The 69,050-nt window shown below is 59.2% G+C and overlaps 1 protein-coding gene across 7 annotated transcripts; it reads left to right on the top strand.

Annotated features, from left to right (window-relative positions):
- Window positions 1–11,534: 11,534 nt before the first annotated feature.
- Window positions 11,535–64,520, top strand: LOC101933267 (1-phosphatidylinositol 4,5-bisphosphate phosphodiesterase delta-3). Of its 7 annotated transcripts, none has more exons than XM_024104581.3 (16): window positions 11,536–11,811; window positions 37,366–37,527; window positions 41,442–41,670; window positions 42,738–42,867; window positions 50,400–50,625; window positions 54,039–54,240; window positions 55,806–55,950; window positions 56,281–56,433; window positions 56,693–56,839; window positions 58,457–58,492; window positions 59,084–59,246; window positions 60,001–60,117; window positions 61,044–61,219; window positions 61,518–61,650; window positions 62,905–63,054; window positions 63,719–64,520. In XM_024104581.3, the coding sequence occupies exons 1-16, from the start codon at window positions 11,709–11,711 to the stop codon at window positions 63,805–63,807; spliced, it is 2,361 nt and encodes a 786-aa protein (XP_023960349.2). In that variant the 5' UTR covers window positions 11,536–11,708; the 3' UTR covers window positions 63,808–64,520. The 7 variants fall into 7 exon arrangements, 6 of the variants coding, with proteins under 6 accessions (XP_065433713.1, XP_023960349.2, XP_005282916.2 ...); XM_005282859.5 differs by having other exon boundaries at window positions 11,537–11,811; window positions 59,087–59,246; XM_042844811.2 differs by lacking the exon at window positions 11,536–11,811 and adding an exon at window positions 13,046–14,940.
- The last annotated feature ends 4,530 nt before the right edge of the window (window positions 64,521–69,050 follow it).

Below are 69,050 nucleotides of genomic sequence, written 5' to 3'. Positions count from 1 at the left end.
TCACGGGTCAGACCCTAGAAAATCAGGAGATTTTTTTTAAAAGATGCTGTTGTGGTTTTGGTTTGTCTTGATTGTTGGACACGTCCCTCCCCCACACCCACCCGCCCTGCTGGGCGCTCCCAGAGCTATACAGCAGGTGCTCTGGGCCCACAGCAGGAGCTCCCTGGCTGCCTGATGGTGCCTTTCTGCTCCCAGGTGCTGCTTCCTGTGACAGCTCTGATTGGCTGCTCTTCCTCAGGAGGGGGGTGCTGAGGAGAAGGCAGCCAATCAGAGGGGGCTCCCCCCACCCTGACAGGGGTGGAATTCCAGAGGGCTGGAGGTTCCCCAGTCCAGCTCCAGCCCTGAGCTCACCGGCTGGGGAGGGGATGGTCACGGTTGGCAGCAGCACTGTTTCATGAGTGACCTTTGACCTCTAGGCTGTCTAAGGGGGGATCAAGTCTGCGGTAATCAGGACCCTCTCCAAATGCCCCTCCAGGTGCTGGCTCTGAGCCCCTGCTCCGATGCAGCGTCAGGAACTCCAGCATTCCTCATTTTGGCCCCGGTGTCTGCTAGGGCTGGAAGCAGACGATAATAAGGATTCAGGCAGGCTCAGAGCAGCCAAAGTCCTGCGATCGCGTGGGAGTCTCAAAGGGGTTCAGAGAGCCCCGCAGGCACAGACCCCAGCAGGCAGATCAGCAGAGCCCCGCAGTGCCTGTGTTTGAATTCTCTGGATTTTTAATCCAGTCTTGTGACGGTGCAGCCTGGCTCCTGCTGTTTGAGCGAGAGGGGTTGGTACCGCAGCAGCCCCACGCAGAGCAGCCGTTGGCTCTGCAGCTGAGCTCCCCTCTGTTTGGGCCGCTAAGCTGCTAGTCACCCCATCTCGAAACAATGAAATTAAAGGGCAGGTGCATTTAAAACGGCGAGGGAGGTGCCAGCAAAGCGGGTGATTGGGGCTGGCCTGTGCCTTGGGAAGGTGGCTCCCTTGTGCTGGTTCCTGTGTGTCGTGGGATTCCCGTGTGCTCCTCAGCCGTTGGCTGTGTTCCTGGACACAAGCCTTCCGCCAGCCGCCCGGGATTGCTCAGCCCGCGCCATTCCCCATGGGGCAGAGTCAGGCCCCCCTGGCATGGATGGGGAAGCTGTGTTAGGTCCAGCCACTGTCCTTGCCAAGGCAGATCTGTTCCACAGTGACCGTCTAGTGATTTGCTCAAATGTCCCAGGAGCTGGGGGTCCTGCCTGCCTCAGCCCCGTGCACCACGGCAGTGTCTGGCAAAGGCCAGGAATTGCAACAGCCAGCCAGGAGCTGGGGAGCAGGAGCCCGTCGGGGCAGAAGGTGCGTGTGTGTGCGGGGGGGGGGGGGCACAGCACATGCCACTGTGGCCATTCTGGCTCATGCTGCAGGTCGTAGGCAACCCAGGGGAGGCTGCAGTAACTCAGAGCCCCAGGGCTGCTCTGGATTACACATGGGGCAGTTCTGGCCCCTGGAGCAGCCCAGATTATGAGGGTCCCTTCCCCTGGGCTCCAGGAGGCACCGCACAAGGGTCCAGCCAGGGGTCTAACAGCTTCCCCTGGAAGGCTGCACAATCTAACCCACCTCTGCAGCCTGCATTTCCCATGCCAGGGTGCAGGGGCAGCTCCAGGCACCAGCGCACCAAGCACGTGCCTGGGGCGGCAAGCCGCGGGGGGCGGCCTACCGGTCGCCGTGAGGGCGGCAGTCAGGCAGCCTTCGGAGGCGTGCCTGCGGGAGATCCGCTGGTCCCACGGCTTCGGCGGCAATTCGGCGGCGGGTACGCCGAAGGCGCGGGACCGGCGGACCTCCCGCAGGCATGCCGCCGAAAGCTGCCTAACTGCTGTGCTTGGGGCAGCAAAATACATAGAGCTGCCCCTGCCAGGGCGCCTTGTTACAGCCCCTCCCCAGTTCCTCTCACTGTAGGGTGTCCTGGGCCTGGTCTAACAGCTGCTGTTAACTCACTCAGGCTAACCCTGTCTAGCTGTACGCTAGCATCAGGCCCATCGGGGGTGCAGACTCGGAGCTGGCAGCAACCCGCTTTTCAGGTTGCAACACTTCCCATTGCAAAGGATTCCTGCAGTCTTTTCTGACGACGCTCTAATGCCTCTGTGGGTTGCAATGGGCACTTGGCATTGGGCTGGGCGGACGCCTGGGGGGCAAAGTGCCTCCTGCTGGTTCCATGGAAATCCACTCAGGCGGGGCTGAGGGCTGAACTGTTGAAAATCACCATTTCTCCTGCATTGCTTAGCATCACTCTAGTGCCCATCCAGGGTCCCACTGCGCTGGACGCTGCCCAGACCCAGGGCGGGACAGGCCGGCTGCCCCACTGGCTCACAGTGTACATGGCCGAGGCAGGCTCAGTGGGGGAAGAGACACAGAGGTGCAGTGACTTGCCCACAGTCACACAGCGGGACAGGAGTAGAACCCACGTCTCTGGAGTCTCCTGCCAGTGCCCTGCTGTGACACTTCTCAGCATTAACTGAGGTGTCTGTGGGGACTTACTCCCACCTGCTCACAGCCAGAGCAGCCTTGCCTGTGCCCACTGGGGGGGGACGGACGTACTCCCAAAGGCACTGACTGCAGGCCCCACTCGGCCCCTCCGCAGGCCAGCAAGGCACACACAGCCCACTTTGTTCCGCTCGAGTGCCCAGGCCCGTCTTCTGGACCCCCGCAGTGCACATCGATCCGTAGAAGCAGGACTCCCCAGGGGCTTGGCTTCCCCTCTCTGTAGCACAAGGTACCTGGACGTCTTGGCGGTAAAACTAAAGTGAAGTTTATTTCACAAAGCTTGAATTGAAGGTTCAGATAAAGGCAAGTCAAAGGATTTGGAAACGGGTTATAGGGAAAAGAGGAACATGCGATCTAGAGCCTGTCCTTGGTATTCTAACCCCTGGGCTGTCCCTATGGCACGTGTCCAGGCCAGGCAGCTGGGATTCACCCGGCAGAGTATCTGCCCCTTAATGGAGCCCATCTTGTGCCCCTTTTAATTCTCAGATACGGTCCCAGGCTTGTGCCTCTTTTCCAAGTTAGGGCATTTCATTAACTTCAGCTCCTGCGCAGCGACCTTTCCTTGGAGGTCTCGGTCGGTGCTCGTACCTGTGGCTGGTCCGGGCTGTACACCCATGGCTGGGTTGGGGCGGAGGACGCGGATGTCACTTGTTCTCAGTGTGGACTGAGTCAGCTCTGAGACCCACCCCACCGCAGGTGACGTGTTTCACCTCCAATAGTTTTGGACCCGATATTGCATAACTCTAAAAATGCTTCTCATGCAAACATCTCCCAGTTCTCCTGCTAACCGGCTAGTGCTCCGAGACCCCACGCCATCAGACACAGGTGTGACATACCTGCCTGGGCATGTCTGGTCACACCTAGCTGCACGGCCAGACGGCCTCCCTTGTGTCCGTGGGCATTCAGCCCTTCCCAGTTACCAGGGCCTCTCCTTGCCTTGCTTTTCACTCCCTGTGCCAACAATTAACAAAGCTATCAGCCCGAGCACTGACTGTATGCTCGCTGGGAACACGGCATCACACCCAGCTGATCTGGGGCAGAAATCCCTGTGTTCCCAGCCCCACGTGGAAATGAGCAGAGTCAGGGATGTTGTTTCTGAGCCTGGAGCAGAGGCTGTAGCCAAGGAGATTGAGATAAAGGCTTCTTGTAGCAGGCAGGCAAAGATCTGAATACACTGCTCTACCGCCAAAATGCTTCTGAAATAAATGTAGTCAAACTTTACTAATTCTGGGTCACTGAGAACGAAAATGATGCTTAAAATTGTTGATTGGCTCTAGTTTTCAAGATATGCTATTGGGTCAGTATATACGACCCTTGACTTGGGAATGGCGGAGGATAAGTGAGTTATAAAGGGAAGGGATCTCAATTTAAACCAGAAATGACTAAAATGCATCTTTGACTGGATCTATGAATAAATCTATGACTGGGTTTGGACAGTACTTGCTTTTTAGGCAAAACAATGAATGATGCAATCTGAAGCTGGTATTGCGTCATACATGATATGAATTGCATCATGTTATTCCTAGAAGTCATGGATGATGCAATCATAACGAAGCTTACATCACTCTGCTGAACAAATTGCCCTATATCAGCTCTAGAAATCATACAGCGTCGTGCTCTCTTATTTGTCAGTGTTTGATTTTGCAAAGGGACACACTTCTGTTTAGCCAAAGTGAGCAGAGATGCCTCGTACTTGTGTGAACAGTGCAGATAACTTCTGCTATGTTTGTGGTGAAGTGACTTTTGCATCACAAAAGCGCAGTATAACCACCATGGTTAAGAAAGCCTATCACCTTTATTTTGGCTGCAAAATTGGAGATCAGGACAAGAGGTGGGCCCCACACATATGCTGCAACACTTGTGCAACAAATCTTCGCCAGTGGTTGAACAGGAAAAGGAAATCTATACCTTTTGCAGTGCCAATGATTTGGAGAGAGCCAACAGATCATACCAGCAATTGTTACTTCTGCATGGTGCCTCCAGTTGGGAAAGGTGTGTCAAAGAAGAAAAAGTGGATTGTGCATTATCCAAACATTCCATCAGCTATACGCCCAGTACCCCACGGAGAAGGACTGCCGGTTCCTGATGCACCAGAATCATTCTTACTTGAGTCAGACGACGAAAAGGAAGAGGATGAAACTTCTGGTCCTGATCCATCAATGTCACAGGACCCACATTTTCTCCCATCCTCCTCCTCTGAACCACACCTCATAACACAAGGTGAACTGAATGACCTTGTCAGGGATTTGGAACTACTCAAGAGTAAGGCAGAGCTATTGGGCTCCAGACTACAGCAGTGGAATCTCCTGGCAGGTGATGTTAGGGTTTCCACGTTCCGTGACCGTCAAAAGCATCTTGTCCCATTCTTCTTCATGGAAGGTGATCTTGTAGCCTGCAACAACATCGATGGTGTGATGGCAGCCCTCAACATCGTTCACGATCCAGATGAGTGGAGACTGTTCATTGCTTCATCGAAGACGAGTCTTAAAGCTGTTTTACTGCATAATGGCAATGTTTTGCCATCAATTCCAGTTGGTCATGCAGTCCATATGAAGGAAACCTATGACAACATGAAACAACTTTTGAGGTGCATAAACTATGACCAACATCAGTGGCAGCTTTGTGGCGATTTGGAGGTTGTTGTTCTCTTGCTTGGTCTGCAGACTGGATACACAAAGTACTGCTGTTTTCTCTGCGAATGGGATAGTCGTGCAAGAGATTCCCACTACATCAAGAAAGACTGGCCACTCCGACAGTCATTGGAGCCTGGGAGGAAAAGTGTTCGGCATCCACCACTTGTTGAATCAAGGAAGATTTTGTTAACATCCTTACACATCAAGCTGGGTCTGATGAAGAACTTTGTCAAGGCCATTGACAAAACACAAGCAGCTTTCAAGTACCTCCGTGGAAAATTTCCAAGGTTAAGTGAAGCTAAGATAAAGGAAGGTGTCTTTGTTGGTCCTCAGATTCTTGAACTTCTTTGAGATGATGCATTTGACCATGCACTGCGTGGCGAGGAAAAGACGGCATGGAAAGCCTTCCAGTTAGTGGCAATAAATTTTCTCGGAAACAACAAGGCAGACAACTACAGGTTGTTGGTGGAAAACCTCCTCAAGGCATACAAAAGCCTTGGTTCAACATGTCACTAAAGATACATTTTTTGCACTCTCATCTAGATTTTTTTCCACCGAACTGCGGCGCAGTGAGCGACGAGCACGGCGAGCGATTTCACCAGGACATTGCAACAATGGAGAAACGCTATCAGGGCAAACGGAGCCCATCAATGCTTGCAGACTATTGCTGGACAGTGACAAGAGATGCTCCATTTAATGAATACAAGAGACAAGCCAAGAAGCGCCGAGTAGACACTGAATAGGACTAAACTATGTACATAAGAGTTTTTTGCCTTTTGTTTCATAATAAATTTTATTTATATAACCCTTTTGCTGATTTTTAAAGTGTTACATAAACAGGACAGGTGAAATATTATCATGTAAAGCAACCATAAACACATGAAAAGACCTAGGTTTACAATTTATGATTAAAACTCTACTATCTACACAATATACATAGACATAAAATGTAAAAACTTAGATATCTTAGAAACAGTAGCCAATCAGTTGTTTTAATTGTCATATTTGAATTCAGCACATTAAAATACATAATAAATAGCACATTTTATCTCTGAAGCAGACTTCTCAAAAATTGTAGACCAGTGATATCTGGGGAATAAATGAGACTAGGTCAGTGAGCAGTAGGGTGACCAGATGTCCCGATTTTATAGGGACAGTCCCGATTTTTGGGTCTTTTTCTTATATAGGCTCCTATTACCCTCCACCCCCCTGTCCTGATTTTTCACACTTGCTGTCTGGTCACTCTAGTGAGCAGCCTCTGGGAGCCAGAGACTTAGAGTCTTAGACTCATGGACTCGTAGACTTTAAGATCAGAAGGGACCATTATGATCATCTAGTCTGACCTCCTGCACAACGCAGGCCACAGAATCTCACCCATCCACTCCTGCAACAAACCCCTAACCTATGTCTGAGCCACTAAAGTCCTCAAATCATGGTTTAAAGACTTCAAGGTGCCGAGAATCCTTCAGCAAGTGACCCGTGTCCAGGGCTGGTGCAAGGAAGTTTTGCACCCTAGGCAAACTTTCACCTTGTGCCCCCGCCCCAGCCCTGCGGCAGCTTCCCGCCCCCCCCCCCACCCTGAGGCGCCCCCCCGCGGCAGCTTCTCCCCCTCCCCCAGGGAGCAGTGCGGCAGCTCTCCACCCCAGCTTACCTTTGCTCCGCCTCCTCCCTGAGCACGCCGCCCCCGCTCTAATTCTCCTCCCCTCCCAGGCTTGCGGTGCCAAACAGCTGATTGGCGCCGCAAGCCTGGGAGGTGGGAGAAGTGGAGCGGTGACCGTGTGCTCGGGGAGGGGGCATAGCAGAGATGAGCTGGGGTGGGGAGGTGCCGCACGGCTCCCTGGGCCGGGGGGGTGGGGAGCTGCCGCGGGGGTGGGGGGAGCTGCCGCAGGGCTCCCCACCCCAGCTCACCTCTGCTACGCCCCTTCCCCGAGCTCGCCGCCCCCACCAGCAATGACAATAATTGCATACAGCGGCTGCTGCGCTGGGAGGGGGAGTCTGAGCCGCACGTGTCAGCGCGCCGCTGGCAGCCCAGCCCAGGAACGCTGTAAAAAAAATTGGGGGCACTGCTTTTTGGTGCCCCCAAATCTTGGCGCCCTACGCAACTGCCTAGTTTGCCTTAATGGTAGCACCGGCCCTGCCCATGCCCCACGCTGCAGAGGAAGGCGAAAAACCCCCAGGGCCTCTGCCAATCTGCCCTGGAGGAAAATTCCTTCCCGACCCCAAATATGACGATCAGCTAAACCCTGAGCATATGGGTAAGACTCACCAGCCAGACGCCCAGGAAAGAAATCTCTGTAGTAACTCAGATCCCACCCCCTCTAACATCCCATCGCAGGCCATTGGGAATATTTACCTGCTAATAGTCAAAGATCAATTAATTGCCAAAATGAGGCTATCCCATCATACCATCCCCTCCATAAACTTCTCAAGCTTAGTCTTGAAGCCAGATATGTCTTTTGCCCCCACTGCTCCCCTTGGAAGGCTGTTCCAGAACTTCACTCCTCTGATGGTTAGAAATCTTCGTCTAATTTCAAGTCTAAACTTCCTGATGGCCAGTTTATATCCATTTGTTCTTGTGTCCACATTGGTACTGAGCTTAAATAATTCCTCTCCCTCCCTGATATATTTATCCCTCTGATATATTTATAGAGAGCAATCAGATCTCTCCTCGGCCTTTGTTTGGTTAGGCTAAACAAGCCAAGCTCTTTGGGTCTCCTTTCATAAGACAGGTTTTCCATTCCTCGGCTCATCCTAGTAACCCTTCGCTGTCCCTGTTCCAGTTTGACTTGTGACTGTGTTTGCACTGAGTTAACGGAATTATACCATGCCGTTAAATCTTTGTTTTGTTCAGTCTTGCAGCACAGTGCTTAGCGCAGGGCCTAGGCATCAGGACTCCAGGGTTCAGTTCTGGACACTCCCCCCCTCTCGGTGTGACTCCTGGGGAGGTTTAAACGGGGCCCTGTGAACTCTGTGGGCACAGCAGTGGGGTGTGCCCTGGCTTGGTCTTTAAGAACATTCACTTTCTAGCTATCACTGTTCTGATGATCACTTTGAAAATCGGAGCCCAGCGTAAGTGGTGCATGTGAGTGTGCAGCAAGCCGCAGCCACTGGTTTGGCGAAGGGAGAACGGCCCCGTCATCTCCCTCCGAGGCCTGTGCGATTTGGCATTTTTCCAAGTTACCATAGAATTCTGTGGTTTTGTTGCATCCAAATGGAGAGAGTTTTATTTCCTGCCTCCCAGCGCCCCCCCCCCCCCCCCTGCCGCCAGGCGCTCCTCCTGCTCTCCGGCTTTCCCCACAAGGTTACGGTGCATGCGCCCTGCGCTGTTCGTCCCGGGCAGCAGGGAGGCAGGGCCGGAGGCTGGGCTCAGTCCAGCTAAGCTGTCTAGAGACTAGAGCAGCCGCCGAAGCCCAGGGAGCTAAGATCAGCCCTTCATCGTTTCAGAGCTTCCAAGGCCAGAAGGGACCATTGCAACCATCTGCTCTGACCCCCTGTAGAGCACGGGCCAGAGACCTGCCCCCAACAACCCCTCGAGCAGAGCGTCTAGAAAAACAGCCAGCCTGGATTCAAAAACTGCCAGTGACGGAGACTCCACCACAACCCTTGGGAAATGGCTCCAGTGGTGAATTATCCTCCCTGTCAAACATTGACTCCCTATTTCCCGTCTGAATTTGGCTAGTTTCCACTTCCGGCCATTGGATCCTGTTATACTTTCTCTGCTAGAGTGAAGAGCCCATTATTCAATATTTGTTCCCCTGTAGATACCTCTAGACTGTGACCGTCTCCCCTTAACCAGAGTCTGTCACCGTAAGGCATTTTTACTAATCCTTTAATCATTCTCATGGTTCTTCTCTGAGCCCTCTCCAATGTAGCAGCATCCTTCTGGAGTTGTGGGCACCAGAACTGGACACAGGATTCCAGCAGCAGTCGCCCCACTGCCAAATCGAGAGGTCAAATAATTTTTCTCCCCCAACTTGAGATTCCCCTGTTTATGCCTCCCAGGATCGCATTAGCTCTTTTGGCCACAGCATTGTCCTGGGAGCTCACGTTCAGCTGATTACCCACCACCAACCCCAAATCTTTTTCAGAGTCCCTGCTTCCCAAGATGGAGACGCCCATCCTGTAAGTATGGCCTACAGCAGTGGTTCTCAACCAGGGATACACGTACCCATGGGCAGGGCCGGCACAACCCATTAGGCGACCCAGGCGGTCACCTAGGGCACTAACATTTGGGGGGCGGCAACTGCGGTGGCCGGATCTTCAGCCGCCCTGGTCATCATCGGTATTTCGGGGGCAGGACCTTCCGCTGCCTCTGTCGGGGGCGGCATTTGGGGGGCGGGACCTAGGGCGCCAAAAAAGCTGGCGGCGCTCCTGCCCATGGGGGTAGCAGAGGTCTGCCAAGGGGTGCATCAACTCATCTGGGTATTTGCCTAATTTTCAAACAGGCTCCATAAAAAGCACTAGCAAAGTCAGTACAGTAAAAGCAAGTGTGAGCCATGCTGCACAGAGGACACTGGCCAACTGAGGCCTGGAGAATACGGGGTGGGGGGGAACCCTAGTCATTGCTGGGAACAATTCCTGCTGCAGCACTTTCAGATCCCAGGCCCCGTGGTGGGTGTGTGTCCAGGGCACATCTCCACTGCAAACCTCCCAGGGCAGTGAGTCTCAGAGCCAGGTCAACTGACTTGGGCTCACCGGGCTAAAAATAGCAGCGTAGATATTCCTGCTTGGACTGGAGCCGGGGCTCTGACACCTGATGAGGGGGGTGGGTCCCCGAGCCTGGCTCCAGCCCCACTGGGAACACTCAGCCTGCCAGCCTGTGCTTGTCCTGGGGCCTGGGGTCCGTGGAAAGTTCCACCACCTGAAGCAGATTGGCAGGGGAGGGCGCTGGCGCTGGCGCTGGTAGGACAGGGCCAGCCGGAGGGGCAGGCGATCAGGGTGGTTGCCCTGAATGACAACTACTGGGTTGTGGTTTTGTTTTGTGGTGTTGTTTTTGCTCAGCTGTTTGGTGGGCACCTAAAATGTCCCCTACCCTGGGCAAGAAAACTCCTCAGGCCCACCCTGGGAGGGGTGGGAGACGCCCCCAGGCCCAGCCTGTTGCTGGGCATTCCCTGGGAGGGGAGAACGTGGGCACCGCTGCCAGAGGTCCCAGAGGCAGGAGGTGATTGGCCAGTGATCCCTGGGCCCTTCACGCTGATGGGCCAGGCCTAGAATGTGTCTGCTAAGGCCAGGCGGTGACCAGACTGGGCAGGGCCACCTCAGTGCCTCTCATGCTGGACCGCGCCCGTCTCCTGCCCTGGGGCAGTGCCCGTCTCCTGCCACTACAGGCTCACAGAGCCCTTCTCCTGCCCTGGGGCAGTGCCCGTCTCCTGCCACTACAGACTCACAGAGCCCATCTCCTGCCCTCAGGCAGTGCCCGTCTCCTGCCGCTCCGGGCTCACAGAGCCCATCTCCTGCCCTGGGGCAGTGCCCGTCTCCTGCCACTACAGACTCACAGAGCCCTTCTCCTGCCCTGGGGCAGTGCCCGTCTCCTGCCCTGGGGCAGTGCCCGTCTCCTGCCACTACAGACTCAGAGTGCCCGTCTCCTGCCCTGGGGCAGTGCCCGTCTCCTGCCACTGCAGGCTCACAGAGCCCATCTCCTGCCCTGGGGCAGTGCCCGTCTCCTGCCACTACAGACTCACAGAGCCCATCTCCTGCCCTGGGGCAGTGCCCGTCTCCTGCCACTACAGGCTCACAGAGCCCATCTCCTGCCCTCGGGCAGTGCCCGTCTCCTGCCGCTCCGGGATCACAAAGCCCTTCTCCTGCCCTCGGGCAGTGCCCGTCTCCTGCCGGTCCAGGCTCACAGAGCCCATCTCCTGCCCTCGGGCAGTGCCCGTCTCCTGCCACTACAGGCTCACAGAGCCCTTCTCCTGCCCTGGGGCAGTGCCCGTCTCCTGCCGCTCCGGGCTCACAGACCCAGTTTGGGAGGTGTTGCCCCAGGGGTGCTGGGCTGCAGGGTTGCCCAGAGGATTCGGGGGCCTGGGGTCTTCGGCGGCGGGTCCCGGGGCGGAAGGACCCCCCGCCGCGGGTCTTCAGGGCACTTCGGCGGCGGGTCCCGGGACGGAGGGACCCCCCCCGCCGCCGAACTGCCGTCGAAGACCCGGAGCGAAAGAAGCTCCGGGGGCCCGGTCCCCGCGAGAGTTTTCCGGGGCCCCCGGAGCGAATGAAGGACTCCGCTCCAGGGGCCCCGAAAAACTCTCGTGGGGGCCCCTGCGGGGCCCGGGGCAAATCGCCCCACTTGCCCCCCCGCCCCGGGCGGCCCTGCTAGGCTGTGCCCCTCTGCCCCCCCCCGCGCAGCAAACAGGCGCTCCCGCTGGTGCGGTGGCCCGGGGCGGCGCAGCCCGTGGGCGGAGCTCTCCAGCCCCACGCGGTTCATAATCGCTCTCCGTGCCCTGAAATGTGACTCCTTCCCTGCGCCTCCCCGCGCCGGCTGGGACGGGCGCTGGCTCCGCGGCTCGGAGACCCGCGCGCAGGCGGCTCGCTCCGCGCAGGGAGCCCGCGGCGGGCGGGGTGGCCCCGGGGCTCGGCCTGGCCCGGACACCATGATCTGCGGCTGGAGGAAGAAATCCCGGCCGGAGCAGCCCCCGCAGGACGGCGGCGGCGGCGGCGGCACCAGGCGCCCGGACAGAGCCTTAAAGAAAATGGGTGAGTGCCCGGGGCCCCCCGCCCCGTCCGCCCGGCCCGGGCCCGGGCCCGATCCTGCCCAGACACCCCGCAGCCCGGCAGCCCCCCGGACCCCGGGCAAGGCGAACACTTGGGGGCGGGGGTGTCTCGGATACAGCTCGGGCCAGGCTCGCGCCAAGGCATCCGGATCGGAACTTCCCCGAAGTGCGGGACGCGAGTGTTCGGCCCGCGGGCCCGAAGCCGCGAGGACGGGCGCTGGGGCTCGCCCGGGGATGCGCCCCACGCTGTGCCCCCGAGCCGGGCCCGACTCCTGCCCCAGCCGGGCGGGTCACAGCCCCTGGGGTCCGGGGCGGGAGTTCGCTGCTGGGCGCGGCTCCTGCTCGTCTCCCCCCGGCCCGGCTGGCTCGGCGAGGGCTGCGCGGGGTCCGGCGGGGGGAGCTGGGACGCTGCTGTTGGGGGTCCGGTTACAGAACCGGCCTCTGGCCCTGTGCTGCTGCCGGGAGCCTTCCCCGGGCCAAGGCACCGACCTGGGGGTGGGGTGAAGCAGCCCCCAGGGCTCCGGGCCAAGGCGCAGACAGGTGGGGGGCAGCCCCCAGGGCTCCAGGCAAAGGCGCAGACGGGGGGGGGGCAGCCCCCAGGGCTCCGGGCCAAGGCGCAGACAGGTGGGGGGCAGCCCCCAGGGCTCCGGGCCAAGGCGCAGACAGGTGGGGGGCAGCCCCCAGGGCTCCGGGCCAAGGCGCAGACAGGTGGGGGGCAGCCCCCAGGGCTCCGGGCCAAGGCGCAGACAGGTCGGGGGCAGCCCCCAGGGCTCCGGGCCAAGGCGCAGACAGGTGGGGGGCAGCCCCCAGGGCTCCAGCAAAGGTGCAGATGAGTGGCTGCCCCCCAGGAACCTGGGCCAAGACACAGAGGGCAGGGCTTCCCTCCGGGGTAGGACTGGGGTGAGGGGTTAATAGCTGTCTGTGGGCTGGACACTTGGCTTTATTGTAATCCCCCCTCCCATGTCTGTGGAACATCCCCCCCCCCCCATGGCCTCAGCCAGAGCTGAGCCCCCTCCAGAACTGGCCAGGAGGGCAGGTTAAGGATGAAACAGACCCTGCTCCCAGCTGGATTCATGGGCTGGGGGGCTGCAAGCTGCAGAGGGGGCAGTGGGTGCTGAGAGCACTTCGGGTGGGCAAGGGCTGCCCCAGGATGGGGGCTCTGGCACGGCTGGAGCTGGGCTCTGGTGGGGGCCTGTGGTGCCTGGCAGATGCAGGCCGGGTCCGCACTCCCAGCTGGGCAGCGTTCCCTTCCATAGAGCTGCCCCGTCTTCGCTTCCAACCCGCACTGAGGACCTGACTGTGGGGACCTGCCTGGGCTGTGGCCAGGGGCTCCCTTCCTCCAGGGCAAAAGACCTGCTGGAGTCTCCCATTGCCATCCATGGGTGCTGCTGATTCCCACTCAATCCACTTGACAACAGGCCCCATGTCCAGCTCTGCCCCAGGTCTTGGGTACGTGGCCACTGTTCGTTGGGGATGCCCCAGGAACATGGGGGAGCAAAGAGGCTGCAGCAACTAAGAGGTTAATGCCCATTTTGTTGCAGTAAATTTTTTGTGCAATAAAATCCACAGTTGTTCGCGATCCAAAAGTCAAGTGTCCGGGGGACTGACTGGCCCAGAGGTGGTGGTGCAATACGAGGCCTCTAGGCTGCTTTCACAACTAACCCAGCATAATAGTGACCACTGCTCAGTGGCCAGTAGACAATGAGTTTGGTGGGTCTCCGTCCCGTTCCCGCGTCGCAGCTGGTCGTGAAGGAGCCCCGTGCCGGCAGCCAGGGCTGAGACGCCAAGGCCTGCGTGGGTCCTGCAGCCTCTGTGCTGGATTTCCACGTGCTCAGCAGCCCCCCACGGTGCCTGGTTCTCACAGCTCAGCACCCACAGTGCCCCCAGCATGTAGGGCTGTTTGGAAATCTGCCGTCTCCCTGTTACCCCTGAAGGCATCACTCGGGGCGAGTGTGGCATTCGCCAGGGCGGGCAGGCTGCTCCACCTGGCCCTTCTCACCAGTGCTAAATTAATAACTAAACCCCAAAGCCTGAATGCGGCATTTCTGCTGGGGCGACTTCTTTTAAACTCAAGATTTGACTCTGGGAACAGGAGTTTGGAATGCAAGTGAGATGGCCAGAGACCCCGAGCTGGCGTGAATGTGGCCAGGAACTCGTACTGAACCATACGGCGCAAGCCCTGGAGCAAAGGGGCATATCATAGATTCAGAGAGCTTAAGGCCAGAAGGGATAATTAGATCACCCAGTCCGACCTCCTGTAGACCACAGGCCAGAGAGTTTCCCCCAGTCACTCTTCCCCCACTGAGCCCAATGTTTGATTAAAACCTCTTCCAGGCAGGCCCCCAGTCTGCAGCTGATTTGTGATGGCATCATTTGTAGCACCACAAGGCTCCAGTCGGGGGGCCTAGAGAGGCCATAGGGCCCCGTGCTGTACGCACGGAGCTGATTGTCCAGTATCATTCCACCCCATCCCCTGGGGATAGCAAGTGCTTTCGTGACGTGAACTGGTCCCGGTATCCGCAGCTCTTTGTTCCGGGGGGTCACTCTATAGCTTTACCTCTGGCCTTGAGGTTGGGTTTTGACTTTGTGATTGATGTGGCTGAGCTAGTGTTAGAGCAGAAGACACTCAGTCCTGGGCTCTGTTCCTGCGTTGACACCTTGGGAAAGTTGCTTCCTCTCCCTGGGACTCCATTTCCTCATCTGAAAAGTGGGGATAGTGATTCTTTCCCTGGATTGTTTGCAGTGTGGGGAGATGTGTAAGAGCTAAGTAGTAGCACTTATTACGCCCAGCTCCTGGGTTCTGGTTACAACCAAGTGTGACCCTGGGCAAGTCACTAACCTCTCTGTGCCTCAGTTTACCCAGCTGTAAAATAATCCTCAGTGCTATGGCTGCCTTAATCTGAGGATCTCAAAGCATTTCACAAGCGTGAGTGCGTTAAGCATCACAACCCCCTTGAGAGGCAGGAGAGTACTATTATTCCCATTTTTCAGGTGGGGAAAGTGAGGCACAGAGAGGGGAAATGACTTGCCTAAGGAGCCAGTGGCAGAGCCAGAACTAAAACCCACGTCTCCTGACTCCCAGTCCTGTGCATCAGCCACAAGACTCCTGTAGGTGAGGATAATACCGTACTTACGTGCCTCGAGGGCAAGGGCTTGTCTACATGGGGGCATAACGTTTCACTAACTTTAGCCAGTGCCCACTCAAATAACCTGCGTAAACACATCCCAGTTCTTCAGAGCGTACGCGCCGGCTCGGTGATATGTACTCTGTAATCCGGTTTGCAAGTGTATTAAAACTTCTTGAGATAGGTTCTCACACGCTAGCATTGCATTCACTGTGGCTGGCGTGGTGGAACTGCAGCTGACTCAAGTGCAGCAGTGAAGGGGTTAAGGTGCTAGTTGCCATGGGGGAAATGTTAGGCAACATGACGCTTTCCTCCAGGGAAAAGCACAACCGCTGACCAAGGCCTGGCACTGCGGGGGGGTGTGTACGCCAGGCAGGACCAGAGCACACAGGGAGTTAGACACCTCACTCCACCTTTTGGGCCCCACTGACATTCTCAAAACTGCCCCTCGGCTGCCAGCGAACCCCACAGGCACCCAAGTATCTGCTGGCCCCACAGCTAATGAGCCGCCCGGGTTCTCAAGCCAGGCGTTCGCCACTGGGCCCGAGCCCGTCCGTGCACTCGGGGCGCCTGACAAAGGACAACGGCGGGCGAGCAGGCTGGGAATTTGTGTGTGTCCTGCTGGCCGGGTGGGACACCCAGATTCAAGTCGTGGCTCTGCCTGATCAGCCGCAGGGATGTGAACCCGGGTCTCCCGCAGCCCAGCGGAGAGCCCCAGCCACCAGGCTGGTCTGGGCGGGGCTGGCTCTTTCCTGTTGGAGCCTTTTCCCTTTGTTCCTGGGCCAGGGAGACTGACTCGGTCAGCTGGGGGTCAGGGCACTGCTCCAAGGAGTAGCTAGTCAGTTACAGGCTCGTCTGTGCTGCAGCCACACAGCCGGGCTGACCTAGCAGGGACCTGCCACCTCCGGGTGAGTGCATTGACCCCTGGGTGACGGGCTCACTTCCCAAGCCAGGCCTGGGCTATCTCAGCTGCTGACCTGGCCCAGAAAAGGGCTCACACTTCAGGCTCCCAAGTGGAGGGATTCCAGCCTGTCAGTCGAGGCCCCCAGACCTTCGGGGAGCTGGGCGCTGAGCCCTGCCCCTTTGCTCCACATTTCACTCCTGCTTTGGAGACAGCGGGCTGGCTCCTGCGGATCCGGGACTCTCCCCATGCATCGAATGGGGAGCCTGGGCACCCAGCTCGGGGCTGGGGACTCCATGAGGCAGGGCACCTATGGTGGCTGTTACAGTGCCCAGCGCTGCAGGGCCCAGGTACCTCGGTGGGTCTGGCCCTCAGATTGAGAGAGCTCAGGTACCCGTCTCAATTTGATGAGACTCCTGGAAGCCTTCAGGCCCAGACACCTGTAAGTTACACATCCCTGGGCTAGCTTGCTTTCTGGCTGAGTGCCTCTGAGGCCATCAGAGAGCGATTTGTCCTGCTACAGCGCGCTCAGCGCATGTGTGCTGGCCGGGAGCCTGAGCTGGCTTTGGGTCCTGAGCTATCGGTGCTGGGCTGGAGCTGTTCCTGGGGGACAAGGGGACCCCAGGACTGTGTTAGTGACCAGTTTGTGGAACCGTGAGTGAGTGAGCCCAGGGGCTCTGTGCTGGAGCCCAGACATTGTTACCCCTGGGGCAGGGAAAGGGTTATCCCTGGGGGGAAGGCAGCATCTGATGGAGTCAGGTCAGGTGAAAACCCTCCTGTGTCCTGGGGTACCAGAGCTTCCGCCAGCCCAGCAAGGAGCGTTCAGTTCAGTTTCCCGTGGCGTGCAGGGCACACCTCACCTGACAGCAGGAATGGAGCAAGGGTGAGGGGAGGGCCAGAAAGAATCCCCCAGTGGCTCATCTGAATGAGTTTGCTGTGTGTCCCCTGGAGCTGTACAGCAAAAGGGACGTAACCCCCTGCCCCACAAAGGGGCCTGGGCTGGATAAATCTGCCTTTGGATGTGCACGGTTTGCCCGGTTTTTCTCCCACCATCCTCTGCTTTCCCCCAGCCCGGCAGTGGGGCAGGGACTCCACAAGGGCTTCCCTGGGGGTCTTCGAGGGATGGGAAGCAGAAATGCTCTTACACGTGTGTGAGAGAGAATTTCGCTCCGGTGACTGGTGCTGGATTGACACTTTCAGGGGCACAGAGCAGACACAGCCAGGGCGAGCGCCCCTGCCCACTCCAAGCTAAGGGACCCCCTCAGGCATCCGACAGCAAGTGATGTGTGGGGGGAGGTGGAAACAGAGATAGATGGACCGTGGCCCATTCCTGCTCAGGCTGCCCCCAGAACTGTCTCCTTGTTGGGGATTTGCAATGCAGCCACCTAACCACTTGGCATAAAGCTAAGACTTGGCAAATTGCTTCTATTTTCTCTCCTCCCTGCCCCCCCCTTGCCCCCCCCCAGCTGCTTGTGTCCCAGCCCCAGAGATCTCAGGCAGGAACCAGTTTGCCATTTTCACCGTTGCCCTCCAAGCTGAGGTTTCATAGAGAAAAGTTCCTTTTTCATGTTCCTTGGATGAGGCCCCTGGTCACGCCCAGGGGGCCCTTGCCAGGTTGCTGTTGGGAGGGGGATGCTGGGTGGGTCTGGGCTGCACAGGCAGGGGTGTGGAAGGCGAAAGGCGGAGGACCCTGCACGTGGGGGAGGGGAGAGGACAGTGCAGATCTAGTGAGCCTGAAACAAGGACACTAACAGTGAGTGAAGGGAGTCCAGGTCTTTAGCTTGCAGGGCCTGCCTGGCCATCGCCCTGCACCTCCTGCAGTCATTCACACCAGTGCAAAGGGTGCAAATATTCCCTTTCCCGCTTAGCAGCATTTCACGCTTACTTTGCACTGGTGTAAATGGTGACACATGGTGCCGGGCAGTGGAGAACCTGGCCCCAAATCTATGTAATCTCGTGGACTGTCTGGCCTGCACCAGGCCAAGCGGAGCGCTCTGATGTGAAGCAGGAGACTTCTCTGTAGTTCCTGTGGCGCGTGTGTGGCTGTGCCGGGGGCACAGGGAGCGGAGACGGAGCAGGACGGGGCCATTGCAACAGCGGCTGCTTTCTGGCCACTGGCTGGAGTCTGATGCGCTTTAACTGGGGTCAGTCTGGGGTCACTGCACTTACTCCGAAGTCACTGCAATCTGACTCTGGATCTGCAGTTAAATGCCGTGAGCTGCCACCCTCTGATAGGCCAGGGCTAGTGTGCGCATGTGGTGGCCAGGGCTGCGAGGGGCCGGGTGGGCAGAGGGTGCGTGGCAGGCGGTAGGCCCAGCACAGCGGTGTGGGTGCGGCGGGGTCGGTAAGGGGCCAGGCACTAGCGTCTGAGCTCCCCTCTTGCCATGAGCTGCTGACCGGGCTGCTCCTGGACTCCGAGTCCCATTGCCTCTGCCTGCGGACCGACGAGCTCATCAGAACAAGGCTCAACAGATAGGGCTGCTGCATGTCAGCACGTGGGGCCCGACCTGCCAACAGGCTGTCTGCAGCAGCACCCTGCCCTGCCCAGGGAGCCAGACTGAGCCAGGGAGGGCTCCCCGGCCTGCTGCGTGGGCCAGGCTCGCTGGGACACATCAGGGCGTCCCAGGGACTCAGTGGAACAGGATTTTGTCTGCAATCCTGGATACAGGGTTCCCCTTCTGCCCATCCCCCATTCCCCTTGGCACCTGGGCTATCGGTGCTAGCAAAGAAGCAGTGATACGGGATGGCCGGTGTGTCTGCGCCCCTGCAAGGTGAGTGCTTGCCTGAACGGGCTGGGTACCAGCTCTCCGTGAGGTGAGGGGCTGCTGAGGGCTTTGTGTCTCCTCCGAGCCAGCCGCAATCTGGATTGAGATCACTGCTGGACGTGCCAGTCCTGTATCAGCATCACCCGAAGCAATGCCAGGAGTAGGGCTTGGGGTGGGGTGGAGGTCATCCTCTCAGGGGCTAAGCAGGGTCAGGCCAGTACTTGGGTGGGACGGCTGTGGTGCTGCAGGGTGTGTGGGTGGCATTGCCCTAGCTGGCACCATGCCCCCAATCTGTGCTGCACGGCTGGGAGAGCGCTTTGTCAAATGGGACATACCACTGAGCTCGCCCCAACTTACCCTATGGCTCCATGTGCCAGTAGCCCCCGCAGGCCCAGCTGCTGCAGTGCGTGTACCTGATCACATCTCCTTCCAGCCAACTGCAAAGCCCATGCATTTTCACTCCCGATTTCCCCCAGACGGGCGTCTCTGGGAACCTAATGTCCTAGCCAAATCCCGACCTGGGTAACTGCCCTCACCCTCTTTAAGTTCCCTCTGCAGTCTCAGCTGGGTATTACTTTCTATTTCTCCCATGCTGCTGCAAACTGTTATGCTGTGCCATTCAACATCTGCTGCTTTCCACCCCAGAGGTGGCTGCATTTTAGTGAAGTGAGAGTGCTTTGCGGTAAATTCTCTGGTATGTATTCAGGCAAGATGCTGATTTCAAAGGGGCCGTGCTTCCTCCCAGGGGTCTCATTCAAAGTCTCCATGGCCCAAGTGCTGCCCTGGAACCAGTGCGTCTGGCTGGCATTCCCGTAGGTACCCAGTTGTATCTAAGGGGTCATGGGATGTCCTTTCTTTTCAAAATGAAATAATCAGTGATCCTTGTGATCAACAAGCAACCTCAGATGGAGGCAGGTGGGTCAGGCCAGACTGTGGGTTACTGGTTCTCAAAGCCAAGATGTGCTTCTAGCTCCTATCCCTGCCGGGGCTGAGAACTGGAGCAAGTTGGGAGATTTTCTAGGATACGTTTATTTGTCGGAAAATGAAACCAAACCTTTTTGCAGAAAGGAGAGAGTGAGCGAAAGCCAGAGCATGCCCCGTAGCAGCCGCTCGCCTGGTGGTCGGGCCCTCCCCTGCGCCGGGGGCGACTGAGTGCGAGTCCTTGCCCTGAACCAGGCAGAGCAGAGCGCTGAGGCATGGCTACGCCGGGGTGGGCTCGCTCGGCTTTCTGCAAGGTCTCGATTTCAGTCCAATGCAGAATGAAAACAAATGTTGGAACCGCAACGGTTTTTGTGAGCTGGAATTCTTGTGCCTCGCCCAGCCCTCGGAGACCCTCTCTCCGAAGTCTGTAGGAGGGGAGGGTGCTGGGAGGCTCTGCAGCATCCCTCTCGCAGGATTAGACACCCCCCTCCCGCCCCCGCTGCATGTTTGTTCCCCAGAGAAACCAAAGGCAGCCCTGGCTTGCACCCGGGGTGACCTCTGTGAGGCGTGTCTGGGAACAGCAACGGGGTGTGCGGCAGGCCAGCCTTCGGCTCAGGCCCCGGGAAGTCATTTGGCAAGAGAAATATTATTGTTCTGGGCAGGATGCAGTCAGCACCCAGCCGCGACTGTTTGGAAGGGTGAATGCTCTGCACATTAGCACACAGGCAGCTCGCATTGGGAATGCTTCGCCCTGGAGCCTGAACTTGTGTTAATGCGCTCACGTGTGTGTATGTGTGAGTCTGTCTGTGCATATAGACGTGCATCTATGAGTCTGTGTGTCCATGAGTCTGTGTATGTTAATATGCATGTGCAGATATACGTGTGTGTGTCCGTACATGTGCGTCCATGAGTCTGTGTGTGTGTGTGTCCACGAGTCTGTGTTTGTGTGCATATATACGTATGTGTGTGTGTGTCCATCTGTGCATGTGTCCATGTGGTCCGTGCATGTGTGTGTCCATGTGTCTGTGCATATATACGTGTGTCCATCAGAGGTGCTGGACCTAAGGGTGCTGGGGGCTGCCGCACCCCCCAGCCTGATTTGGTTTCCATCATATGCAGGGTTTACAGTTTGGTTCAGTGGCTCTCAGCCCCCCGGTGTCCGGGTGTGGGGTTGTGTGCTGCTGTGCTTGCTGGAGCTCTAACATCTGTTGACAGCTGTGAGCAAGTCTCGTGGGAGGGCTGAAGCAGGCACAGGGGATGCAGCCTGCCGTGTGCTGGAGGAGCGAGGGGCAGACGTGGAGGGCGCTTTGGGCTGAAGTCTGTGGTGACTGCCCGGGGGCTGTGCCAGGGAAGGGTCCAGCCCAGCGCACTACCCCAGGCGTGGATGGACACACTGAGCGGAGCAGTGCCGTAGTGAGGGAGGAATTCCTCCCCTTGGGAGGGTCAGGGATGGCTGGGGAGGAATGTCACAGCTCCGGGGTTAATCGCAGTCTTTCCTAACCTGCCTAACCCGCCTGGCATGGACTGCCTGGCAGGACGGGCTCTGCCCTGGCATACTAGGGAGTTTGCTTCTGTGCCTGTGTCCACTAACGCAGTGGTTCTCACATGGTGTCAAGTATCAGGGGGTAGCCGTGTTAGTCTGTATCTACAAAAACAACAAGGAGTCTGGTGGCACTTTAAAGACTAACAGATTTATTTGGGCATAAGCTTTCGTGAGTAAAAACCTCACTTCTTTGGATGCATCCGAAGAAGTGAGGTTTTTACTCACAAAAGCTTATGCCCAAATAAATCTTAGTCTTTAAGGTGCCACCGGACTCCTTGTTGTTTTAGTGGTTCTCACAGCCGGTCGGCCGCTTGGTCAGGGAAAGCCCCTGGCGGGCCGGGCCGGGCCAGTTTGTTTACCTGCCGCGTCCGCAAGTTCGGCCGATTGTGGCTCCCACTGGCCGCAGTTCGCCGCTCCAGGCCAATGGGGGCTGTGGGAAGTGGCGCAGACCCAGGGATGTGCTGGAGTGGCGAACCAAGGCCAGTGGGAGCCACGATCAGCCGAACCTGTGGACATGGCAGGTAAACAAACCGGCCCGGCCCGCCAGGGGCTTTCCCTGAACAAGCGACAGCCCGGCTTTGAGAACCACCGTGCTAACGGATCTGGGCACTGGGCTCATTCAGCTCGAACAGTCGAAACAAGGGCAGCTCAAACCAATCCCCATGGCAGCATGGCACGGTCATTGCCCTGACAGGAACCCTCGACCAGCTCCAAGCACCCTTCCTCAGCCGCTCAACCACACCAGCCCTGTGGGGAGCTTGGCTCAGCGTCCCTGGGGGCACCAGAGGGGCTGGGGAGCTGTTCACACGAGAGGGATGCACTAGCTGGAACGCTTTGCCTCTTTGTAGCGCTTCTTGGCTGAGAGCCTCGTAGCGTTTTACACCCGTCCGGGCATTCAGCTCCCAGTCCCCAGGGGGATGCAGGGAACATGACCCCTGCTTAGGGATGTGGGCGACAGCCAGGATCAGAACCACTCCTGTGCTAAGCAGCTGCTGCACCTACCAGGGTGCCAGGTCCGAGGGGGCTAAACACTCCCGCTGCTGAGCTCTGTGTAGCTGGTCTGCAGAGATGGGAGACTGGCACATGCTGCCATGGTGTGCCCGAGGAGGAATGCACAACACCAGTCAGGAAGGGGTTAATAGACATTCCCTCCAACAGGAGACACTGGCAAAGCACAGACCAGCCCCCAAATCCTTCCCACCCGGCCTGTGGGGAGGAGAACTCCCCATGGTGTGACAAGCCCGGAGTGCCAGGCCAGCTTGGGCACATACCAACAATGCCGATCATGCCTGAGCTGAGCAGAGATCCTGGTGTCATTACCCCTCGGGGGCCCGGCCTCTCCAGAATGCCCAGGGCTAAAGATGTGCTGTAACACGGGGCTAAAAACAGCCTCTTACGTAACTCACGTACGCCCAGGCAGGGGCCATGGGCACGTGCCCGTCACATCACACCCAAAGAGCTAATTGAAAGAGACACTCTACAGGATGCAGCAGGGTTCATTAAAGCCTAACGAGGCCTATTTATGAGATGATCCTAATGACTGAGTTATTATAATAGAGCTGTCACTTCCCGTTATGTGGAGGAGAATGTGCAGTGTCATGTTAACTCTGAGTCCAGGGGCTGCAGGCTTGGCTGGGGGTAAGGTGACCAGACAGCAAGTGTGAAAAATCGGGACGGGGGTGGGGGGTAATAGGATCCTATATAAGAAAAAGACCCAAAAATCGGGACCGTCCCTATAAAATCGGGACATCTGGTCACCCTAGCTGGGGGCAGTTCTGAGGAGGGAATTTGAGGGGTGCACGGCAGTTTGTACATGGGGGGCGGGAGGGGGGCAGGACAGACCCGTGCTGGGTTGGAGCAGGTGATGCGAACATCCAAAGCTTTGGGCTGTGTGGCAAGGGCCAGTGGAGTCTAAGGAGCGCTGTGAAGATTTTTAGGCACTGCAGGAAGTGACACCCAGAAGTTCCAGATTGACAGGTCCCTGCAGCCTTCTGATTGGCCCATGCTCAGTATTTAATCCTGGAGGGTGGCCCAGGCTGTTGGCTGATTGCCAGTCTTCCACCCAAGCCCGACTTGGAGCCTGAGTCCAACCTGGAGACTACCTCTGATCTCTGCCTCTGACCCCCGCCTGACCCTGGCTCTTGGTGCTTGCTGCCTGTCCTGCCTTGTGGGTGCCAGCCCAGCTGGGACCGCTAGGCCTGACTGCCAAGACACCGTCCCTTACGAGGGGCACTGTCACAACCAGGGCGAGGGTGGGCAGGCCGGTGCCTAGGTCAGGGCTTAGAGCTGGGGCTGGCGTCTCAGAGTGGTAGGTCAGGATCCCAGGACCAATGCCAGGGGGCAGGAATGGAGCTGGGGCTCAGGGGGCAAAGCCAGTGTCCGTGTCGAGAGTGAGAGTTCACGTGCTGAAGTCCAAGCCCGCTGAGATGCAGGTCCCTCACTGCGGCTGGCTGGGGGCGAGTCCTCGCTGCACCGACACTCCTGGGCTTAACTCGGGTGCCAGGAGCAAGCGGGGCCCTGGGAAGCTGTCAGGCCAGCCTTTGGAAGTGCTCCAGCCTGTGGAGTGCCTCTCCGTGGGTCGAGGTAGCAATGCAGACAGCCCGACCATGGCTGCCGGGGGGTGGCACAGAGCCGGGGTCGAGTCCAACCCCGCAGAGCCTCCTAGGCACTGCCTGCTGAGATGGCTCTGGGGCAGGCTCGCGAGGGGCCCTTGCGCAAGCCACCAAGTCCTGCCCTCTCGTAAGCAGCTGCTGGCTTTTGGTGCCTCCGGTTTGAGCTGCCCAGCATGAGACCCAGAGGGGTGGAGCCCCCAGAGCGCTCAGCATGGGCCCCTGTGGGAACGGACCCTGACTGGGGGCCGAGCCCTTTCTGCCTGGTGGTGCCGGTGCTGCACAGACACCGAGTGAGAGCCAGGCTGAGGCCCGGACACTCTGAATAGACAAGACAGGCAGGAGGCAACAGGCCACGAGACTCGCCTGGGGATTCCTGTGATTTATAATTGTTTTTACTTTCCATGGTAGGACATTTTAAAGAAAGAAATCCACGTTTGCCTGCAGGTGTGGTGCATCATGGCCCTCTGAGCCAGTTCGGTATCGCAGGCACCTCTCTGGCCCCATCACTGCACTATCCTAGCACGTCATGGTTTTTAATGTCTTCCCCACAGCCCCGGGGGGCAGCACAGTGCTCTTATCCCTGTTGTGCAGGAGGGAAACTGAGCCACAGGGAGGTGAGGAGACTTGCCCAAGGTCACCCAGGAAGCCTGTGGCAGAGTGGGGAATTGAAGTCTGGTTTCCAACATCCCCCCGAGTGCCATAACCACTTGACCATGCTTCCGCGGTGCAGCTGAGACTTGCTATCTGTATACTGATCTGGCACTCATCAGCAGCGTGTCTGAGCCTCACGGCTATTTGTGGGGTTAGCCGCACGACCCCTCTATGAGCTAGGGAAATCTTATCCCCATTGTACAGAAGAGGAACTAAGGCACCGGGTAGATTAAGTGACTCAGCCAGGGTGACACAGCACGTCAGTGACTGAGCCAGGTTTCCCGAGGCCCAGGACCATCCATTTGACATGAAAAGCAGTAACGGACCGTAAACAACATGGAAATTGACGTTGTGGATTTCCATTGTCTCAGATCAGGGGAGTGCAAGGCGGCAGGGGAGGGGCAAACACACGTCTAAACCAGCAGAAAGTTAACTAGATCTTTTAAAAAAAGATTAATCTCTGATGTTAGGAACAGAGGCAAAGAAAGTGACTGTGGTGTCCTTACACTGAGTGTCCCTTTAAAATGTCGCAGGAATCTAGTTTCACAGAAAACAGGAAACGCAAGAATGAAGGGTCAATAATCGACTTCGTTTTTGGAGAACAGCTGGAAAAGTCTTCGTGCGGCTGAGCCCAGGGTGTGCTTGCGCTGCGCCTGCCAGCAATCAGGAGAGTTGTGTGTCTAGAGGGGCCCACTGTGACCAAGGCCCCAGGGTCCCGAGCAAAGACCTGAACTGGCTTTGTGCGTTTCACAGTCTTAACCCTGGTGTTACCTTCTGATGCCCTGTGACCTCACGTAACCTCTGCAGAGGTTTCTCTGCTCCCATCTGCCTGGCTTCGTTCCCCTTCCCCACCTGGAATATAGAACAATTTATGGCCAGGGACAGACCAGCCAACACAATTTTTCTGCCTAATCTAAACTGCCATTCTCAGCAAGAGAAACAGTTTGGACAGCAGGCCCAGTGACTCACCTCCATTTCCTGCATTACTCAGAGGCTCCCAGCAATGCCTCCAACTCACACGAGGCCCGGGCCCAGGGAAGAGAAGGAAAGACTGACCCGATGGGCTGGTTGTGGACAATTCCATTTGGGATCTTTTTCCTGGGCAGCTCCTCGTGGCAGAGAGCTTGAAAACGAGGAGTGAGTTTATGGCTTGGGTTGTGATGTGAGATCAGAAGCCACCTGCCTCCCTGCCTGAGCCACTCTGGCCTGACACCGTATTGTTACTGCAGTAACGCCCAGCATGGCCTCGCCAGGCGGCACCCATGCACATCCAGAAAGATGGGCCCTGCTCCACTGACAACACAGATAGAGTGGGGGAGAGGGCGAAGTGTCATGACAGAGGTCACATGGCAGGTCAGTGGCAAGGCTGGGAATGGAGCCCAGGTGTCCCAACTTGCAGGCCAGCAGGCTGGTTGCTGGATTGTTTTGTGGCTGTGCGAGGCCTTTGAATAAGGAATCGCTAGCTGAGAATTCTCTGCTTGGCCCTGCCAGGGCAGCACCTCGCCTACAAGGTGCCAGGCCAAGGGGAATGGGCTGCCACCTCTGAGGTACAAAACCCAGGACCTCTGGGATGATCTGGAGCCCATAAAACTGAACAGGTGGCAGCACGCACGGAGCACCCTTCTGGGTTTCCTGGGACAGCTCCCTCAAAAAAGGGACGAGTCTGGGAGAACCCGGAGGGGAACCTGGCCTGTGTGTGAGCTGGTGGGTGACTGTGAGTCTGCGTGTGGTGTGATGATGTTAAAAGGAGTCACAGAGTTGAGCAATTCCTCTCTGGTGTGATGCTTGTGCCGCTTTCTTACAGCATCTTAAATCCCTTGTTTACAACTCCCCTGCTGATGAATGGTCATTTCACACCCTCCTTTGTTGTCACTGGGGAACTGACAGTGGAGGACTCTCAAAGTACCACAGATTTCTGTAACAACCATACGGCACAATCTCATAACTTCATACGCACCAAGGATATACATATTTGGACAGAACAATGGGTTTCAACAGATCATGACCTTTCCTAGGATAGCTTACAGGGCATGCTGTGTATGAAATATATCGTAATTATATGACAGGGGTGACTATGGGGGTTCCAGGGTGCTGCTTTGAGTACAGAGTGCTATGGGGAAACCGAGGCACAGAGCAGAGAAATGATTTGCCCAAGGCAAGCTGATGGCAGTCAGAATTAACACTCAGGAGTGCCAGCTCCCAGTCCCATAGTCTACCCACAACCTCTTCACTGGGCTGGTGTTAGATACTTGCTTTGCACAGTATTACAGTTCAGTCCAGGAGTGAAAGGGTTAACGGTCACACACTGGGCTGCTAAGGGGAGTCCTTGTCAGTTGCTTTCTGATTGGCTAGAAGGGCTTGGGCACAGCTCCACTTAAGAGCCAGGGTTACACAGGGGCGAGGAACTGCCTGGTGGGGGTTGCAAAAGTTAGTCACCGAACTCGCCTTCAAACCCCCTGTCGGCGCCTCCGTGCGTCTGGGGTGCTCAGTGTTTTGCTGCCCTGGCCCTTGCTGTCTGAAGCCGGCGAGTCCGTCTCTCTCTGTCCTAGGGTTTGATGCTCCCACGCAGCTCCACCAGCACCGTGCCAGGCCTGTTACGCGGGGTGCGTCTGTACCTGGCACGCTGCACCGTTACAGCGCTGCCAAGCTCCCCGGCTGCACAACACCTGTTACCAGGCGGCCCGCATCGCTGGCCCCTGTGGGGCTCTCCAGTGCGCCCCTCTGGGTCTCAGGTCCCTGGCCATCGCCTCTGTCTGGGACGGATCCCGTGTTCCTCCTGCTCTCAGGCCAGGTGCTGGCCGCAGCCCCTGTGTGTGATCACCTCAGTGGGTCCGACCCTGCAGCTCTGTTTCCTCCAGGGGAGTGAGGGTGGGAATCAGCAACCAAGCAGCCTGCTCATAGCAAAGTATCTCTTATTTCAGAGAAAACGCCTTAAAAACACTAACCCAGGCTGTGCGCCTGCCTGCTTCCCCTGACACTTACTATTGGCTGGTTCTGGGAAGGCCAGTTCCTTTAGACTCCCCCACAGACCCTGTCTCTCTCTCTGTCCTAGGGTGACCAGACAGCAAGTGGGAAAAATCGGGACGGGGCTGGGGGGTAATAGGAGCCTAAAAATTGGGACTGTCCCTATAAAATTGGGACATCTGGTCACCCTACTCAGTCCTCCCGTCTCAAGTGTCCCCAGGTTTGCAGGACGCGTTTGCAGACTCAGCATTGCAAAACAAGGTTGCAGAGACAAGATACAGGGTCACCCTGAAGCTAACAGCTGCTCCATTGTGTTTCAGGGTACACCCAGATGCCCTTATCTGGGGAGCCGTTTAGCGAGCTGGGACACAGCAGTATTCTCACACAGCAGGTCTGGCAGTGTTCAGAACAGCAGCTCCACTTCTGTCACCACCTGAACCCTGGGGAGCCTGGAGCCAGAGCGGCTGGAGAAATGGGCTGGCTTCCAATCCCTGTGGCCTGCTGGACCCATCACTAAACTCCTCCAAAATGCTCTGTATCAGCCCCGCCCCGCCCAGGGAAATGCTGAGATTTATTGCAGAGGAAGGAGAGCAGGGCTTGGGGATGGGGCAGTGGATCCCCCCGCATGGTGCAAGTGGGGGAGCAGCAGCGGCAGCCACAGGGGGACGTGGAGCCTTTTCCATTGCACAGGCTGAAGGCAGGAAGCTCTGGGCTGAAATCAGGTGCAGACACTTGCGGTAGATGTTGCCATCCTTCACTGGGCGCGGGAGGGCCCTAGCCGTGTTGCTATTTCTTCCTCGCTGAATTTTTTTGCATCTGTTCCCAAGGGGATAAAACTGCCCTTGAGAATACTGAGCAGGGCTGAGCCAGAGCTGCCAGGAACAATCTGGATCAGAGGGGGGCCCTTACGTAAGCCCCCCCCCCCCACGCTGGCCCAGTAACATCCCCTTGAAGGCAGAGAGCAAACGGGCTGCTGGCGGGGCGGGGGAGAGCAGAGCTGAAGGCTGGGAAGGCAGGAGGGAGCCGGAGGAATGTGCAGGATCAACACGGGCCAGTGTTTAGCCAGGAGGTGCTGAGTGTTTTTAGCCAGTGAGAGTGACGGTGTCAGGGGAGGAGAGGACAGCGAAAGCAGGGAGCTCAGAGCCCATGTGTCCAGAGGCACAAACCTGGCCAGTCCCCTGCAGCAGGCCTAGCCGCATGGACCGGCCTCCCTGCCCCCTCTGGGGCAGTGCCCTGGGAGAGCCAGTGGCCAAACCCTGCTGCTCTTGGTTTGCCAGGCAGCACGGGCAGGACAGAGCCCGCTCTGTGCGTGAGCGCCAACTGCCCAGCGCGGGAGGAGCACGGGGGGGATGGCCTGGACGTGCCATGGGTGGTGAGTCTGTGCCAGAGGCAGGGACAGGGATAGCCATGGGGGCTCTCACAGCACGGGAGTGTCTGAGTGCTGGGCGGGAGCTGGCCTCCTAAATTAACCCTTCAAAGACTGTAGGCCTTGCCCTTGGCTAGCCCCTTTCCACGGAGGGTTTCAGGCACTGCAGACAGGCGAGTCACACAGGAGTGAAGGCTCAGGCGTGGCCGGGAGCTGGAGATTGTTCCTGTTTTGCAGATGGGCGAAGGGGGGCCAAAGAGTAAAGTGATCTGCCCCGTGTCACTGGGTGCAAGGGGCTGTGGTGCTGCCTGGGCCCTGTGGGCATGGCTGGGATGGCGTTTGCAGCCTCTGGCAGTTCTAGACCCGGGCTTGCACATTAGTGCCGAATGCGGCAGCCCCTGTCTGTGCTAGCGCCACAAGCCACGCCCACTCGCGGGGGAAGGAGCTGGCATGGAAGTTCTTTCATAAGTGTCCATGAGGTCTGGAGCTTTCCGCATTTGCAGCGAAGGGGAGAGAGCGACGTAGTGAAGCACAAGCCTGAATATCACTCAGGACGCCTGGGTTCTATTCCTGGCTCTGCCCCTGCCTCTCTGTGGGACCTTGTGCAAGTCACTGCACCACTCTTTGCCTCAGTTTCCCCATCTAGGAACTGGGGATAATAATGACCTGCCTCCCAGTTAACTTGTGTTTGTAAAGTGCTTTGGAGTCCCTGTGACAGAGCTATCTCCGTGCCGACTATGGGGGTCAGGCTGGGCCTGGCTGGGAAGCAAAGCTGGGAATTACGCCTGGCCGGTGAGTTTCCAACCTGATTCTTGCAATGGTTTAAAACCTTGTCAAGCTCCTTAGCATGCTCTGAAAGCACGGGGTGGAGCCCTGGGCAGGCTGCTTCAGTGCACGGCTCTGCAAAGTGCAACCGAGGAGGAGGGCCTGAAGGTAACACGGGAGAGACACAAACAGGAGCTGGGGCCGCGCTGTTGGCCAGATGCGAATCAAGGTGGAACACACAATACTGGCCGGGGACGGAAGGCAGGCTCAACGCTCTAGTCAGCCAGAGGCAAAGGGAGCTCAAACCTCCAGGGCTGAATCTAGGAACTGCGATCGCGGAGTAAACTCCAGAAGGTGCTTTCCCTGCTCTGGAAATAGAGAGCGGAGGGGTTTTCGTGGGCTGGGAGGGGAGCAGGGACTGCCCCCCAAAGCCACTGTAAGAGACCAAGGATAGAAAACAGGGGTGTGGGGCATGCGGTGGAGCTCACAGAGCCTGACCCAGTTTCCACTGAAATCAACAGGAGACTTTCCCCTGGCTTCCAGGGGAGCTGGATCAGGCCCTTACGCTCCTGACCTCCGTTCTGCCACCACTGGACGGCACCGGGGGTCTTCAAGCTGCGTCCAGTGGATGTGTCCAGTGGGTTGCTTGAAGCAGGACTCTACGGGGTCAGGAACGGAAGGCGTTTGCGCTGCGTCTTCCCTGTTTCTTCTCTGTTCCTGCCGTCAGTCAGCCCAAGCATTTGCCAAGGCCGGTAATCTGGACTCTGACCTTTCCCCACTGGGAGCCTGAGCCCTGCGAGTGAATGGAAGTGTTTCCACTGGAGTGGGAGCAGGGTCAGAGTGAGTCAGTCTCACTCTTGCTTTCATTCTGGTGTCCAGCAGCGTGGGCCTTGCGGCGTGCGCTGGGCGAGGCAGGGAGTCCCGGGGGCGGGGCTGGGGGTAGCCGTGTGCCTGGGCCTTTCTGAGCAGTGCACTCGTTCAGCAAAAGGCTTCGGAACCTTGGCACAGGAAAAGTGATTCTGTAATCTGGGCCCGAGGGGAGATTTCTTCATGTTTCCATTCCATGAGGGAGAAATCACGTACAAGAGGCGATGGAAAGCGAGTTTACATCCCATTTCTGGCGATTTCCCTGACAAGCCAGTGGATGGATTTTCCATGGCCCTTGAATTTCCACGTCGTTTGAGGAGTTTGAGACACTGGGCCTGGTACTCCTCTCCCTTCCCCCCGTTTTACCCCCGGGTAACTCCATTGGCTCAGTGCGGCGACTCCCCCTCTAGGCCTGCGTCAAAGGAGAATCAAACCCACCGGCCAGAGAAAAATCATCTGTTCCAAAGCACTTCCTGGCCCAGTGCTGCTTGCAGCACCAGGCGACTGCAGCTGGGAGGAACTGAAGAACCTGGCTTACTTCTCACCATGAATGTGGCTTGTTCATGTCTTGCCTTTCACCCAGCATAGACAGGGAAACTAGGCTGGCCAGGCTGGCAGTGTTTCTAGTCAGTTTCACTTCCTTCTTCCCCTGCTGGCAGAGAGCTGGGTCGCGTTCCACGGGGAAGGTTTAAGACTGGGAATCTCATAGGAGCCTGAGGGCGTTTGGTGCCCAAATTCCAGTGAAATTCTCTGCCCAACTTGGATACTTTGCCGATCCCAGACAAAACTCTCCCTCCCCCCAAATAAAATCTTGTAACCCTTTAAAAATGTATCCAAGAATGAAATGTGGGGCTGAAAACTAGCCCCTCTCTAGCTCCATGCCTGTGTGCCTGGAACATTTAGTAGGTCAGAATAAATCCCTGGCTGAGTTTAGGTCCTAAAACAGGCCATTGCCTGGTGATGAGTTTCAGATCAGATTATAGCTGGATGATTTTGCATCCCCTGCTGCTCTGGGGGGCTTCGACACAGCCTGTAATTTGATTTACTTGTTGTGATTATGTCTCATTTACTGTACAACACCCTCCTTTGGAAAATCCACTCAGAGCCAGCGGTTGTCTCGCCTGCTGTGTGCGTGGTAGCATCAGATACACTCACCTCGGAGTCTTTGGCCTCAATGTCAGTATCGCACAGAGGCTAAGGCCCTGCCCTTTTCCACTGGGCGGGACCTAGGCCTTGTATTGGGATGGAGGATGTTCTGCAAGTCCATAGCAATGACATGCTCCACAGTGACAGCGCGTTGAACGTCACTGGCATCCTGCAGCGGTGGGTGTCCAAGTGCTTCTCAAACAGCCTTGCCGCCCCCTAGGGAAGCCACGGTCATCTGCCCATAGCATGGATGTCCTGGGGGTAACTGAAAAGCGCTGGGTGAAAATCTGGCCCTCAACTGTGGGTGCGGAGCCCTGGGAGACGTGCCCGAGCGCCCTCGGTGACAGACACAGGAATAGAACCCAGGCGTCCTAGCCCCACTCCCCCAGCCTGCTAACGTACCATGCTGCTTACGTCGTTCTATGTTATTAGCTCCCATTCGAACCTTCCCTGAGATAGTGCTGAGAACATGTGACCCTTTTATGGAGACCCCTCCCAGGCAGATTGCAGGTTGGCATTGGACTGTCAAGGAGAGGGAAAGGTTCAAGGCAAAGTGCTCAGAAGTGCGCATCCCTCGCTGTGGTTTGCGGGAGGCTGATGGTTTGTTGGCTGTAGTTGAGTAGTGGCTGCTCTCCAGGGAGTGGATTGGTCGTCAGGCAGGATAGTTACAGCCGAAGCCCAGCCCGCAGTGTATTTACAGCTGTCAGTTCACGCCGTGCTTTGCTTGCAAAATTGATATTTGCTCAAGACGGGCTTGAGTTGAATGGCACCGTGATTGTAAACTGCATGATGCCAAGGAGACCGAGGGGTGCGGCATGAGCTCTTACCCTGGGCTCTTTGTGTCCAGAGGGCACCCAGCACGTAGGAAGGGGGGTGGGGAACAGAAGTGGTTAAGGCTTGCAATTTTCAAAGTGTCTCCGTTTTTGGGAGCCCATCTGGGGGGGCTTTACGGTGTCCGACAGGACACGTGGCCTAGGTGATCAGACAAGCCATTGCCAGAGCCGAGAGTGGAACCCGCGTCTCCTGACGGCCAGGTTGGAGCACTGGCCCCTGGGTCATGCAGCCAACGCCCCACCTGTGTTGCCCAGTGACCTCTGTCCTGGGAACTGTCCGAGTCTGGCACGGTGCAGCAAGGTCCATGCAGCAGCATTTTTCTTGACTCAGCCCTTTCAGCCTTGGGATGTGGTGGGATCTCAGCCACTTGCAGTCAAGATGGGACGTCTCTTTCTAAATGATGTGCATCCGCTCCCCCAGAAGTTCTGGGCTGGGGGCAGGAACGCCTGGGGCAGGCAGGAGCTCAGGCGGGAAGATTGCAATGCTCCCTTGTGGCGTTACATCTAGGAATCCCTGAACAGTCGGGCCCAGTGGGGCCGGTCATTGCTCCCGCCCTGCACAGGTGTATTTGAAGCCGGGAGAATCTGGGTTGCTGGAGCTGAAAACAGAGGACTCTGGGTGTTTTCCTCACACGGTACAAGGCACATTGGGAACTTCCCCCTGGAGACCTGGGAAGGTCTAAGGGGGGATGTGGGCTGTAGGCTGCGCAGGAAACAAACTCTCTCAGGGTGTGGCTGTGGCCTGACATCTGCCCACACACAGGGCCAAAACAAATGTACAGCGTTCCCTTCCCCCTCCCAAGCTCTTCCCGCGAGCGCCCGCCCAGACGGGAATGCTGCCCTAAGCATTGTTACGATGGCCTCTCAGGCTGCACTTGGCACACCGTGATCTCGGATAATCTCCCCCGGCAATGCAGTGTGGCATGCTCCATGCTGATCGCCAGCTGGGGTCCGAAATCAATCCACCCTCCTCCCATTGCCCCTTTGGTCATTCTTCAGATGCCTTTACATAACGTCACAACCCAGAGCATCCTGGCCAATGCCCGTGCTTGGCTTAACTGCGGCCTCCCTGCGCTCCTGGGCTGCCTGGCAGGGCACAAAGCTCTGTTGGAGACGGGTTCGGACACAATCCAATTCTTAACACTGACCGAGGGACACACTTCCACACCACAGTTCATTAGCCCGTGGAACTCACTGCCACCGAAACCCCTGACGCCAGGAACCTTGCGAGATTCAAAAAAAGGTTGGACATTTCCGTGGATATCAGAAAATCCCGAGTTATCCTAATTCGTGCTAGCAGGGATATTAACCCTCCTGCCTCAGAGCTTAAGCCAGTCTCTATTAGAGACCAGGATGAGACCTACGGGGGGGCAGATTATCCGACAGCTGCTACTATGTGGCTCTTGCACCTTCCTCTGAAGCATCTGGTGCTGGCCACTGGGATCCATTCTGGTGATGCTGCTCTTGGCTCGTTCCGTATAGAAAGGTTCCCCCTCGGGCTGAAGCCGAGCTGGGCCCATGTCAAAGCTGTGGGGGCTGGAATCCAGCCAGTGCCATGGGTGGCCGGTGAACTGGCCGTTGGGGGGAGGCTAACCCTTGGCCCCTCCCCTTCTTCCCAAGACCCTGCCCCCCCCCTCCTGTTCTACCACCCCTCCCCCACAGGAGCCCAGAGCACCCTCACCACGGCCCCGGTGTGCCAGGTGGTGTGGCCACAGGGCCGGGTGGGCAGTGCGGCCCGAGCATCACCCACCCTGAGTCCCCACAGAAGGCCAGACAGTCACAGCCCTGCCCGCCCGCACCAAGGCAGAATGGCAGGAGTGGCAGGAGGGGCCTGGGGGCAGAGCATGGGCCGGGCCATGCCAGGCACAGCCTCCCTCAGCCTATGATACTCACCACTAGGGTTGCCAACCCTCTTGGTTTCGCCAAGAGTCTCCCAGAATTGGGCTCTATCTCCCAGAGGCTACTGAAGCCAGTCCGGGAGATTTTAGGCCCTAAAAGTCCGGTGGCACAGCAGGGCTAAGGCAGGCTCCCTGCCTGCCTTGGCCCTGTGCCGCTCTGGGAAGCGGCTGGCACATCCCTGTGGCCCCTGGGGGGGGGGGGCAGTTGCGGCCAATGGGAGCTGCAGGGGCAGTGCCTGCGGGCAGGGCCAGCGCGCAGAGCCCCCTGGCCCCTCACGAGGCAAGCGCCGCCACGCTGGAGCCCGCACTCCTCACCCCCCCACACACCCCAACCCCCTGCCCCAGTCCTGAGCCCCCTCCTGGAGCCAGCAACCCAAACCCCCTTCCACACCCCAATACCCTGCCCCAGTCCTGAGCCCCCTCCTGCACCCTAACTCCCTCCCAGAGCCTGCACCCCTCACCCCTTCCCACACCCCAATCCCCTGCCCCAGCCCGGAGCCCAAATCCCATACCCCCTGCCCCAGGCTCAGCCCAGAGCCCCCTCCCACACTCCAAACTCCCCAGCCCAGGCCCCAGAGCCCGCACCCCAACACCCTGCCCCAGCCCACTGAAAGTGAGGGGGGGGATGGAGTGAGTGAGGCGGGGCCTCAGGGAAGGGGCGGGGCAGGAGGCATGGCAAGGGTGTTTGGGTTTGTGTGATTAGACAGTTGGCATCCCTGCCCGCCCACTTCCTGGATCCCAACAGGATGACCAGCGCTCCCCGGCCGCAGGCCAGTGGTGCAGAACAACCAGCCTTTTATGGAAGGGCAGGCTGCGAAGTTCCCTGCCACTCATCGGCTCCACCAATGGCTGGTCACCAACCCAGTGTGGGTGGGGCCCAAGATCACCCTCACAAGGCCCTTTGCCATAAGAGCCAGATGAAGGATCCTGTTGTCTGCTGGGAATTGCAGGGGAGGGTGCATGTAACTTCCCCCAGAGCTCGGTGTGATTCCTGGGTGGGCTCCCTGGGGACCCTGTAAAGAAGGAGACTGCGCTGCAGAGCAGAGCAGAGCAGGGCTGCTTGCAAGCCAGCGCTGAGGGAATCACGCCTGCCCCACGGCCCAGCAGAGGATTCACCCCGGCCCCCTTCTGTCCAGAGCCAGCGGGGAACTGAAATACTCCTGTAAGGAGCGGGCGGGGGAGGAACATGCCTGGACTAACCTTTGCAGGCAAAGATATTGTAGAGCGGCGGTTCTCAAACTGGGGGTCCTGACTCCGTTTTAATGGGGTCGCCAAGGGCTGGCACTAGCCTTGCTGGGGCCTAGGGCTGAAGCCTGAGCTCCACTGCCCGGGGCCAAAGCTCAAGGGCTTCAGCCCTGAGTGGGGGGATGGGACTCAAGTTACAGGCCTGGGGATGAAGCCCTTGGGATTCAGCTTTGCCCCCCCCCCCACCCCTTTGGGACTCTGGCTTTGGCCCTGGCCCCCCTGCCTGTGGTGGCAGGGCTCAGGCTTTGGTTCTCCCATCCTGGGGTTGTGTAGCAATTACTGTTGTCAGAAGGGGGTTGTGGTGCAAGACGTTTGAGACCCCTGTAGAGAAAGGGAGTGGACCTGGCCACAGGTGTCAGTGGTAAATTCCACTGATTTCAGTTGCGATGCAGCCCCTTCGGCATTGGCTGCATGGGAAAGTTACAGCAGCTTAGGTGAGAGGAAGGATGGCCCTGTGGCTAGGCCATTAGCCGGGGACTCAATTCCCAGCTCTGCCACAGACTGACTGCGTAACCTTGGGCAAGTTCCTTAACCTCTCTGTGTCTCCCTTCCCCATCTGTACAATGGGGGTCCTAGCACTGCCTGACCTCACTGGGGTGTGTGAGGATAAATACCTTAAAGCTCTGAGGGGCTCAGACCCTGTGGTGATGGAGGCCAGGCAAGTCCTTCAGTCTAGCAGATAGCTCCTGGGCAGCTCACCTGTGTGTGGACCCGCTTATTTCAGTTTAAGAGACGCTTGTGTCGGTTTAACTTAAACCTCTTCCCAGCTGACTCACGCTGCACTGGAAGGCTCTTTCATACCGAAGTGAGTGTGCACCCTGAGCTCTGCACTGGTTTCAATCCACCCCTGAGGCCCTGCTTCTGCTGCAACACGCTCATGTTCACAAGGCCTCAGTCGTCAGTGAATTTGGCCCAAGGTATTTAAGGGAGGGAGTGTGGTCTAAGGTTAGAGCAGGGTCCTAGGAATCAGGACACCTGGGTTCCATTTCCAGCTCTGGGAGGGGAGTGAGGGTTAGAGCCGAAGGACTGGGGATCTGGACTCCCAGGCTCCATTCTTGGTTCTGGGAGGGGAGCAGGGTCTAGTAGTTGTAGCAATGGGGGCTGGAAGTCAGGATGCCTGGGTTCTGTTTCTGGCTCTGCCACTGACCTGCTGGCTGCCTTGGGTAAGTCACCACCCCTCTGGGCCTCAGTTTCCCCATGGATAACATGGGGACCTACCTCACAGGGGTGGTGTGAGACTAAAATCCTTACTGTTTATGAAGTGCAGCGAGGCCCGGGTCTGAAAGGCGCTATCGAAGGGCAAAGAGCTGTTACAGCCACTTCTCCTTGACTTGCCTGCCACGGCCCAGCCCCGATTCATGTTTCTCCTGCAAGAATATTACCAGGACCCTTACAGTGAGCAACACGTGGAGCTTCCTGGGCTGGTGCCCGCACGCTCAGCGGGTCAGGGAGACACACCAAGGGTTGCTATCTCGGTAGCAAACCCTGCCAGAAACCATTGTGAGACCTTCTAGGCTGTGTGTGTGTGTGTGTGTGTGTGTGTGTGTGTGTGCGCGCGCACGAGCGAGTGCAGCTGTGGGTGTACGACCTCTACTGCAGTGAGAGGAGAATTTCCGGGAACTCAAGCTGTAGGCACCTGGGTTGGATGGAACGGGAGGCCCCACGTTCTAGAGTGGATGCTGCCCATGCCTTTCAGCTGGTGTTTGTTGTGTTCGTTGGTTTGGGGCAGAGGTTCCCTGCAAGGCAGGACAGAACGCTGACTGTGCAGTGGACAGATGCCCCTCACACTCCTTTCTCGCAGGGCCCGGGTCAGCTGGCAAACTTCAGGCACTGGGCGGGCAGAGTGACGTGGCACTGGCAGCCGAGTTACTAGACTTACTGCAGAAGTGGTGGCTTTGGGGGGCTTGATGGGTCCTTCCCCTTTGCTCCTTGCAGGCCTGACAGATGATGAGGACATCAAGGTGATGCTGAAGGGCTCCTTTCTCTGGAAGATCAAGTCACGCAGACGGAAGAAGGAGCGGTTCTACCGCTTGCAGGAGGACGGCTTGACCATCTTGTCTGAGCGCTGCTTTAAACGGGCTCGCTCCAAGCAGATCTGTAAGTCCCAGTGGCCGAGACTCAAATGCTCCTGGAAACAAGAAACCCAGATCCCAGTTCAGAACCTAGAACCCAACCCACGTCCAACACAGAACCGAGAACCCCTCCCACCCACTGACCTAGAACCCAACCCCCAACCAATGCAAATTCTACAACACAACGCTCTGCCCAATACATAATGGAGAGCACATAACCTAGAACACGAGGCCAGAAACTAGAACATAAACTCCAGCCAACACAGCCTAGAACCCCAGCACAGAACCTGGAATCTAGATTCACCCACCCAAGCACAGAACTCAGCTGGCCCAAGCCTGGAACCCTGTAAAATCCAGCTGCATGAGCCGAGCAGGTTCTCAGCTCTATGCTCCTGTTTCTGTGCCCGGGCAGGACAGCAGACACAGTTAACAGGTTTGCCAAGGTGCATTTTCATCCTTTACCTCCCAGCCACAAAGTCCCATCGCTCTGCTCAGAAACCCCTCCCGCTCCCCCATCGACAGCATTGGGTTTGATTTCTGGGTGAACAGAGACACCCCGTCCTCGATCCTGGACATGGTGACCCTAGACACTGCTCTGATGCTTCACTACAGCAACTGCTGTCAGTATCGCCGTTGGAGACAGCAAATCCTACGCTCACATGGGCTCTGTCTGGTCTGGGATTAGAACGACAGAAATTAGAGATTAAAATATACCCATGTCATAGAATCATAGAAGATTAGGGTTGGAGGAGACCTCAGGAGGTCATCTAGTCCAACCACCTGCTCAAAGCAGGCCCAACACCAACTAAATCATCCCAGCCAGGGCTTTGTCAAGCTTGACCTTAAAAACCTCTAAGGAAGGAGATTCCACCACCTCCCTAGGGAACCCATTCCAGTGCTTCACCACCCTCCTAGTGAAATAGTGTTTCCCAATATCCAACCTAGACCTCCCCCACTGCAACTTGAGGCCATTACTCCTCGTTCTGTCGTTTGCCACCGAGAACAGCTGAGCTCCAATCTCTTTGGAACCCCCCTTCAGGTAGTTGAAGGCTGCTATCAAATCCCCCCTCATTCTTCTCTTCTGGAGACTAAACAATCCCAGTTCCCTCAGCCTCTCCTCATAAGTCATGTGCCCCAGCCCCCTAATCATTTTCATTGCCCTCCACTGGACTCTCCAATTTGTCCACATCCTTTCTGGGGGGGGGGGGACGGACAAAACTGGATGCAATACTCCAGATGTGGCCTTACCAGTGCCGAATAGAGGGGAATAATCACTTCCCTCGAGCTGCTGGCAATGTTCCTACTAATGCAGCCCAATATGCCGTTGGCCTTCTTGGCAACAAGGGCACACTGCTGACTCAAATCCAGCATCTCGTCCACTGTAATCCCCAGGTCCTTTTCTGCAGAACTGCTGCTTAGCCAGTTCCCTGCTCCCAGGGCCAGGCCCGTCCCTGCAGAACTTCCCATGCTGTTTTGTTCACCTGGGGCTCCATTTTCCAAAGAACTCAGTGCGCGGGGGTCATATTGGGTGCTGAGTCCTTGCAAACCTGGCCTCCTAGCTCAGCGTCACAACAACTGGGCTCCCTCCCTTCCCCAGCCTGCGAGCTCACTGCTAGAAGCTGCTTTCTCTGGAGATGGATTCAATCTCCTCTGCTCACTTGCAGCAGGTGATGGCCACAGGTCTGTTATTCCCAGGGCCCCTCTAAATAACCCCTCTCTCCCCCATACCCTTCACATACATGCAGGTGGCTCTGACGCGTCTTTCCATCCTTGCTTGGTCATGCGGGGGGCCCAGTCCTGCAGCATGACTGTGGGTGCTTCACTCACAGCACTGGCCCCAGGGGTCCCGTGGGACTGTCCCAGGTGCCCAAAGTGAAACGGCCAGAGACGCGTTTGCAGGCTGACTTGGGTCTGTTAAGTGTCTCTCTAGCTCCTCAGATCTTTGTTTTGCTGAATTCCCCCGATGTTACCTACGCCCTTCTGGTATTAAAACACCCAGAACAAACACAGCCAATAGGCCAGATCCATTACTGATTAAATAAAATGCTAACGAGAGCCAGGAATAGGATCCAGACCCTGGCTCAGCTGCCCATCACACTCCGCCTGCAGCTGCTCCTCCCATCTCTGCACATGAGCACTGGGTGAAGTCAGACACTCCTGACCGAGCTCCTGAGGTCAGATTGTCGTGTGTCAGCACCCACTAGCCGGGCCAAAACTTCACAAGAGCTCAGCACCCAGCGGGCCGAGGGCTTGTGAAAATCTGGCTGCCTGATCCTGCAAAGTCCTGGGGAGCGGAGGGCGCTCAGCACCTCACAGCATCATCTCTAGAGAGTCCGCTGAGAGCGGTGGGAGGAGGAGAGTTTGCAAGATCCCCATAAGATGGCATCCCAGCAGATAGGGTTACGTCCTTGGTCTCAGCTGTCTCTGGAGAAGGGCAGCCTGGCGGATGGCTTTTAAGGCCCCTGCTCCTGGAATGTACTGAACACGGGCCCTGGCAGAGCAAGGAGGGCTGGGGCCATGTTCTCCAAAGAGCTCCGCTCCCAGCGTGCGCCCAGCTCTCCTGAGAGCCCTGGTCATGGCCCCGAGCCCTTGGGAACGTGCTGCCCGTGGCTCTGAGTTTGCTGCGTAGGTAAAGGTGGGTCTGCCCTGGAGCGTGGGGGGAGTCCCCACGCCAGGAGACAGCGGTGCTAGGTCCGAGCGAGCCAGCACGCTGACCACGCTGTGCAGCGTGGTGATATAAGCGGCAGGAGGGGCTAATGCCTGGTCCGCGCCTGTACAAGGCCCTAGGGATGTACTCGGGATGGCTAACGCCTCCTGCCGCTCGCGCCACCTCAGCCCCACCGTGTAGCGCTAGCTCAGGGCCAGCCAGCAGGGCTCCGTCCCAGCTCCAGTTCCCAAGTGCCCTGAGAGGGCAGGGGAACACGCCGCTGCAGATCAGGGGCAAGACTGGCCGAGCTGGCTGGTGCTGCTGCGGGTGAGTTTCCCCAGGTCTCGGAGCTGACCTGCTGGGGCGTGCTGCGGAAGCCCACGTTGGCCCAGGGTTGCCCTTTCCAAGGGCTCGGCATGCTGGGAGCTGCGCTGCTTTGACCGTCTGCCCCTGGGATGGGGGCTGGACCCTTGGAAACCTGAGCTCTGCTGCAATCCTGGCTCTGGTTTTACCAGCCTTTGGGCAGTGCCAGGCTGCGGTCCAGATTTCCCCTGGCTCCAGAGGCAGGCGCCTGCGCAGAGCTGCCCTGAAGGACGAGCTGGAGACACAGATCAGGGTCAGGAGTGTGCTGGCTCTCTGGACTCTCCCGCGCTTGGTGCTGGCAGCCCTACAGGAACAAGTCCCCCAGGCCAGGTGGGACCCCAGTGGCCAGGCCCAGTTGGGGGTAATGAAAACGGTGGAGCCAAGCTTTCCCCAGGGCCTGCAGGGCTGGATGGGGGTTGTTGGTTTGGGCCCAGGAGGCCTAAGCTGGCAGAGATGGAAAATCTCCATCAACGTAGCTGAGCATTTCAGACCCTCAAGCAGGAGTTGGTTTGAGTTCCCCGCTAGGGACCAGGGAACGGGGCAGAGTTGCTGGGCAGGAGAGGAATGGGGGAAGGGACATTCTTGGCTGCGGTTTAGGGAGGGAGCAGAACATATGGGACAAGCCCAAGATAATGGGGCGAGGGATATTCATTGGTGCATATGTTGGGGGATCCCTTCCCCTCCTTTCTAGCCCTCTGAGCATAGTCACGGAGTGGGGGCTGGTGGGTTCCCTAGCAGCACATTTCATTGATCACCTGAAATGTGCTGCTCTCTTGGGCCCGGTCGGTGGCTGGGCCCCGCTGGCCGTAGGCCGGCTCTCACAGGCTAGAGGGAGGTGGGGACGAGAGACCAAAGCCCAGACGCGAGTGGCCCAGGGCACAGCACAGGACTCTGACCGCGTCTCCGTTGCTGTGCCTTGTCTCCTGCAGTCTCCATCACGCACATGGAAGCCGTGCGGGAGGGCTGCCAGTCCGAGGGCCTCCGCAAGCACGGCCGCTGCTTCCCGGAGACGTGGTGCCTCACCATAGTCTTCAAGGGCCGGCGGAAGAACCTGGACCTGGCTGCCCGGAGTGAGGAGGAGGCGAAGAGGTGGGCACGGGGGCTGAAAAAGCTGATGGCCAAGGTGGAAGCCATGAGCCAGCGGGAGAAGCTTGATCAATATCCTTTCCCTTGACCGGCAGGGTCTCCGCCCCCTGTCCCCGCGCATGGGGCTGGGCACAGTCGCGATGGATGATGGGGAGGGGTGGCTGAGGTCTGGGGTTCCAGCCTGCTGTTAGGAGACGGGTCCGCTGCCCGGGGTCTGTCTCCTTGCACGTACCCCACACAAACCAGGCCTGACCCAGGCCAGCAGGGTTACACCGCTGTCAATGGCCCTGAGTGCCTGGGCTCCCAGACCGTAACTGACCCTACAATGGGGCCCAGCCCTGCCCTGGCCACACCTCCTGGAGTGCAAACATGGCTGGGCTAAGCACACAGGGCAGGGCGCATGGTGACCCTCCAGCCCTGCCCCACACACCTTGCTGGGCCAAGCACGCAGCGGGACTCTCATTCATCTGCCAGGTGGGCTGGAGAGGCGGCCTGGCAGAGCTGGGACTAGACCTCCTGTCCCCCAGTCTCTGGCTGATGCTTTCTCCCCACATAGCCCTGCCCACCTGGGGCTCTCAAAGCCCTAGTGATGCACCAGGAAGCAGCCGGGTGAGGCAGGGGCTGGAATCTGTTCCTGGCTGTGCCATGCCCTGGTGTAGGGCACATCCCCTCTCTGCCCCTCATGCGTCAATGGAGTGAGGACAGGGCCCCTTGTGCAAACCCTGAGCCCTGGCACGGAGGGCTCCTGCTGATAGCCAGGAAAACCCTCCACCGCCTAGCGGCTGTAGGTTTTGTACAAGTTGCACTGGGGCAACAGCTGTGTGTGAAATGACTGGATGATCTAGCACCACCATCAGGCAGCTGCGCGGGGGCTGGGACTGCCCGGGGGCGCTGGGAGTGGGACAGCTGCTGGGGGCACAGCAGGAAGCCAGGTCTCTGCTCAAAGCCCTTGTCATTTTCACTGGCTGCAGGGTCTTTGGGTCAGGCCCTTAGAGCCGACCTCAGCTCCACTGCGTGCAAAGACTGGAGTGAATTCATCACACCTCCCAGTTCATTACAGCCCCAGGCAGGCCTGGCCTAGAGGGGGAGGGGGCACCAGGGGTCTGTCCCCCCCCGTTCTTTCCTTACATCTCCTGCATCTGGATCCATGACATCCTGCACCGAGCCGACAAGAACAAGGACAACAAGATGTCCTTCAAGGAGATCAAGGACATGCTGAAGATGATCAATATCGACATGAACGACATCTACGCCTACCAGCTCTTCCAGGTACCACCCCACCCCCCGCCGCTGTGCCCTGGTGCTCTACCCGCTACCGTGCCCCCAGGGAGCTGTGTCTCCGGTGGGAGGGGCAGGGCCGGCCTCAGGGGAAATGGGGCCCTGGCGAGCTTGTTATTTGGCATCCTGGCCCCCCACCCTCCCTCCATTGGCCTGTCTCCCCCAGCCCCACCCATCCCTCCATCACCCCGGCCCCCCACTGCCTCCCCTGCCCCCTTCATCATCCCTGGCCCTGCTGCCTCCCCCGCCCCTCCATCCCTCCATCGTCCCTGGCCCCCACTGCCTCCCCCGTCCCCACTCATCCCTCCATCGCCCCTGGCCCCCACTGCCTGCCCTGGTCCTCCACCCATCATAGAATCATAGAATAGCAGGGTTGGAAGGGACCTCAGGAGGTCATCTAGTCCAATCCCCTGCTCAAAGCAGGACCAATTCCCAACTAAATCATCCCAGCCAGGGCTTTGTCAAGCCTGACCTTAAAAACCTCTAAGGATGGAGATTCCACCACCTCCCTAGGGAACCCATTCCAGTGCTTCACCACCCTCCTAGTGAAATAGTGTTTCCTAATATCCAACCTAAACCTCCCCCACTGCAACTTGAGACCATTACTCCTTGTTCTGTCATCTGCTACCACTGAGAACAGTCTAGATCCATCCTCTTTGGAACCCCCGTTCAGGGAGTTGAAGGCTGCTATCAAATCCCCCCTCATTCTTCTCTTCTGCAGACTAAACAATCCCAGTTCCCTCAGCCTCTCCTCATAAGTCATGTGCTCCAGCCCCCTAATCATTTTCTGTGCCCTCTGCTGGACTCTCCAATTTGTTCACATCCCTTCTGTAGTGTGGGGCCCAAAACTGGACACGATACTCCAGATGTGGCCTCACCAGTGCCGAATAGAGGGGAATAATCACTTCCCTTGATCTCCTGGCAATGCTCCTACTAATGCAGCCCAAAATGCCGTTAGCCTTCTTGGCAACAAGGGCACACTGCTGACTCATATCCAGCTTCTCGTCCACTGTGACCCCTAGGTCCTTTTCTGCAGAACTGCCGCTTAGCCAGTCGGTCCCCAGCCTGTAGTGGTGCATGGGATTCTTCCGTCCTAAGTGCGGGACTCTGCACTTGTCTTTGAACCTCATCAGGTTTCTTTTGGCCCAATCCTCCAATTTATCTAGGTCACTCTGGACCCTATCCCTACCCTTTAGCATATCTATCTCTCCCCCCAGCTTAGTGTCTGCGAACTTGCTGAGGGTGCAACCCATCCCATCATCCAGATCATTAATGAACATGTTGAACAAAACAGGCCCCAGGACCGACCCTTGGGGCACTCCGCTTGATACCAGCTGCCAACTAGACATGGAGCCGTTGATCACTACCCATTGAGCCCAACAATCTAGCCCGCAATCTAGTCCATTCATCCAATCCCTCCATCGCCCTGGCCCTGCCCCCTACCCATCCCTCCACTGTCCCTGGCCCCAGCTGCTTCCTCCAACCCCCATCCCTCCATCACCCCTGCCCTCACTGCCTCCCCGGGCTCCGCATCTGTCCTCCCTGGTCCCCACTGCCTCTCCCCCCATCACCCCTGGGTCCTGCTGCCTCCCCGCCATTGCCCTGAGTTCCCTTCCATGGCCTCACACCCCAGGCCCACCCCGCTCCTTGCCTCTTGACCACGGTGCCCCCCTGTAAGGTTGGCCCTGGGGAGGGCATCACAGAGGCGATGGCACCAGCCTGTGCCTCTCACCCATAGGACCCTATGTGACAAGGGCTGCATGGGCCCAGGCTGCAGAGTTCTGACCCGGCTGGGGGAGGGGCCGCTGCTGATCTAGTGTCAGTGTCTGGGATCGAGGTCTCTGGGTCGGACACGGGGACGCTTGCCCAGCACCACAGCAAGGTCTGAGTCCAGCCAAGCCAAGTGAGGCAGAGCCTCCGATCCCACTGGCAGAGAACGGTCAGACTCGGTGCACCCACGAGCGTCTTCATCACAGGCTGCAGGGCCAGGGCCCTCCCCTGCTTCCCCCCACCCCAGCCAGCCTGTGGGCCCTACAGGCCTGGATGGAATAGAGCAGCTTGTTCCAACGGTTACATTCCCAGCCCCACCTACGGCTGCAGCACCAGGAACAGCTGGGTCCCATTAGGAGCTCAGGAGCAACCAGAAGTCAAGAGAGAGGGATCGGGGCGTGGGCAGAGCAGCGTCCAGGAACGGAGCCTGTTCCTTGGAATCGCAAACAAAGCCAAGGAGGAGGGAGGGGCCTCAAGGCCTAGACCTGCCGCCGGGGCCATCACTCACCCCGACACCCGCTCCTGAGATTCAGGCCGGGAAGCTCCAGCCTGCAGCTGTGTGTGTGTGGCCAGGGCTGGGATCTACAGTCCAGTTGGCTGTTTATTACCCAGGGGAGGTGGCAGCGCAGTCCATGTACTGACAAACGGGGCCAGGAGCCCTCCTTTTACCTGTCACCAGCTGCACCAGGGCCAGGTTTGATCCTGCAATACATGTGGGAGAGAACTAAGTCCGACCACCATAGTGCAGCCACCTCTGGGGTGGAACATGGCAACAGTCTGCATACACGGCCCAAGTTTAGGACAGCAAGTGAAGGAGAATCCTGTCTCCAACAGAGCATTGGGGGAATTTGGAATTCCCCAGTCTGGCATCTGGCCAGGGCATCAGAGCTGTGAGGTCAGCAGTGGCCACAGATGACCTACAGTCGCCCCTCGTCGGGTCCCAGAGCCTGGGCTCCAACCCAAGCCCAAGTGTCTACACTGTAGTTAAACAGCCCCATAGCCTGAGTCGCGGTGTTTCATTGCAGTGGAGACGTACCCTGGATGAGTCTCGCAGGACGAAGTCACTTAATTTCGTGGCCTGCTGGCTGGGCACTGGTCACACAGCCAGCGAGATGCTGTTTGTGAAGTGAATCACAGCTTGCTCTGCGGAGCTTGTCGCAGCTTGGGAGAAGGTCGGGGGTCTGAATCCAGAGTCACCCCCAGCAGTTCTCAGGCACCCACCCACAGCAGCCACTTGCTTTCATCAGCACTAAACTCCGTTAGAAATAACATTCCCAGCAGTGCTGGAGATCAGCATCACTGGGGGCACAGGCCTAGCGGCACCCCCGCCCTGACCAGCTGGTGCTCCGCAGGGGGCACGTCCCTCTCTATGGCACAGTCAGTCCCTGGCCTCTGCTGAGAGTTTGCCAAGCTGTGATATTCCGCACACTTGTCCACTAGGGACCCACCAACCTCGTCTCTCACAGAGGCCAGAAGACAGCGTGCACATGGGAACCACTGAGCTGATGCAGATTTGAACCCAAGACCTAGATGTGCTGTGGCATTGAAGATCAGGCCTTGTTGTGTCAGGTGCTGCACAGACCCAGAGAGAGACAGACCCTGCTCCAAAGGGGAGCTCACAGTCTGGGGCCTGGTTGGAAAAATCCCCCCCCCCAGTGACGCAGTTGAACTGAGCTAGGCCCTGGGGTAGACGGCGCTATGTTGCTGGGAGGAGCCTCTCGGGAGACGGGTCCCTCCGCTGACGGGAGAACCCCCCGGTCGGTCCCTGAAGCAGTGTTCAGCATAGACCAGGTGCGGGGGAGGAGTCTCCCTCTCCACTGTACGGCTGGGGAAAGGCCCAGGCTGATGGGGGGGGGGGGGGGGGCGGCAGAGTTACAAGGGCTCAGAACCTGCCAAGCTCATGGGAAACTTCAGGCCTGTGTGACTTGGCCAAGGTCATGCCACTGAGTCCGTGGCAGAGCCAGGAACTGAGCGCCAGTCTCCTGAGTCCTCGTCCAGCACCGTGGCCACATATCCACCCTTCCCCTCCAGGCCAGAGCCTGCCCTGAGCCCCCAGCCCAGCCCCACCACGTTTCTGCTGGCGAAGGCAGCCTGAGCACAGCGGGGCCGGACACCAGGGGGGCAATGGCAAGAAGCGTCTTAAGACCTGGGTCAGAGCGCTGGAGCGTGCCCCCCCCGCCCATCTCCATGTTCTCGCTCAGCACCCCCCTGCTTCTCATGGAGCCACCTGTTCATCAGCTGAGAGCAGCTGCTTTAGCGGGGCGGGGCCTGTGGAAACAAGCGGCAGGAGCGGGGAATTTCCACCACTGGCCACAGCACCCTGGGGTGGTCTGTCCTTGGGCCGATGGCCAGGGCCCCTTGCTTTGCACTTGCAGAGCCCCTTCCATCTGGAGCTCTCCGGGGGATTTACCAAGGGAGGGTCAGTATCACGTCCCCACTTTGCAGAGGGTCCCTCCTGGGTCCCCTTGCTGCACCCCCGCACTGTGTTTGGGGTCTGCCGTCCCGCTGGGCGGGCGGGCTGCTGCTGCCTGCAGGGGTGTGTGCATGATGTCAAAGCCTGTCTGGCAGGCCGGCTAAAATTAGCGCCTCACCTGGTGCTGGCCCCGAGCGCAGCAGCCTGGGCTGGGGGTGCAGCTGGCTCTGGGCCGCTCTGCACGGACTAGCAGGGCAGGTTCCCCAGGGTGACTTGTGCAGCCTCCAGGCTTCAGTGCTGCTCTTGGGAGAGGTGCGGCAGCGCCCCTTCCCCGCAGGGCTTGCCTGGGCACAGCATGGTGGGTTAGGCACTAGAGCAGAGAGGAACTTCCACCCATGCACTTGGGTGCCCCGAAATCCGAGCCCGGCTCCAAACGCAGCAGCTGGAGCCCAGCCCCAGTGGGTGAGGGCCAGGAGAGCTGCGAGGACTGAGCACTCTGCCCAAAGGTCGCTGAGTGCCAGGCTGTAAACCCGCCTGCTTGGTACGAGCGCCAGCACGGACGGGCCGACTTTGCAGGGCTGATGGACGGGGTGTGCAAGGGGCTCCGTGCAGATACAGCCCTGGGCTCTGTTCCCTGCTCTGCCACTGACTCACTGCATGACCTTGGGTCAGTCACTTCCTCCAAGTTCCCGCAGCTGTAGGACATCGTAATACCCCTGCTTTGAGCATGGAGCTCCTCTCCTCCTGGGCAGGAGGAGAACCCAGGCATCCTGGCTCCCCAGCTCTGACCATCAGATCAGGCTTCTTCCTAGGAAACTCCTGAGGCTGTCCTAGGATGCGGCACCTGGTGTCAGGCCAGTTCTGACAGCCAGCAGGCAGGTTAGACTGGGCCGCGGACTCGCCCGCATTTCTGGGGTGGCGGGAGTTCCTGGCGAGCTGCCTCATCCACCACCACCTGTGAGGTTATTGATACACCCCCCGGCCCGGCCCTCCGTGCAGCTGCACAGAACTCGCTCCAGAACTGAACAGCCAGGCAGCGAAGACCCCGCCTGCCCCCACCCAGCTCCGGCACTCCTAGCTGCTGTGGAAATGCCAGTCCCAGGAGCTAAACAGGGCACGGCTGGCAGGCTGCTCTGTGCTGTGCCCCTCCCCAGATTAGGTGGCCCTTGTGTGGTGTTTGTACAGGCAGACGGGTAGCTCTGGTTACAGAGGCGTGGGCAGGGCGTGGGCAACATCCTCATACAGCTCTGCTGCTGCACTTCACTGCAGCCCCCGGCTCTTCCGGTCCTGAGACCCTGCCCGGCTCTGGCGGTGCCCCTCAGCGGGGCTTTGCAGCCCCCCTGGCTCTTCCGGCCCTGAGACCCTGCCCGGCTCTGCCAGTGCCCCTCAGCAGCGCCTTGCAGCCCCCCGGCTCTTCCGGTCCTGAGACCCTGCCCAGCTCTGGCGGTGCCCCTCAGCGGGGCCTTGCAGCCCCCCGGCTCTTCCAGTCCTGAGACCCTGCCCGGCTCTGCCAGTGCCCCTCAGCGGGGCCTTGCAGCCCCCCCGGCTCTTCCGGCCCTGAGACCCTGCCCGGCTCTGCCAGTGCCCCTCAGGGGGGCCTTGCAGCCCCCCCGGCTCTTCCAGGCCTGAGACCCTGCCCGGCTCTGCCAGTGCCCCTCAGGGGGGCCTTGCAGCCCCCCGGCTCTTCCAGGCCTGAGACCCTGCCCGGCTCTGCCAGTGCCCCTCAGCGGGGCCTTGCAGCTCCCCGGCTCTTCCAGTCCTGAGACCCTGCCCGGCTCTGGCAGTGCCCCTCAGCGGGGCCTTGCAGCCCCCCGGCTCTTCCGGCCCTGAGACCCTGCCCGGCTCCGGCAGTGCCCCTCAGCGGGGCCTTGCAGCCCCCCCGGCTCTTCCGGCCCTGAGACCCTGCCCGGCTCCGGCAGTGCCCCTCAGCGGGGCCTTGCAGCCCCCCGGCTCTTCCGGTCCTGAGACCCTGCCCGGCTCCGGCAGTGCCCCTCAGCGGGGCCTTGCAGCCCCCCGGCTCTTCCGGCCCTGAGACCCTGCCCGGCTCCGGCAGTGCCCCTCAGCGGGGCCTTGCAGCCCCCCGGCTCTTCCGGTCCTGAGACCCTGCCCGGCTCTGCCAGTGCCCCTCAGCGGGGCCTTGCAGCCCCCCGGCTCTTCCGGTCCTGAGACCCTGCCCGGCTCTGCCAGTGCCCCTCAGCGGGGCCTTGCAGCCCCCCGGCTCTTCCGGTCCTGAGACCCTGCCCGGCTCTGCCAGTGCCCCTCAGCGGGGCCTTGCAGCCCCCCGGCTCTTCCGGCCCTGAGACCCTGCCCGGCTCTGCCAGTGCCCCTCAGCGGGGCCTTGCAGCCCCCCGGCTCTTCCGGCCCTGAGACCCTGCCCGGCTCTGCCAGTGCCCCTCAGCGGGGCCTTGCAGCCCCCCGGCTCTTCCGGCCCTGAGACCCTGCCCGGCTCTGCCAGTGCCCCTCAGCCCTGCCTGACCCCAGCACCCTCTGCTGCTCCAGTCCGGGGCTCTGCCGGTGCCGCTCGGTCCTGACCTGCAGCTCCCATGGTCCCAGCAGGGCCTGTTGTGCTGCTGCCCTGGGCACGTCGCTGTCAATAGGATCTTGGGCCCCTTCCCTCTCTAGTACCCAGCGGCCTGACAGACCCCTCCCTGCTGCGGGCGCTGGGCTGCTCCCCTGGGGGGGGGAACTGGGGCTTGGGCCAGTGCCGGCTGAGTCAGTAGAAGAGCTGGGGGGCATCGGATCAGCCCCCGGGGGGGGGAGGGGAAGGTACCTGAGTGGCTGTCCAGGGGCCCGAAGGCCTGTGGATCTGCACAGCAGGGATGCCCTGGCAGCAGGAGGGCAGATGCCCCCCCCCCCCCCAGCCCTGCTCCAGCCTGTGAGGTGCCCCGAGGGTGGAGGGCAGTTCAGACTCTGGCCCTGGCTGACTCTCTAGCGATGTGGGCACCTGGCAACCAGGCGGAGGAAGGATGGGCCGGTGATTAGGGCACTGGCCTAGGGCACCTGGGTTCGAGGCCCTGCTCTGCCACAGACTCCCTGTGTGCCTTGCGCAGGCATGTAGCCTCTCGGTGCCTCAGTTCCCCCTCTGAGCCGGAGGGACGAGGGGGCGCTGCCCTGCCTCCCAGGGCTGCGTGGCTGTAAGGACATCAGGCTGCAAGTGCCCTAGACCCGCCAGGCTCCTCTCCCAGCACCCAGCGGTGTGGTTGTGTCCAGTCCAGGCCCCAGCCCCTTTCCCTCGGGCAGGGCACGTGGGGCTCCAGCGGCCCCGCTCTGAGCCCCGGTCACGGCACAAGGGCTGCGGGGGCTGTTCGCTGCGTCTGAGCCTGGGCTTCCCGTCCCCCAGGAGTGCGACAAGTCCAGCAACGACCGGCTGGAGGAGCACGAGATCGAGGAGTTCTGCACCCTGCTGATGAAGCGGCCCGAGCTGGAGGAGCTGTTCCACCGCTACTCGGGGCAGGACTTCGTGCTGTCGGCCAAGGAGCTGGGGGCCTTCCTGCAGGACCAGGGCGAGGCGGCCGACCTGGCGCATGCCCACCGGATCATTCAGACCTATGAGCTCAGCGAGAAAGGTAGGTCCCCCCGCGAGCCCCAGCGGTCAGAGCTTGGTGCTCTAGCCCCTGTTCCGCTGCAGGGCTCCCTCGGGTGCCATTGTGCCTCGTCCGACCCTGCAAAGAGCCATCCAGGAAGGAGAGGCGGATACAGTCTCTGTGGCCTTTCAGTCCTTGGGCCTGGTACCCTGCGCCGTGGCGGTTGGTTCTGCACGGCCCAGTAGAAGCTGGGCTGAGAATTGACAAACTCAGCTCACAGAGGGAAGAGCCTTGGCAGGGCGGGTTTCCATGGGGGTTCCCAGCTGTGCGACACGGGGACTCCTGATGGCGCACAGTGGAGCCGCTCCCGGGTCTCAGGGCGAGTCCAAACCCCATTGCCGCTCCTGATTAACAAACGTCGGTTTTCTGTGCACACCCGAATGTCAGTGTCTGCAGGTTCTTCTGCCTCCGGGGGCAGCTGCTTAGCTCCGTTCTGCAGCCCTGACAGACGGAGCCGTGGTCTAGTGGTTATAGCAGCGGGTTGGGCATCAGGACACCTGGTTCTTTCCCGTGTCCTGGGGGGAAGCTCTGGTGGTTACAACAGGGGAACGGGCAGTCGGACTTCTGGGTTCTGTCCCTGGCTCTGCCACTGACTCGCTGCAAGACCTTGGACGAGTCAGGGCCTCGCTCTGTGCCTCAGTTTCCCCACCTGTCAGGGGGGTGGTGAGGGTTAATCCCGTCAAAGGTGCTATACAACCTGGCTGGCCTGCCCCGTGGGTGTGATGGGCTAACCCGAGCTGGGGCAAGTGGGTGCAGAAATCAGGCCTGGATTGAAGGGGAACGGTGAGGGATGGAGCAGCAGGGTCAGGAGCAGAGGCCGGTGCAATGGGCAGAAAGCCAGTGCGATGGCGGGGAGCAGGGCCTGCCCCAGAAGGCATCCCCAGAGCCCAGCCTGGCAGCCCCTCCCTGAGCTGGCTGGAACTGGCCGGAGATGGTTGTGGGGTCTAACTGGTCTAGCAGGTGTGGGGCCGCAGGGGAGCCCCCTCCCAGGTGCAGCGGGTCGTAGGCTGCAGCACCGGCGCCAGGATCACCCCGCAGCATCAGAACACCCCTGGTCCCTGCTTCGCAGCCTCGGGCGTGAGTTCTTCTCTCTCTGGTACTGAGTGGCCCAAAGCAGCCCTGCCTTGGCCCAGGACACCCCGAACCTCAGGGCTGGGTCGGCTCCGCCTGGCCCCTCTGTCTGGAACGGCTGGTTCAGCTAGACAGGGCCAGGCGCCAGCCCTGTGCGAACACCCCTGAACTCCGCCAGGCCTCCTCCTGGGAGCCCGTCTGGGTCCAGTGCGGCTCGGAGAGCCTGGAGGGCCGTGCTGTGCGATCACAGTGCGGAAGTGTAAGTGGGGTCCTGGGGGGGGTTCGCCTGCCCCTGCAGCATGGGGGGGTCACTGGCAGGATTATCCGGGTGTGTCTCACTTCATCATTCCCCTGCCATTGCACCATTGCCTGGTGCCCTCAGCTCCCGGTCTCGGCCTGTGGCACACACTAGTTCATTGACTTTGGTCTCGTTTCAGTGTGTGGGGGCTGGGAGGGCTTGGTGGCCCCTGCCCTGGTGGCCCCTCTGGCTTTACCTCTGTGCCTCTGTGACTGTGAGGAGCTGTCGCGGGCTGGGCGGGCAGGAGCGCCCATGGACGATCCAGACTGCGGGGGCTGAGATCGGGCCCGGAGGCAGCTGGACTTTCCGGGCTGGGAGCCGTTCTATGCTGCCAGGCAGAGGCTGGGAACCCTTGGGGTAACACTGCCCCTTCTCGGCCTTGTCTGCGCGGTCTCAGCCATGCACGTTGCAGCCAACTTTACCCGACTACTAGCTAACTTGCCCGAACTCTGTGGCTGTGTAAACAGGCTGCAGCAATACACATCCCTGGTCTCCGAGGAGGTTCGGATCCGAACCTCCATATTTTGCATCCCAGCCCCTGCAAAAGCGCTCATAGAACCGGAGAGCCGGAGAAAAGATCTTTGTTGTGGGACAAGCTCCAGCATATCTGAGGCCTTGAGATTCCAGTCCCTCTGCACCAATGCACACTGCGCCCTAGCCTGCCCTTGCCCTCTCCGCTGTTGGTTTGCCGTGGTGCGGCGCTCAGGGACTGACTGCGCTGGGATTTTCTCTGGATTTCCCATGTTATGAGCACGGTTGCACTGGGGCTGTAGACCCACATCTGAACCTCCTCTGAGCCCAGGGGAGTTTAGACCCAGGGTTTTGCTGCAGCCCATGACACAGCTGGGGCCAGTCACGCAATAGGGCTAGAACTGAGGGAGATTCCAGTGGCCCAACTGTGCTGTAGTTTACCGGGGGGGGGGGCAAATCAGGGGTAATTCCACTGTGGTCAGCGGAGCCACATCCGCGGGTAAGGGAACTCTGCTGAGGTTTTGCATGTGGTTTGGCAGCGCTTCGTTATGCTAATTGTAGCTGAAGCAATCCCAGAAGCCCCACTCCAGCATTCCCTGATTGTGTCTCTCGCATCTTTCCTGTTCCTCTCAGACCGAGTGTTGGCACAGGGTGCCTCACTTCCTGTCCTGACCCCTGAATGCCCCCGGACTCCACCCTCGCCAGCTGGGCTAACTCAGGCTGCGTCTGACCCTGCCCAGGGCGATTGGTAAACAATTGTGTCTAGGACGGCTGATGAGCAATAAGGAAAAGGAAACCAAGTGGCCTGAGGCGGGGGTGGTGAAGGGCCTGGGGGCTGCCTCGGGGAGCTGGCACGGCAGCAGCGTTAGGCAATCTCAGCCTAGATTTGTAAAACTCTCCAGTGGCTCCATTGCTGCTAACTCGAGATCCAGACGCCAGCCATGGCTGGGGCAGAGGACTCTGGGGCTGTGCCTCCTTGGGGTAGATGCTGATCCGGACACTAGAAACGCATAGACAGCTGGACAAATTGAGGCCCCATGACAGAGCTCTCAGCGAATGCACGGCTGACAGAAATCACCCCCCAGCCTGTACCTGATCTCAACCCCAGCACTTTTCACTGCTTCCTAGTCTACGCCCCATGGGAGGGACATGGCGCCAGAGTGTGCGCGAGAGGGGAATGCGATACAGCTGGGCAAACTGAGGCACAGAGTGGGTGAGGGGACATGTCCAAGGCCGCACAGTGAGACTGCAGCAGAGCCAGAGAGAACCCAGGTCCTAGTGCCAAGCTCTGGCTGGTACAGACACACCCCCTCACGGAGCTGGGCACAGGGCCTGGGATTCCTGCCACCCCAGCCCCTACTTTAGCGCCCAGAATCCCTGTCCCAGCCAGGGTCGAATCAGGACTCCCAGGCTCTAACCCCTGAGGGTTCCAAATTGGGGTGAGAGGCTTCGACAGCCTGAAATTCCCGGCATGGACACGTTGCCCTGTGCGGACACTAGACCCAAAATCTGGGGCGGAGCCTTTAAAGAGCCCCTGGAAATGTGGTCCCTGCAGCCAAGCAGCATGACCGCATGATGCTGGATGGGTTCATGATGTACCTGCTGTCTGCGGCTGGTGACATCCTGAACCAGGAGCACATCAACGTCTACCAGGACATGAGCCAGCCCCTCTGCCATTACTTCATCTCCACCTCCCACAACACCTACCTGACCGACAATCAGATCGGGGGGGCCAGCAGCACAGAAGCCTACATCAGGTAAGGGGGCCGGGCAGAACATGGGGAACTGGCAGGGTCGGGGGGTATCGAGACCCATCTGGAGGGAGGTGTGCCAGCATGGGGGTCATCTTTGCCATGGCAGAGAGGTGGCCTAGACTAGAGCATAGGCCTGGTCCTGCTGAAGCAGAGCAGCACTGGTGGCCAACAGCCATGCTGGGCGCTTCCCCAGAAGGGATACGTCTCTGACTGTCTGACAATATTCATCTGCAGGAATTCCTGCCTGACCCCAGCCAGGGATCAGCCTGTGCCCTGAAGCATGAGGGCTAAGAGGTCTTGTCACTTTTATCCCAGCAAGTGCTGCTTGCTGCAGATTCTTTTTTTCCATTGATGTTGGTGTCTATGGGGCCTGTGTCCTGAATGCAGCATAATAGGAGGCTTGTCAGAGAGCACAGCTCTGTGGGACTCCCCCTGCAGGTGACTCCGGGGTGGATATCCGCCTGTCAAACCCCCAGTGGAGGGGAGCAGTGCAACAGGGGCAGAGGGAACTGTAACCCTGAGGCTGCAGGAGCAGCTGCTGGTTGATTTTGGGCACAATGTGGAGGGCTCCCTGTGTCCCTCCTGCACCAGCCCTGGTATTAGGAGATGAGGGTTTGGCACAAAGTGATTTACTCCACTAACATCCTGCAGCAGTGAGTTCCACAGGGTAACTGTCTCTCTCTTTCTCTCTCCCCCTGCACCTCATAGAATATCAGGGTTGGAAGGGACCTCAGGAGGTCATCTAGTCCAACCCCCTGCTCAAAGCAGGACCAATCCCCAGACAGATTTTTACCCCAGTTCCCTAAGTGGCCCCCTCAAGGATTGAACTCACAACCCTGGGTTTAGCAGGCCAATGCTCAAACCACTGAGCTATCCCATCCCCCTGACATGCTCCAGTGAGACCCCACTCTCACTTTCTGGCAATGGCTAAGCCCCACACTGTGCTACAAGTTCTACCCTCCCCATGCCAGGGTTTGCCTTTGTTCTTACCCCTAAGACAAATCCCTGAAGCAGGGCTGTGCTCCCTCCTGAGCTAGCTCTTTTTCCTGGCAGGCCCTTCCTCTAGCTGTCCCGTGCTGAACTGGAGCTAAATGAGACCCACCTGATCTGGCAGGCAGGGTGAGTCAGCAGAATAGCTCTGAACCTCCCATAGGCTTCTAAAACTCCTTGCCCAGTTCCATCTCCCCTTAGCCTTAAGCAAGCCAAGCCTACCCTCCCAGTGCTTTGCCTTTCCGCTGCCCACTTGGAGCCTGTCATACAGGACCTGTTTGCAAAGCACCTCGCCATATCCAGGCCCTACTCAGACTGCTTCGAGCTGTGTCCTACACCAGGCTCCCGGCAGGGTAAAGCAGGATGTCGATGGAGGATCAGGCCCCTCACTAGCTCAGCGTTAACTCGGGGGAGAGCCATTCTCCGGGAGAGCATCATGACCACAGGGCAGGGGCCAGGCCAGGGCTGCCTGGGGAGGCTCAGGGCCCAGCTGCGCTGGAGTCTCTGGACTCGTCCTAAGGACACGAGGTGGCAGTTTGCTGTGCCAGCCCCTGGCTGAACTGTGCCATCCCCGTCAGGGCGTTCATGGAGGGCTGCCGCTGCGTGGAGCTGGACTGCTGGGAGGGCTCCAACGGGGAGCCCATCATCTACCATGGCCACACCCTGACCTCCAAGATCCTCTTCAGGGACGTCATCGAGATCATCCGGGACTACGCCTTCAAGGTGAGCGCCGTGGCGGGCTGGCGGAGGGCACAGGGCCCAGCTCTGCCGCAGCAGGAGGGGACTGGAGTTTGCACCAATGTGCTTCTTGCCTCTCCGTCCGCAGCTGCCTGGTTACCACCAGCCGTGGAGCTGAACCCTGCTCCCACCACACGAGTGGGAGTTTTGCCTCTGACATCAGTAGGGCCAGAGCTCGGCCCGTGGGATCCCACGCTTAGCTCATAGCAGGGGGCTGGTGTCAGTCTGTGGACCCTGCCTAGGCTGGTCTGCCTGGAAGGGGGCGGGGCCCAGTCCCACGCGGCACTGTCCCTAACCCCCACTCCATCTCCCCAGCACTCCTCGTACCCCGTGATCCTGTCCCTGGAGAATCACTGTGGGCCGGAGCAGCAGGTGACCATGGTTCGGCACATGAAGGCCATCTTGGGGGACATGCTGCTGACCCAGACGCTGGATGGGCAGGTCCCCAAGGAGCTCCCGTCACCAGAGGTAACACCCCTGGTAATTCCCGTGGGAGGGGGAGGGATCCCCGGGCAACACTCCCATGGACTCCTGCAGGGGGGATGCTCAGAGCGGGGACCCAGAGCCCCAAGCTCCATGCTTTCATTACATGGACATCCCTGGGCGCTGCCTTCCTCCATCCCCTGCCCCCTGGGCTCCTTGGACCGCACGGTGGGGCAGCCAGCCCTGGGAAGGGAAGGCATTGGGCAGGGGGCAGAGCTCTGACATGGGCTGTCTTCTCCTGCAGCAACTGAAAGGGAAGATCCTGGTGAAAGGGAAGAAGCTGCCAGACCTGGTGTGTGACCCCGAAAACATGAGCTTCCTCTCCGACAACCCGGAGGAGGAGGAGGAGGAGGAGGAAGAGGAGAGGGTGCTGCGGAGAGAGCGCAGGAGGGTAAGGGGGTAACGTGGACCAGCCCCTGGTGGGACTGCGGGGTCCCAGAACTCGGGGCTGGCCCCCAAGTGTTGCGGATTGTGCTGCTGCACCAGGCAGGCACCCGCCATCCGTCCGCAGGGCACAGAGAGATCGGGTGCGGCACTGAAGCCAAAGCTTTGGTGCGTGACCCCAGCTCAGCTGGAACCTGGGGGGCGACAGCCCCCTGGGACGGGCTGGCAGCACCCCTGAGATCTCAAAGCCACCATGAAAAGGGTACAGGGGGGCTTGCAGCCAGTTCGCTGCCTTCTCCCCGGCCTCAGTGTTGAGATAGACACCACGTTCGCTGCCTCTCGGTGGGGATCTCTCTCCCTCTCCCTCACCCACCTACTCCCAAGAAAGCTGCCCTGTGTGTAGCTGCCCCTGCCCCATGGCCGGATGTCCAGAAAATTCCCTTTCAGGAGAACCGCAGGAAGGTTTCAGCTGCCTGCCTGCCTGGCTGGCTCTTGTCAATTGTGCTGGTTCCCTGCTGGCAGAAAGTGAAATTGACAGGCGCTGACCAGGGGCTGCCCCGTTCTCAGACCACATCTCCACTACAGAGTCTGGGCAGGCCTAGGCCCCTCGTGCAGACAGAGGGAGGGAGGAGTTCTGCCTGGGCAGAAAATTTCCGTTTTGTGGAAAGGGGATTTTCTGTTGGAAATTCATTCTGGTGGAAACTCCCCGACTGGCTCTCCTCAGGACAGACGAGCCGGAGCGGCTGTGAACTGTTCTGAGCCTCGGGGGCTGCCCGGCTGCCCTGTCCCAGATCAGTCCCTTCCGGCCAGCTCTGTGCATGAACAACTGCTCTGGAATAGCCTCCTGTCCCAGTCTTACTCCCCGACCTGTCGCAGGGCGTCAATCACCTGGGCTGGCGCAGGATCCAACTTCCTGGGCTTTGGAAAGCCCTCGTAGGCGCGAAGGAATAAGCTCCCGCTCCCTGCAGGGAGAGGCGGCTGCTTTCCCTACTGATTGTAGGATCTGCTGTCTGCAGGGAGCAATGCCGGTTACTCACCTTTGTTCCTGTGGCTTTGGGCTGAATCTACGTTCCCAGGAAGTGGTGGTAGATGGGGCTTTTCCCGCAGAGCCCCCGCTGGCACAATGCCTTGGGCGAGTGCCAGGGGGCGCTGTGCTGCTGTCTTCGGCTCAGACAGAAACCCCAGGTGCTAGCACGTAGGGCCATGAAAGGTGCCATGGGGTTTTCCGGTTCGGGGGCTTAATGGCCTGGCCAGGCCACACCCTCCTGCTGGTTCATCTGGAGTCTGTTGCTCCCTGTCCCACTGCTGGGCCGGGTTGCTGAGCGCGGTGCACCGCAGGGGTGGGTGGCCTGGCTGCTGTCTGGGGAGGGTCTGTAAAGGTGGGGGCTGCGGTGCAGGCTGGCTGGGGAGAAGGGAGCTCATGGAGCCGGGGCAGTTGTTGGCCGGGGGCTGTGGACTCGGCCGGGCCAGGAGCTGGTGGAGGGAATCCCAGGGCTGGCGACCAGTGGCTGTGAGGGCAGCGGCAAAGCATGCAGTATTCCCATCCCACTGCCTCGGGCAGGGCCGGAGACCGCTGCTTTCTGCTCCCCCCACTCCTGAAACGACACTTTCTGTTCTCTTCCAGTCGTCCCATTCGCTGCAGGAGATCAGGCCGCCCCAGGTGAGTGCTCCCGGCAGGTCTCTGGGTGGGACAGTAGGACTGACCCCGTCCCCTCTTGCACCGCACTGCATGTCTGAACGGGGCTGCCCCCTGGGCCCAGGTTGGGGTGGGGTTGGCGCGTCTTAGGGCCGGTGCTCTGTTGCTGTCCTGGCCGGGTGGCTGGCCCCATGGCCAGGCCTGAGCTGGCGTCTCTCAGGACTGAGGGCTGCCGACTCCTAGCTGAGCCCCTCCTGCCTCCCCCTCCCCCAGGAGACTCACCCCTAGCGGGCCCCAGTCCTCTGCCCGCTGCTGCCATGGGTCCCTGGGCCCCGTCGCCTGGCACGAGGGCCACTCTCGGTGCTCACTGGGGTTTCTCTCGGAGGGCCCTGGCCTGGGAGGTGCTCAGCTCCCTGCGCTCACGTGGACGCTGAGGGGAGTTGGGTGCCCAGCACCTGCAGCGGGATGTTGGGTGGGGGGTGTAGCACCAGCAGGACACAGTCGAGGGCTCAGCAAAGCCCCCGAGGTGCTGAAAGGTCCCAGCTGAGGGCTGCTGGCGGGATGTCCTGGGGAGAGCGGCTGCAGCAGCGACCCCATCGCTGTGTGTGCTCCCGGCAGGCGAAGGACGCCGCGCAGCTCTCCCAGGAGCTCTCCGACCTGGTGGTGTACTGCCAGGCCGTCCCCTTCCAGAGCCTGGAGCAGGCCCTCAGGAGCCAGCAGCCCGGGCAGATGTCCTCCTTCAGCGAGAGGAAGGCCAGGAAGCTCATCAAGGAGTCAGGTAAGGTTGAGGGAGGGGCAGGCAGGCTGGGCTGCACTGGGTCGCACTGGGTCACACTGGGCTGGCCTGGATCCTCGTGGTGTTCTGCCGTGGGCCAGGCTGGGCTCCGTGGGCCAGGCTGGCCTGGGTCAGACTGGGATCCAGTGCATTAGATGGGGTGGATTGCACTGAGCTGAAATAGGAGCTCAGACACTAGATCGGAGGGAGCTGGGTTAGACCGGCTCTGGTTGCGGTGAGCTGGGGTCAGGCAGGCCTGGGACCCATGGACCCAGCAGGCTTCCTGCGGTCTGAGCACGGAGCCGACCTGCTGCAGTAGTGGGGAGCTCTCCTCTTCCCTGGATGCTTTTCATCCCTCTGCTCTGAGCTGTGCTGGGGAGGGGGAGGGGACCCTGCAGTGACCCGTCCGGGGCACTGGCCTGGCCCAGCACTGCAGCTAGCAGCCGAGATGTTCCAAAAGGGCCGGAGGGCTCGGGCTCAGCATTTCCTGAAAACTGGCCGCCTGATTGTTAAGGGCATCTGTGTCAGGTGCTGTACAGACACAGGGCCCAGACGATCCCTGCCCCAAGGAGCTCCTGCTCGCAGCTGCACAATCTCAGGTGTCTTCTGTTGGGCTCCCAAGATCACTGGTCTCTTGACCTGGCCAGCAGCCCCAGCTGGGCGATACGGGCTCACTCTGCCTGGCTCTGGTAGTCCAGGGAGGAGCTGACCCGCACTCCCAGCCCCGCTAACAGGCAGCTGCTTTCCCCTGCTGCAGGGAACGGCCTGGTCCGGTACAACGCCCGGCACCTGAGCCGCATCTACCCCTTGGGGCTGAAGATGAACTCTTCAAACTACAACCCCCAAGAGATGTGGAACGCCGGCTGCCAGCTAGGTGAGAAGCCCCCCCCATGCCTCAGTTTCCCCATCTGTAGCACGGGAATAATGATACTGGCCTCCTTTGTGCTGTGCAGAGAGGGGAGGGACCCGAAAAGGCCATAGTGAGGGTTACTGGGGAGGGGGCTGAATGGGGCACCAGGCACAGCCCCTCACGGGAAGGAGTTGGGATGGGTGTTAAGGGAAGGGTGCCACCTGCTGGTTCTCATGGAACCTTCCTGGCCAGTGTCCCTGAGGGCCTAGCCAGGGCATGGCCCCGTGACTGTCTGCAATCCAGGACAAGGGCTCTGCTCCATGTCACCCTCCCGTCCTGTGGGCGCAGATCCAGCCCTCCAGCCCAAGGGGACTCACGGGAGAGCTGCTAGGCCTGGGGCACCGACATGGGCCCTGCCGTGAGCCGCAGCAGCCGCCCCCCAAAGGCCACGCGGCGACAGGCTGTGCTCATCCCACGCGGGGTGACTGGAGCTCTCGCACGGGGCGGGTCACACAGCCCCTGTGAGCAGTGATGGGCGGGCAGGGGGCCCCGAGGGAAACCTCTGGGCCCAGAATGGCCTCCTGGCTCCAGGCCAGTATGTCGGCTCCCCCTTCCCCTCCCCCTCCCCAGCACCTCCAGCCCCCACCCGTGTACATGGCTCCCCTGGACCCTCCCCTGGCACCACCAGCCCACACCCATATATGCTGGCTCCCCCTCCCCTGGCACCACCAGCCCCCACCCATATATGCTGGATCCCCCTCCCCTGGCACCACCAGCCCCCCGCCCATGTACATGGCTCCCCTGGACCCTGCCCTGGCACCGCCAGCCCCCCGCCCATGTACATGGCTCCCCTGGACCCTGCCCTGGCACCACCAGCCCCCACCCGTGTTCACAGCTCCCCCGGACCCTGCCTGTATAAACCCGCCTGCTCTCTGTGTTTCCTTTCCAAGTGGCTCTCAACTTCCAGACCCCCGGCTGGGAGATGGATCTGAACCACGGGCGGTTCCTGGTGAACGGGCGCTGCGGCTACGTGCTGAAGCCCAGCTTCCTGCGGAGCCGCCAGGCCTCCTTCGACCCCGAGAGTGGGCGAGGGCCCGGCCCCAGAGCCACCCTGCTGCTGGTCAAGGTGCAGGGGTGGGGCATGCGTGGGCGGGTGTCTGCAGGGGCTGTGCCGGGTGTGTGTAGGTGCCCGTGCCACATGGCTGGTGGGTGTGCGAGGAGCGTGTGCCGGGGGAGGGACTGTAGTCCCAGCAGGCTCAGAGCTGCCAGTGCCGGAGGCCCGGGCACTGCTCAGCCTGTTCCCATCCCCCACGCCTAGGCCAGCTTTGCTGGGGCCCCTGTTCCAGCTTCCCCAGGGAGGGTGATGGTGCATCAAGTGAGGGGCCCATCCCCCCACCCCCCTCTAAACCCGCCTCCCCCCGCAGGTGATCACGGCCCAGCAGCTCCCCAAGCTGAACAACAAGAAGAGCTCCATCGTGGACCCCTTCGTGCGCGTGGAGATCCATGGCGTGCGAGCCGACTGCAGCAGTAAACAGACCGAGTACAAGCTCAACAACGGTGAGTGGGCCCCAGCCCGTGGGACCATGTGATTCTGGTGGGGTCCGGCCAAGCTAAGCAGAGGAGACCTGGTCCGCCCTGGCTGGGAGACCTGCAGGGACAGCCGGAGAGTGGCAGGCAGCGGTGCCGTGGCTCAGCAGGGGGCGCTGTTCCCTGCTCGTCAGTACCCCAAGGAGCTGGGCAGGAGGGGAGTCGGGGCCCTTGGCCTCTCCTGGGTCAGCCCGGCTGGCAGAACGACTCCCTGAAGCAGAATGCGTGAGCGCTAGAGCGTGCTAACGACCCCGGGCTCCCCTCCCCTGATAGTGCTGGAGTCCACAGCGCCCCCTGCAGGGTGAGCAAGAGAAAACCCCTCCCCTCCTGCCCTGCCCTGCTGGGGAGGAGGCCTGCTAGTCAGCTGCTGTGTTTCTCCCCAGAGGTGGCTGTTTCTTAGTGCTGGGGCCTTCCCCTACTGCCTGGGGGGCATCTCTAGGTCAAGGCAGGGGCAGTGGGTGGGCGAAGCGCTACCTGCCCTGTGGATAGCAAGGATTTCAGGCTGTTAAATCAATGATTGAGCAGGGGGATGGGAGCAGAAATTATTTGGGGCCACAGCTACAGGGCAGGACCCAACACCAGCCACACCACCCTGAGCCCAGCACACACGGGGTTAATGCAGCAGTCCCATTGCACAATTTGGTCTGTCCCTGGGAGCCCAGCAATCATTTAAAGCCTGGGCCAGGGGGCCTGTGACCTCCCACTCCCCACTGTCCCACTGAAGGGATCCCCCTGTAACAGGGAGGTTAATGAGCTGCAGATCATGCCCCTGAGAAATGACAATCATTCCAGGTTAGCCTGTGGGACTCCCTGCCACAGGACAGGCAGGATTCCAGAGAGGCCTGGACCTTTATCTGAGAAGAGCAGCCAGAAGGGCTGGAAATCCTCCTGCTTCGGGCGTGAATCACCCTCTTTGCCCCCCCCCCCCAGGGTTATTGTAATTATCAATGGGGGGGTCCCTGCACCTCTCTCGGAAGCAGCTGGTGGGCAGGGAGACTCCAGGAGCCGGAGCTTGGCCTGGCCGCTCCCCTGGAAGGCGCCTGCAGCGACCGAACTTGAGGCCCCCGGAGTGCGAAGTGGGGCCCCGCTGCTGCTGGAGCCCAGGGAGCAGCCTGTTAGCACAGGGCATGTGACCGCGCACAGCTTGTGCCAGCATGTGAGCGACACCTGCCTGCCCCACGGGGCAGCTGGCCCCAGTCCGTGACCCCGTCCCTTCCCCTGCAGGCTTCAATCCACGCTGGGAGGAGACTCTGAGCTTCCAGCTGCAGGTGCCGGAGCTGGCCCTGGTGCGCTTCGTGGTGGAAGATTACGACACCACCTCCTGCAATGACTTCGTGGGGCAGTTCACCCTGCCCTTCACCAGCCTGAGGGAAGGTGGGTGCCTGGCAGGGGCTGCCCGGCCCCCCGGGGCAGAGAGCGCAGTGGTGCCCGTTCTGCCAACCCAGCGGCAGCACTGGCAAGAGGCCCGTGCACTGGGGTGTGGGAGCTGCAGCAAGGGGCCATGAAAGCAGGTTCAGGGGATGCCTAGAGAAATGGGGGGGACCCCGCAGCTCAGCAGGACTCTCCCTTTGGCATCAGTCCCACCGACCCAGAGCCTGAGCAACTTCTGCTGCAGGCCTGGTGCTATGGCCCACACAGTCCCCTCTCCAGAGCAGAGGGTGCTGGCTGGCTTCCTGTGGGGCTAGCCACCCTCCTTCAGGCCGAGGAGGGGGACCCGACCTGCCTTTCCCCAGCCCGTGCTGGCTGGCACTCTGCTCTTCTTTGCATCGCTGGGAGGGGAGCCCGCCCACACCCCTGCCCTCCAGTGCCAGCCTGGGCACCAGCATTCCTTCCTACTCTCAACGGGCACTGTGGCTGTGCCCTGCTTCACCCCAGAGGTGGCTGCATTTCAGCAGCAGATAACCAGATTCCTTAGCGGACTGCAAAGAGCGTTTGGGGAAAGATGCTGCACAAAGCTTTGCTCCAACTGATGGCTGTGGGTCCAAAGGGCCAGGGGCTGGTTGCTTCCCGGCCTCACCTGCTCCCTCCCTGTTCCCAGGGTATCGTCACATCCACCTGCTCTCCAGGGACGGGGCATCCCTGGCGCCAGCCACTCTCTTCGTGCACATTAAATCCAAGAAGATGTGAGAGGATGAGGATCAGCGAGCGAGCGGGGAGATCAGCACCTGGGCGGCTGTGGCAGAACCCTCGAGGAACCGGTTCAACATTAACCTCCTCAGCTGGGTGTGTGGAGGCCCGGCCCAGCCCGACCTACGCCTGGGGGCTGGGCTGCAGCAGGAGGTGGGGCCTCAGCTGTCGTGCCCAGGGCCTAGCTGTGCTGCTGCAGAGACCGGTTTGGTTCCCATCCCCCTAGAGTAGGGCTAAATCCCTCCAGGACTCCAGCCTCTGCACCCACCTCCTCGCCAGGGCCGCGGGCTGCACCCGTTACCCAGGGCGCTGTCGGAACCAGGCCAGAGGAAGGGACTTGTACTGGCCGGGACCGCGTTAGCGCAGCCCCACGGCCGGGGCAGTTGTAAAGCAGGCGGGTAGGTGGGGGGCATAGCTGTTCTAGCTAGTGCTGGCGTTGAGCTGCACAGGGCCTGCTTCCCCATGCATCACCCGGCACACGCCCCTACCCACACTGATGGGGGGGGGGGGGTCAGGGGACAGACACTTTCCAGTTAACCCTTCAGTGGCCTCTCCATGCTGTGAGCTGAGCCTGGTGCTTGGGGCCGGCTGCGGGGCCTGAGGCGTGAGCACAGCCGCCCGGGGGGAGTTTGTAAGGTGGGGCCCAGAGCCAAGGGCCTGTTCCAAGCTGTAGAATATATTGTAAAGCGATTAATAAAGTTTATTTTACCAGACCCCTCCTGTGGCGCCTGCTGTCTCTGCCTCCCTGCCCTGCCCACCGCCAGCTGCTGAGCCTGTGTTCGGCAAAGCCCCTCCTCCACCTACAGCCGTACCTGAGCAACAGCTACCAGGGGCTGGGAGTCGGAGCCCGACCCGGGGGCTGGAGCCCGACCCGGGGGCTGGGGGAGCTCACAGCGGTTTAGAAAACGGTGGAGCCTGCTCCATTTAATGGTTAAAACTCATTATACAAGCAAAGGTCACAGCAGCAATTGCGTAGCAGCAAGAGGCTGCCGTCCACTTGCCAGGGCCTGAGCAGAGCCACTGCCCCGTCCCCTCGTGGGGCTCGTTATGCCTCTGTCCACGGGGTAACAGCTGTCGGGGGGGGGGGAAATCTGCGAGCTGCACGACCGGGACTGGCCCTCGAGGGCAGACGGACACGGAAACTGGCGGGAAGGGGGTTTTGCCTCAACTCAATTTTTCATGAACAGTACCTGCCTCTTCCAGCTTCTGTTTAAAAAAGAAAAAGTCATTCAACCCCCAGTTCTATTGTTAGGTCTCTACAGTGCCTCGGGGATGGGGTAGTTCTGCTGCCTCGTGCCTCTAGTCTCCTCTATGGGCTTCCTTCACCAGCTGCACTACATCTCCCAGAATGCACCACAGCTCTAGGACACTGGAGCACCCTGGGGGATGTAGTCTGACCAGGGAGCCTGGTTAATGAATGATTGAGGCACCGAACTACCAGGCCCAGGTGGTGCTGCAGCGGCAGGTCTGAGTCTAAATAGTTCAGATTTTTATTTTTTACTGAAAAGTCAAATTTTTCTGTGGAAAAATCCTCCATCCTCCCCCCAGCTCTAGGGCTGCCCTGGCCAGGGGGTGCGGGTTTACCCTCACCCTTGCCCCCGGGACCCCTCCCCTGTTTGCTGTCAGTAATCGTCCTGGGCTGTAGCTAGGATCTAGACCTCCCTCTTATGCTTGGGAAGTGCTGACAGTTGGGGGACAATAGCACTTCGCGGCCTGCCCGCTGCGTAGCACAGACAGATGGACAATCTGTGCCCTGGTGCTGCAGCTGCTGTAGGTGAATGATGAGGTGCAGCAGGTGGATTACCAGGGCAGGGGAGGTATCCAGACCAGAGCATGCTCAGTACAGACGAGAGTGTGCATGAGCTGGTGTGTCAGCGCCTGCAGAAAGCAACGGTTACCTGCCTTCTCATAACTGTCCGAGATGTGTTGCTCACGTCCATTCCAATTAGGGGTGTGTGCCATGTGCAGTTGCTGGAAGGTTTTTCCCCTAGCAGAACCCATCGGGTCGGCTGTGGAGCCCCCTGGAGTCGTGCCTTCATGGTGCTGTATATAGGGCCCTGCCAACCCGCCGCCTCTCCAGTTCCTTCTTCCCGGATTACTCTGATGGAGGGGAAGGCGGCTGGGTTTGGAAGGGGCATGAGCAACACATCTTGAAGAACAGTTCTAAGAAGGTGAGTGACCGTTTCTTCTTCTTCGAGTGCTTGCTCATGTCGATTCCAATTAGGTGACCTAGCAAGCAGAGTCAGAGTTCATGGACTTGCTGATTGAAGCACAGCTCTGCTGAATGCTGCAGCGTCCTTGGTGTGCTGGGTGATGGCGTAATGGGAAGTGAACGTGTGCACGGAGGACCACGTTGCCACTCCACAGCTCTCCTGAATCGGGACCTGGACCAGAAGGGCTCGTAGAGTGCGCTGTCAGAGCAGGGGCAGGAACCTTGGCAAGGTCATAGCATACCCGGATACAGGATGTGATCCAAGAGGATATTCTTCTGGGAGGACACCCATCATCCTGTCCCCCACAAACCGCTGGTTTGACTTGCGGAACCGTTTTGTCCATTCAATATAAAAAGCCAAGGCCTGGCGAACGTCCAGGGAGTGGAGCCTCTGCTCACAGCTGTTGGCATGAAGCTTTGGGAAAAAGACCGGAAGGAATGTGTCTTGGTTGGCGTGGAAGTTGGAGACCACCTTCGGGAGGAACGCTGGGTGTGGTCGGAGCTGCACCTTGTCCTTGTAAAAGGTGGTATAAGGAGGGTCAGATGTGAGGGCCTTTAGCTCAGACATCCTCCTGATTGAGGTTATTGTGACCAGGAAAGCCACTTTATATGATAGATAGAGTAGGGATCATGTTGCTAAGCGCTCAAATGGAGGTCCCATCAGCCTTGAGAGCACCAGGTTAAGGTTTCAGGCCAGGGTGGCCGTTCGATCTGTCTAGTCCTTTAAGAAAATGCCGTACCATTGGGTTAGCGAAGATGGAGTGGTCAGCCTCTCCTGGATGAAAAGCCGAGATGACAGCCATGTGAACCTTTACAGACAAATGCGAGACCCTGCTATTTCAATTTAAGCAGGTATTCCAAGATAAAGGGAATTGAAGACTGAGTCAGAGGGATATGGTTCTACGAACATCAAAATGAGAATCGCTTCCACTTGGCGAAATAAATAGCCCTGATTGAAGGCTTTTTACTACCAAGAAGGAGTTCTCTTAACAGGGTCTGAACATGTGAGTTCTAGAGGATTTAGTCACACAGCTTCCAAGCCATGAGGTGGAGAGATTTGAGATTGGGGTGCTGGAGCCGCCTGTGATGTTGAGTGATGAGATCTGGAACTAACGGAAGGGTGACTGGCGTCTCCACTGCAACATGATGTACCAATGTTGGCGGGGCCAAGCTGGCACCACCAGGATAACTGAGGCCCTGTCGCTCCAGATCTTGAGGACCTTGTAGATGAGTGGGGTGGGAGGGAACGAGTTGAAGAGCTGGTCCCTCCATGGAAGAAGAAACATCTGCCAGAGAGCCCGGGCTGTGGCTCAGGAAGGAGCAGAATTGAAGGTACTTCTGGTTGCTCCTTATGGTAAACAAGTCGACTTGGGGAAATCCCCACCATTGGAAGATGTTGTTTATTATGTCCGGGCGAATGGACTATTGGTGGCTGTGAAAAGATGTGCTGAGATGGTCCGCTAGCTTGTTCGGATATCCGGGCAGGTAGGAAGCACCCAGAAGGATCGAGTGCGTTATACAGAACTCCCAGAGCTGGAGGGCTTCCTGACATAGGGGAGAGGAGCGCGCTCCACCTTGTTTGTTGATGTAAAATGTCGCCGTCGTGTTGCCAATTAGGACCGATATGCATTTGCCCTCCAGATGAGGCTGAAAAGTCTGACGCCAGACGAACCGCCCTTAGCTCCCTGACGATGTGCAGCAACAGCTCCCCTGGTGACCAGAGGCCTTGAGTTCTGTGCTCTCCACGGTGAGCCCCCCACCCCATTTCAATGCATCGGTGACCAACATAACGAGGGGCGCGGTTTGGAGAATGCGACCCCTATACACACCGTGCGAGGGTCAAGCCACCACTGAAGAGACTCAAGAACCCTCAGTGGAAGTGTGACTACCTTGTCTAGGCTGTGTTTGCTCGGCTGGTACACAGATCCCAGCCAAGCCTGGAGAGATCTGACTCTGAGCCTCGCGTGTTGGGACCACGTATGTGCACAACGCCATGCGTCCGAGGAGTTTCAAGCAACTCCTTGCCATCTGTCTGAGGTCATGTATGGACTGAAAGCGGGACTGAGGTAGAAATGCTCTGGCCTGTCTCGTGTCTAGCACCACCCCCGTGAACTCTATTCTCTGATTAGAGGGGGCTGTTGACTTTTGAGTGTTTAGGAGAAGGCCCAAAGAGTCGAAGGTGGATCTTATCCAGTGACCTGTTGACCCACTTGTGTCCTAGACCAGCCGTTCACTAGCCAGTCATCAAGGTAAGGGAATACCTGGACATGTCTTTTCCGCAGGAAGGCGGCCACGACTGACATACATTTGTTGAACACCTGAGGTGCTGATGATAGGCCGAACGGGAGGACTGCAAATTGGTAGTGAGTACCCCCGACTACAAACCTTAAGAAGTGGGCACTGGCGAATGCAGGTCCATCAGGGTTATAAGGTCCTGGGCCGGCTCGAAAGTCTCTGGGGTAGAAGGAAGGTCCAGGTCCTCCTCCTGTCCCTCTTCCACCGGCGCCAGACTCGACAGGCCCGCTTGTGGGCCCGTAGTAGACGGTGCTGCTTGTCACACCGCTGGAGAGGAGTGACCCGGCACGGGTCGCACTCCCTTAGCTGCCTCACGCTCCGGCGCTCGAGAGGGGGAGCATCCCCTGTCAGTCTTTCTGTGCTTCTTACTGTGCCTCCCTAATTGAAGCCGCTGAGCTGCAGACTGCCACGGAGGAGCCTGGTGCCGGATCCCCGGGGCTTGACTCTGATTGCGGTCGCAGGGCTGCCTCCATCAACGGGAGCTTTCATCTATGGCCCCTTTCGTTCTTAGGGACAAAAACTCCTGCAGATCTTGCACCTGTCTGTTTGGTGGGACTCACCCGGCACTTAAGACAGGCTGTGTGTGGGTGGCCTTTGGGCATCGCTTTTTGGCAGACCCCCACACATGGCCCGGCCCCAGGGAAGGGAAAGGAAAAAATGGGGAGAAGCCCAATAAGCACTAAAATTTTTCTGTCTAAACTACAACTATAACAAATGTCTAAACTATTTACAAGAA

This window comes from Chrysemys picta, chromosome 24 (assembly GCF_011386835.1).
Source record: "Chrysemys picta bellii isolate R12L10 chromosome 24, ASM1138683v2, whole genome shotgun sequence".
Lineage (NCBI taxonomy): Eukaryota > Metazoa > Chordata > Testudines > Emydidae > Chrysemys > Chrysemys picta.
This window is presented reverse-complemented; position numbering and strand designations above follow the sequence as displayed.

Coding starts and splice junctions, on each gene's coding strand:
- LOC101933267 (XM_024104581.3), top strand. CDS start 11,709: ATGATCTGCGGCTGGAGGAAGAAATCCCGGCCGGAGCAGCCCCCGCAG. Junction 42,868..50,399: donor ACGCCTACCAGCTCTTCCAG/GTACCACCCCAC, acceptor CCCGTCCCCCAG/GAGTGCGACAAGTCCAGCAA. Junction 56,434..56,692: donor AGGAGCTCCCGTCACCAGAG/GTAACACCCCTG, acceptor CTTCTCCTGCAG/CAACTGAAAGGGAAGATCCT.